Source organism: Brachyistius frenatus, unplaced genomic scaffold (assembly GCF_029030835.1).
Source record: "Brachyistius frenatus isolate BFR_SWC_R1_liver_20210118 unplaced genomic scaffold, ASM2903083v1 Contig_1, whole genome shotgun sequence".
In the NCBI taxonomy this organism is placed as follows: domain Eukaryota; kingdom Metazoa; phylum Chordata; class Actinopteri; family Embiotocidae; genus Brachyistius; species Brachyistius frenatus.
The window spans coordinates 8,747,325-8,808,272 of record NW_027210600.1 but is presented as its reverse complement, the minus strand read 5'-3'; the positions used below and the strand labels follow the sequence as shown (position 1 = coordinate 8,808,272).

At 41.1% G+C, this 60,948-nt stretch overlaps 5 protein-coding genes across 7 annotated transcripts in view; 2 read left to right on the top strand and 3 right to left on the bottom strand.

The window, feature by feature from the left end:
- Positions 1-416: 416 nt before the first annotated feature.
- LOC138616469 (nuclear mitotic apparatus protein 1-like) lies at positions 417-13,527 on the bottom strand. The gene is made up of 24 exons (XM_069690792.1): positions 13,451-13,527; positions 13,270-13,355; positions 13,036-13,109; positions 12,402-12,490; positions 12,241-12,315; positions 12,023-12,116; positions 11,742-11,907; positions 11,125-11,264; positions 10,764-10,875; positions 10,226-10,343; positions 9,749-9,889; positions 9,455-9,568; positions 5,863-9,309; positions 5,410-5,619; positions 5,091-5,263; positions 4,605-4,742; positions 4,001-4,106; positions 3,347-3,545; positions 3,043-3,179; positions 2,450-2,743; positions 1,966-2,067; positions 1,506-1,823; positions 863-909; positions 417-589 (listed from the first exon to the last, which is right to left on the bottom strand). The coding sequence occupies exons 1-24, from the start codon at positions 13,487-13,489 to the stop codon at positions 586-588; spliced, it is 6,423 nt and encodes a 2,140-aa protein (XP_069546893.1). The 5' UTR covers positions 13,490-13,527; the 3' UTR covers positions 417-585.
- Positions 13,528-14,795: 1,268 nt separating this feature from the next.
- LOC138615002 (lysosomal amino acid transporter 1 homolog) lies at positions 14,796-21,366 on the top strand. 3 transcript variants are annotated; one of them, XM_069688672.1, is made up of 8 exons: positions 14,796-14,963; positions 15,233-15,632; positions 15,751-15,880; positions 16,121-16,208; positions 16,406-16,515; positions 16,616-16,717; positions 19,379-19,564; positions 19,859-21,366. In XM_069688672.1, the coding sequence occupies exons 2-8, from the start codon at positions 15,430-15,432 to the stop codon at positions 19,973-19,975; spliced, it is 936 nt and encodes a 311-aa protein (XP_069544773.1). In that variant the 5' UTR covers positions 14,796-14,963; positions 15,233-15,429; the 3' UTR covers positions 19,976-21,366. The 3 variants fall into 3 exon arrangements, with proteins under 3 accessions (XP_069544773.1, XP_069544896.1, XP_069544833.1); XM_069688795.1 differs by lacking the exon at positions 14,796-14,963 and adding an exon at positions 14,980-15,110; XM_069688732.1 differs by lacking the exon at positions 14,796-14,963 and adding an exon at positions 14,980-15,122.
- Positions 21,367-23,442: 2,076 nt separating this feature from the next.
- golim4a (golgi integral membrane protein 4a) lies at positions 23,443-44,212 on the top strand. The gene is made up of 16 exons (XM_069688565.1): positions 23,443-24,112; positions 33,637-33,711; positions 33,921-33,970; positions 34,288-34,341; positions 34,935-35,085; positions 35,682-35,764; positions 36,017-36,100; positions 38,306-38,512; positions 38,631-38,900; positions 39,426-39,700; positions 40,364-40,440; positions 40,614-40,687; positions 41,204-41,413; positions 41,853-41,921; positions 42,142-42,240; positions 42,984-44,212. The coding sequence occupies exons 1-16, from the start codon at positions 23,926-23,928 to the stop codon at positions 43,134-43,136; spliced, it is 2,118 nt and encodes a 705-aa protein (XP_069544666.1). The 5' UTR covers positions 23,443-23,925; the 3' UTR covers positions 43,137-44,212.
- A 4,606-nt stretch (positions 44,213-48,818) lies between these two features.
- On the bottom strand, positions 48,819-55,386 carry LOC138616773 (leucine-rich repeat-containing protein 46). The gene is made up of 7 exons (XM_069691299.1): positions 55,268-55,386; positions 54,646-54,775; positions 52,977-53,070; positions 52,320-52,456; positions 51,885-52,027; positions 50,469-50,666; positions 48,819-50,332 (listed from the first exon to the last, which is right to left on the bottom strand). Exons 1-7 carry the CDS (start codon positions 55,276-55,278, stop codon positions 50,215-50,217), a joined length of 831 nt encoding a protein of 276 aa, XP_069547400.1. The 5' UTR covers positions 55,279-55,386; the 3' UTR covers positions 48,819-50,214.
- A 2,299-nt stretch (positions 55,387-57,685) lies between these two features.
- serpini1 (serpin peptidase inhibitor, clade I (neuroserpin), member 1) overlaps positions 57,686-60,948 on the bottom strand; it is an 18,729-nt gene continuing 15,466 nt past the window's right edge. Inside the window, exons 6-9 of the mRNA XM_069688127.1 lie at positions 60,669-60,766; positions 59,628-59,714; positions 59,358-59,447; positions 57,686-58,666 (exon numbers count right to left, since the gene is read on the bottom strand). Coding sequence (XP_069544228.1) covers positions 58,590-58,666; positions 59,358-59,447; positions 59,628-59,714; positions 60,669-60,766 — 352 coding nt within the window. The 3' untranslated portion in view covers positions 57,686-58,589. The remainder of the gene's footprint in view (positions 58,667-59,357; positions 59,448-59,627; positions 59,715-60,668; positions 60,767-60,948) is intronic.

Below are 60,948 nucleotides of genomic sequence, written 5' to 3'. Positions count from 1 at the left end.
GATCTTAGATGTTTTGTTTAAGTGTTCCCTTTATTTTTTTTTAGCAGTGTATTATTTAGTATTAAAAACATTTTCATAAACATAGAATTTGGACTGACCACACCAAACTTCAGCGCCTTCACTTGTCCATTTATAACATAAACCAAGATAATTTTGTGATCAACTATTCAGACTGGCTTACTTTTTTTTTTATAAAATCGTGGCCCTTTGAAAATGCCAAGAGATACTGCCATAAATTGAGTCTGCACACAATGTATCCTTAACCCTGGGCACAATAATTATTTGATTGGAAGAGATATTTGTTCCATTTTTCAATTCGGATGCCCTGACAAATGTGTCATGAAATTAGAACCTGGTTTAATTAAGAGGCTTTCCCACAATGTCATTTATAACTTTTTATTCACAAGTATGTAAATATAATACAAAACAATTAAGGTAGAAGACAACATTGTAAAAAACAGGTCATCTGGGACCATAATAAAAACTAAGTTGTTTGTGAAAAAAACTAAAACATTTGATTGTGTTTAACAGTAGATGATCATAACTCCAATCTGGGAACCAGTCCTCAAATCTTCATCTTGCGAATTACCTGAGTAAAAAAAAAAAAAAAAGAAAAGAAAAGTGATTAACCCCCCCAAACAATCCACAGATAAAACATTTCAATAACAATATGAACATAACATTTAATGAAAGCTCCAAGTGCTGTTAGTGTTTCACACAGGAGAAACGTGGACACCCATCAGGTAAGAAAAACACTGAGATGTTACACCGTTAGCTGAGAAGCACCAACCAGCCTTATAGGTGAAGAGAAACAAAACTCATACAATTAATTAAAATGACTTGATTATTAATTAATAGGGACCTTTTCAGACTTCCAGCAAGGTTTTCCTGGTTTAGAGTCACATGCTTCTGTAAAGAGTGTATAAATTCAGCAAACTGTCATGACTGAACACATATTAAAAAAAAGAAAAAAGTTTAATCTTTATGGAGGTTTGCTCCAGTAGTTAGAACACTAATGAAGGACACAAAAACAATACATCTCTAGCAGTTTGTGCAACTTGTACAATGTTATGCTGTGTATTAGTCCTGCAAAAAAAAAAAAAAAAAAAAAAGTGTTAGATCAGTTAGGGCTATAAGTTAGTGTTGCTGTATTCAACAGCTTTTAAATAGCTTATAAAATTTTTTTTTAAAAAGGGCTTTTATCAGCATCAGTCCAGTTCCAATAAATATAATGTGGTTTCTCCTCTTTTACTGTAATTTATTCAAATTTTAATGCCAGACCTTCATTTGGTGGTGTGAATTTGTTTGATATTCTCATCATTAAGCTGCTTTTACTGTACTGTGTCTGCCAACATTGTATACATGTGACATTAAAGTTTACTACAACATCTCCATCCTCTGCTGTTGGTTAATCAGCTAATACAGATTCCAAGAGAATATAATTAGGTTTTCCCCGTAAAAACCCAAACAGATTTGTGTGTGTGTGTGTGTATATATATGTTTACCTTGCGAGCACTGGCTGTCAGTCCAGGAGACTTTGCAGACCTGCTGGTGACTTGAGGAGATTTCCTCAGTCCTTTAGTTGACACCTGGGGTGACTTAAAGCTGCCAACTCTGCCAGCTCGTCCCGCTCCAGCACGGGAAGTTCCTGAAAGCATGTTTTCCTGGCCCTTGCGTGCGCTTGACTGAGCGGGCGACTTCTTTAAACTTTTGCCCGGGGATTTGCGGGTGGAGCTGCGTAGTTTGTTCATCCCTTTCTTTAGGTAGTTGTTGTTTTTAGGTGTGTTGTCAACAGTGAACATCATGGACTGCCTCCGTTCAGCCTGAGAATAATAAAAGTCAAACTGTTAGCAAAGCATTACTAACATATTTACAACTGACTCCATAACAAACTACTTTGTCACCATTTTCAACCAACCAGTACATTTTGTGTGTATTTAATATGTATATATATATTAGACTCACTGGACTGAGGGCAGGATGCAGATGAGAGCTGGAAGATCCACTGCTCACGTTTCTGTTTTTGGGAGTGAGTGGACGAGGGAAGCAGCTGGCCCTTGTCTTTTTCTACAGATTGAGAAAAAGACAAACATGAAAAATACATTTGAAAATCTATAACTCATGAACATTTTTATTTTATTTTTATCACTTTTATAACAGCATAATAGTCTGAGTGTCCAAAACTATGACCAAAAAGTAAGGTCTCAGATTATCAGTGAAATACAGGACCCACTGACCTGTATTGGAATTTAGAGAATAATACTCAAAAATATGTCAACCTCTCGACCTTAACATGCTTTTGTAAACAAACACACACGACCAGGATCTTTCCAAATGAGGCTCACAAAAGGTTTCTACTGTGACAGAACGCTTTACAGTAAAGTTTGAAACATTAAAAGTTGAACCAAAATTCGTATCATATTCTCTAAAACATTTAAAGCAAACCAACCTCGGGTGAAGTTTGATGTACAGACAATGTAGACGAAGGTCGCTTTGGGCCTTTCGGGCTTCTCAGCTGAGAGGAGCTGGTAGTTTTTGTTGGCAGCTGGCCCGGCATCAAGGACAGGCGGTGAGAAAGAGTACTGGCTGTAGCACCTGCCTGTCCCGACATGTAGGAATGGCGATGGGTGACAAGGGAGTCCTGCAGCTGACCTGGCATCATGGATGCTCGACGGATCGTGTCGGATGGGTCACCTGTACGGAGTTCTTCGTCTGTGAAAGTGAATACACCACCGCGGCCAGTCTAGAGTAACAGACAGAAAGGGATTTCATAAAGCTACTGAGAAAAAGACCAATATTGCAACAAAACGTAATACACAAATCATCTTTTAAAGCTGCTGTCAATATTTGAGTAAGAGATCAAATTTCTTGGGAAAGAGACTGGAATCCAAAAATGCTGGCGTGATGCCACAACAGTGTAGCCTGCTTTATGTTTCTGTACTCATCACTGTATCGACTTCTAATCAGATAGAAGTTTAAGTTGTGTGTGAAACTGTGTGTCGGTTGGGTTCAGTGTGCGTCCGAGTGTTCCTCTCTGCTCACATCAGACTCCACAGGGTAGCTGCTCTTCAGATGAGGAAGGCAGGCCTTGTTCCTGGCCTGGAGCTCAGCGATCCTCAGCCAGTCTTCAGGTGCACCTTCAGGCTCGTTCTCTGCTCCCACACAGAACGTACCACTGGCTGAAGACAAACGGATGCAGGCAAATTGTTTTATTAATCAGTTAGTTAGGCATTCAAGTTATTTTTTACAGAAAGATTAAGCACTTTGGACATTAGATAGTTTATGGTTCTTAAAAATGAGGAATTGCTAGACGTGGGTAAAGTGGGTAATACAGGTATTTACTCACTCTGTGAAAGGATGGTGCTCCTTCTGTACCCTGGAAGACCAGTGAGCTGGTCGCTAGCAGCACTGGTCATTCTGGCAGGTTTGTCAAACAGCTCCATAGAAACGGGCTGGGCAGAGTGGGTCTTGGAGAGGTCTGATTGGGAGCGAGCTGAAGCCAGGCTGTAGAAGGTTTCATCACCTTCATTGCAACCTGGGGTTTTCTATGGATCAGAGTTCAACAGGTACTTATAATACTGTAGGGGGAGTGAGGGGATGTTTTAAAAGGGCAGATTAAACATTGATCTCAGCCATTTGCATGTATTGTGACATTTATGGAGTGTAAGAAGATGCACTCTGGTGCAATGCTACCAGCGACCAGAAAGATAAACAAAAGTCAATTTTAGAATGATAGTTAAAAAACTGAGACAACAATACCCTGGTTAGAGATAAAAAGCATTATCAGAAAAATGAAGACAGTTGTTAAAAGATACACAAAGATTTCTGCGGCATAGCGGGACATTTCATAGCGGCAATGTTTGAGCAAGAGTGAGAAAGAGACCCCTGTGATTTTAAAAATGTACAATGATTATTAAACTATACCAAGTTCAACAGTATGTGCAATAGTGTACATGCAAAAAAAAAAAATGCAGTAAGTGTGCTGATGAGTTTCCTCCACCTTGGTCAATGTGATGTTTATAACCTGCGTGGTCCTGCGTCGTTTCACAGATGAAGTTGGATTTTTCCATGCTGAATCCAGTTCCAGAGTGTGCTCTGCATTGGTCCTGGGGGATGAAAAAGAAGATGAAGAATCTCAATAACAGTGTGAATACAAAAACGCTTCTGGTTAGCAAGACTAGATTTTTGAAAAGAGTTCTATATCTGGTTCTTTCATAATCACCAGTTCTAAATAACTGTTATAAGATACAATTAAGAACAAATACTTTAATCTAGTTACTAGTGATTGGTAATATATATTTCTGCAAACTGGTGTATGCTAGATGACAAGGGTCTTCAACATAAAGTAAAAAAAAAAAAAAAAATGACTGGAGTGACTTTGAAAGAAGAATACAATTAAAACCTTCTGAATTTTCTAAACTTGAGTAAATAATGTAGGACAAATGGATGAGTAAATGTTAGCGATTTAAAGACACAAGTACAGCTGGTATGCTGTATACTGAATATACATTTAGGGGAACATCCACTATTTGATCACACTTGGCAAACAGATTAAAGACCTCAAAATTGTCTCTAACACCATGACTGTCACAATCATAACATACCTGTTGATCTGCCTGGTGTTTATCGGTGTGAAGTACAAGGTTTCCAGTGACTCGGCCTGTAGACCCCGACGTTTGGCTGCCAAACGTTCTGAACTGCGAACAAGCGGTGTGCTTGATTCTTCAGGTGCTAACAGTTTCCTGCAAAGGTTAAAAAAAAAAAAAAAAAAAAAGAATATTGGGCAAGATTACAAACACCATTTCCACTACACCTCATAATTTTACAAATAGGACAACCTGAAATTCACACAGCGAGTGACCAGCTGTGGTGAGAGAGCAGGGAGGTACTGCTCTTTACTTTTGACATCTGTTATTCAACTATCTGTACCACTTTACATGTGTATGGCCCAATGCATCACACGGGAGAGATTTTCTGAAAATGAGCGTGGTTATCCCAACTTTTAGGATATTGAATCCCCCGCACAAAACCAAATTTGATTTCCCACATGGTCACACGGCACTCTGAGAAGACTCTAACCCAGATGTTACCTTGTGGTGTTCAGAGAGTCTTCCAGAGAGCTCTGGTCCAGGCTGTCAGAGCTCATAGTCCTCTTCATGTGTACTTTAGTGTTGGGAACCTCAACGAAACGCGATTGTGGCACACTGCCTCCGTTGCCGTGAATCTTATTTTGTGTTCGCAGGGTTTGGTCAGCAAAGGCCAGCTACAGATAAACATATAGTGATGGAAATTTGAAAAAAAAAAAAAGAAAAAAAAAAAGAAAGAAATTTAAGTGTTTTCATATTGTTTAGTTCTTTTAGTTTCCGTCTCACTGTATGTGGTATTAATGCTTCTAAATACAATACCAACCTGTGCCTCCAAACTCGCCACACTGTTCAAGAGTTTCTTCTCGTTGGTTTGGGCCTGGTTCAGATCCACTTGAAGAAGCTTCTTTTCCAGAATAATAGCTTTTACTTCACTCTCTTTAAGCTCAAAGGAACATTTGAGCTCTTCCAACTCCTCTTCAGTTTTCTGGAGAAGCTGCTTCTTCCCGTTGTAGTGACTCACAGCATTCTCCATCTGTGGCATTGTGATAACAAAACAGGTATCTTAGTATTAATAGCTCCATCCAAACAACTCATCTCACTTCAAACCAAAAGAGAAAGCATATGGAACTGCAAGAAAACCAATGAATGTTACTGGATACAAGTAATAAAAGGAAAAGATCTAAATCATCTTTTTTTTTCTTTTACACTGAAAACTAATTTGTTATGTGCAAAGACACAAGTAGTCAAACCTGATTATGTTTGTGGTCACACCTACCTGAGTCTTGTAGTGTTCTGCAGCTTCTGATTTAGCAGCAAGGTGTTCCTGCAGGTCTTTCTTAAGCAGCTCTGTTTTTTCTGCTTTTTCTACCTCTTTCAACAGTGTCTCTTTCTCCATTTTCAACATCTCCAGCTCCTGCTGCAGCACAGATTCCAGTTTACGGGAGGCTAAGCTCTCTCTCTCTATGGCCTGATTGGCTTGAGAGAGTCTCTCCTTCTCAATGACTACAGCTTCAACCTGTTTCTTTAGAGCTTCACAATCCTTGTCTGCTTGGAGTATCCTGGCCATGAGTAGTTCTTTTTCCTGAACAAAAGCCTCTTTCTCTTTGAGGGTTTCTTGACGTAATAGTTCTGCTTGCTCTGAACTTTGATTTTCTAACAAGTTCATCTGTTCCTCTTTTGCCTGGATCTGTTCCTTAAGAATTATAATCTCCTCCTCAGAGATTTTCAACATGTTTTCAAAGGTATCTTTTTCCTTAGAGAACTCAACTTCTTTCTGAGCCAGCAGGTTCTCTTTAGCTTGAACCTGCTCTGTTGCAGTCTTAAAGGATTCACTCAAACTCTGCAATCCATCCCTGAGAGTTTGAATCTCATTCTTGAGGAGCTCTGACTCCATGCAGCTCTCTGATTTCAATGCATCAACCTCATCCTCTTTAGCTTGGATCTTCTCTGTAAGACATTCCACCTCCTCCTCAAGAACTACACTTCGCTTTCTGAGTTCCTCAATATGCAAAGTGCTTTCGTGCTCCTGCTTGGCCATCAGATCTTCTTTGGCTTTAACCTGGTCCTTGGAAATCTCAAGAGACTCACTCATGGTTTTAATTTGTTTGTTCAGACCGTCAAGCTCCTTCTGCAGCAATTCAGAGTGTGCAGAGGTCTCATTCCTTAACTGAACCAACTGCTCCTCCTTTACATGAATGTCTGCATTTAGCCTCTTGACTTCATCCTTAGATGTTTCCATCTGCATCTGTAGCACCTCCACATGTTGAGTACTCTGTAGTTGCTGTTCAGCAAACACATTTTCCTTGGATTGCAAATTCTCCTCAGCAGTCTTCAGGGTGGAACTAAGATGCTCAACCTGATTCTTTAAATCGTGGTTCTCTTGACATAATAGTTCTGCTTGCTCTGAACTTTGATTTTCTAACAAGTTCATCTGTTCCTGTTTTGCCTGGATCTGTTCCTTAAGACTTATAATCTCCTCCTCAGAGATTTTCATCATGTTTTCAAAGGTATCTTTTTCCTTAGAGAACTCAACTTCTTTCTGAGCCAGCAGGTTCTCTTTAGCTTGAACCTGCTCTGTTGCAGTCTTAAAGGATTCATTCAAACTCTGCAATCCATCCCTGAGAGTTTGAATCTCATTCTTGAGGACCTCTGACTCCATGCAGCTCTCTGATTTCAATGCATCAAACTCATCCTCTTTAGCTTGGATCTTCTCTGTAAGACGTTCCACCTCCTCCTCAAGAACTACACTTCGCTTTCTGAGTTCCTCAATATGCAAAGTGCTTTCGTGCTCCTGCTTGGCCATCAGATCTTCTTTGGCTTTAACCTGGTCCTTGGAAATCTCAAGAGACTCACTCATGGTTTTAATTTGTTTGTTCAGACCGTCAAGCTCCTTCTGCAGCAATTCAGAGTGTGCAGAGGTCTCATTCCTTAACTGAACCAACTGCTCCTCCTTTACATGAATGTCTGCATTTAGCTTCTTGACTTGATCCTTAGATGTTTCCATCTGCATCTGTAGCACCTCCACATGTTGAGTACTCTGTAGTTGCTGTCCAGCAAACACATTTTCCTTGAATTGCAAATTCTCCTCAGCAGTCTTCAGGGTGGAACTAAGATGCTCAACCTGGTTCTTTAAATCGTGGTTCTCTTGACATAATAGTTCTGCTTGCTCTGAATTTTGATTTTCTAACAAGTTCATCTGCTCCTCGTTTGCCTTGATCTGTTCCTTAAGACTTATAATCTTGTCTTCAGAGGTTTTCATCATGTTTTCAAAGGTATCTTTTTCCTTAGAGAACTCCACTTCTTTCTGAGCCAGCAGCTTTTCTTTAGCCCGAACCTGCTCTGTTGCAGTCTTAAAGGATTCATTCAAACTCTGCAATCCATCCTTGAGAGTTTGGATCTCATTCTTGAGGACCTCTGACACCATGCAGCTCTCTGATTTTAATTTATCAACCTCATCCTCTTTAGTATGAATTTCTTGCCTCAGCTGTTCAACCTCCTCCTCAACAACTGCAGTGTGCTTTCGGAGTTCTTCAATCTGCAAAGTGCTTTCGTGCTCCTGCTTGGCCATCAGATCTTCTTTGGCTTTAACCTGGTCCTTGGAAATCTCAAGAGACTCACTCATGGTTTTAATTTGTTTGTTCAGACCGTCAAGCTCCTTCTGAAGCAATTCAGAGTGTGCAGAGGTCTCATTCCTTAACTGCACCAACTGCTCCTCCTTTGCATGAATGTCTGCATCTAGCCTCTTGACTTCATCCTTAGATGTTTCCATCTGCATCTGTAGCACCTCCACATGTTGAGTACTCTGTAGTTGCTGTTCAGCAAACACATTTTCCTTGAATTGCAAATTCTCCTCAGCAGTCTTCAGGGAGGAACTAAGATGCTCAACTTGGTTCTTTAAATCGTCGCTCTCTCGACGTAATAGTTCTGCTTGCTCTGAACTTTGATTTTGTAGAACGTTCATCTGTTCCTCTTTTGCCTGGATCTGTTCCTTAAGACTTACAATCTCCTCCTCAGAGGTAGTCATCATGTTTTCAAAGGTATCTTTTTCCTTAGAGAACTCAACTTTCTTCTGAGCCAGCAGCTTTTCTTTAGCCTGAACCTGCTCTGTTGCAGTCTTGAGTGAGTCACTCAAACTCTGCAATCCATCCCTGAGAGTTTGGATCTCATTCTTGAGGACCTCTGACTCCATGCAGCTCTCTGATTTCAATGCATCAACCTCATCCTCTTTAGCTTGGATCTTCTCTGTAAGACATTCCACCTCCTCCTCAAGAACTACACTTTGCTTTCTGAGTTCCTCAATCTGCAAAGTGCTTTCTTGCTCCTGCTTGGCCATCAGATCTTGTTTGGCTTTAACCTGTTCCATGGCAATCTCAAGAGACTCACTCATGGTTTTAATTTGTTTGTTCAGATGGTTATGCTCCATCTGCAGCAAATCAGAGTGTGCAGAGGTCTCAGTCTTTAACTGAACCAACTGCTCTTCCTTTGCATGAATCTCTGCATTTAGCCTCTTGACTTCATCTTGAGATGCTACCATCTGCATCTGGAGTGCCTCCATATTCCGAGTACTCTGTAGTTGCTGATCCGCAAACACATTTTCTTTAGATTGTAAATTTTCCTCAGCAGTCTTCAGGGAGGAACTAAGATGCTCAAACTGGTACTTTAAATCTTGCATCTCTTGACGTAGTAGTTCTGCTTGCTCTCTTTCAGTCTCCAAAAGGTCTCTCTGGCAATTTAAGAAAAGAAGACAAAAAGTAGTCAGCTCATTCAAAATAGATTTTATAATAAGCTAATTGAACACATTTTATTATCAGGCCAACATTTACCGAATTAACTTCGACAATTCAGTTGCAAAGAATTATGCACCTTACCTCTATTACAGGTCCCATATTTTCTCCTGCTTCTTCCTCAGTAGCCTTCCTAATTTCTTCCTCTAACAAAGAAATCTTCCCTTGGAGAATTGGAATTTGTTCGGTCAGGTTGTCCTGAGAAACAAGAAGAGGAATTGTACATGAAACCTCTTTTTGCAGAACCCGTAATGTAACCAGATTAACAGAAGGTCAAGAGTTATTATAATATAACATAATATTGCTTTAAAGCATCGGATTGCTTTGGAAAAAAAATAATCTGAAACAGTTAGAATAGTTGTTAATTCTATCTTCTACCTTTTCAGCTGCTGCTTGGATGAGCTCAGACTGTAGGTGGCTTATTTTGCTTTCCCACTCCTCCTCAACAGATCCTCGAGTTTCTTTCAGTCTGTAAACTTCTGCCTCAAAGTTGGCCCTCTGTGAACTTATTGCTCTCATCTGAGAAAATATGAAAAGAAAGCTTTAACGATCTGTATAGAGTGAAAGTTAAAACCTCAACAATGATGTATTAGACTGCTTGTAATGTGAAACGGTTGCTAGGAATGCAAAACTCTCTGGATGTAAGAAATGCAGATAACTGTAATTTATTGCAAATTCCTTTTATTTATAGCCCAGTATAACAAATTTGCCTCAAGGGGCTTTACAGTCTATACAGCATTCAACACTCTCCATATAACTTGGTCAAGCATTTTCCTAGCGTGACCAAGCAGAAAACAAAGATGAATTCATAACAAGATTGAATTTAACAGAGAAAAGTTTTCACATGTGTTTTACCTGCGAGGAGAGTAGACCATTTTCATCTGTAAGCTCATCCACTTTACGCTCCATAAGTGAAGAGGTACTCTTTAGATCTTTATTTTGCTTCAACAGCTCATCAAGACGCATTCTTAACCTAAAACAAAAAATGGTTAGCAAAGCAGTTTCTTTGTAACACTTTCACACCAAAATCTTCCTGGTATAAAATAAATATTTCCTTTATTCGTCTTGAATACAAAATAATAGCAAGATTATGATATTATTGTGTAAAAAAAATGCATAAAGAATGTTATTATTATTATATTATTACATAACTTTGCAGAATTTTACTAAAGTTTGAAAATAAAATAACATTATAAGCTACTAGCTCAGTCTGTTCTGTCTAATATTAAATGGAAAAGTATTGTCTGAGATGGCTGCTGTCAAGAAACTAAAAAAGTACTCGCATTAGAGATGTACAAGGTGTTTTAGCTCAGGCATGCATTAATGAAGGGGGCTTAATTATTATTGAAAAACATTTTAAAAGAATTGGTTGGCTCTGTTCTTGGGTACTTACGAGTTGTTCTTGGTCTCAAGCTCCTTGATCTGTTCTCGGATAACCTGCTCCTGATCACCGTGGTCTACTTTCATCTTATCCAGTCGGTACTGCAACTGGTTTATATTGGACTCTGGGAAAAAAAAACATTTAATTTGAGTATAATTTGAAGAAAAGATGAAACAAGCAGATATAAAAATATTAATACACAGAACACATTCGGTTTCTCACAGTTTATGCCTTCAGCAAAACTTTAACAGAACACTACAAGTTTGTTAAATAAGAATTGTTGTAAAAGAAACGGCAAAAAACACAAAACTTTTTACCCGTTTTTTTCCATCAGGCTAACTAAATGCTTTTATCCCAACACAAAATGTGGTACCTTTCTGTGAAATGAGTGCAAACTTGTTGGCCAACTCCCTCTCCAAACTGTCTCTATAGTCTCGCTCCTTTATCATCTGTCGCTGCACTTTCCTCAGCTGAAATTTAGGTGTGTTCATGATATCCTGCAGAGGAGAGTTGCTGCGGGAATAAAAATAGATCAGGTAAGGTAAAGAATTAAAAACATAGCATCCGGTTGACTTCCACATATGGATACGGAGAGACTTAAGTTTGGCGTGAAATGTAAAATTCCATTTACATGTACATGTATGCAGAGTATGTATTGTATTGAATTCGTGTTCATATAAAACCTAACTATAAGTTTTGATAACAAACACCACTAATAAAGCTGCTTTCCCTAATTGCTTTGGGCAGAAGATGTTTGATTAAAAGACATCAAGCAATTGAAGCAGAAACATGTCTCACACATAATAATCATTATTTCATTATGTCAAAAGAAAATAAAACTCCCACTGACACTTAAAGTTAGTTAATGCATGTTCATGAAACATTATCTCAAGGATCTTACATTTTTTTGATTGACATTACAAATTTGTCTTTGACATAAAACAAATATATTAAGCACATGTTAGATTGCTTTTAATTCCACATTGATACCTGGTCGAGGAAGAAGCCACAGTTTGCATGTCGACAAATGTGACTTTCTGTGTGCGGTGGAAGATGGGGGACTCATCATCTGACAGTGAGGACAAGGTTGACACATTTGAGGTGGAAGTGGAGGTTGTTGCTGATCGCTCAAATACTTCACAAGGGACAGGCAAATCTGAAACACAGTGTGCAACTTGCATGTTAAATCAAAACTAGAAAACTAATGTTACGTAGCCTCTTAACATGGCATATACTGAAGACACCAAAAATTTAATAAATTTGTGACTTACATCTCCTTGCCAAGTAAGCGTCAAGTCCACTGCTCAGAAAAACACAGCCCTCACTCTCCATCACAAAGGAGCAAGTTAGGTTTGCCAGTTCTCGCTAACAGTGTGGGGAAAATATACACTGGCTTAGAATTAAAGGGTAACACAACACATAACCCACGATGAATTACATGAGATCTCAAGTGATGCACACAGTACTAGAAAAACAGCTTTTTGCTCACCTCCACATCGGACTCCAACATGTTTAGTGTGCAGCGGTCATTCATCATGTCATGGTAAACAAGCAACAACAGCACCTGGTGAGATAAAAAAAAAAAAAAAAGTGGTCAGAAGGGGTCTTTATTTATGTTTGTCCATTATTCTTTTCCCCTCCGTCTTTTACCTTTGCAATTTCTACTGCAAGGTCGATGCCATCTCTTATGTTGTCCCAAGATACAGATGTGTCTTTGGTTGCACTGAATCTGCAATCCCCTAACAAACAAAAGAAACACAAGTTAATTCTCTAAAGACTGCTATATCTTTCTGCCTAACTTCACAAGTAACTTAAAGAAAAGGAAAAAGTGGGACTGACATTAGTATGTTACATTTTACAGGTGTAATAGGACACACTTTAGACCACACCCATTAGTAATGCAGGGTGTGGCAAGGGTGCAAAAGATCTGTGATTTATATCACATAAAACAACAACTTTAATCTAGGAAACCACCTACTCTGAGGTATCATGCAGACATTTTCAGAAATATAGCCTTCATATTGCTGTCTCACCACAGTCAGATAAGAAAATCAATCAGTCACTTTAATCTATATGCTAGTATGCACTAAGAGTATGATATGTCTGGGAACAAGTATCAGGGAGACAGAAAGATCCAGCACTGTGCTAAGAGCTGTGATTCACCATCCTGAGATGATGCTGGACACTTCATACATTTTGCATTAAAAAAAAAAAAAAATCACACTTTAAAAGAGCAGTATCACAAGATATTTTTTTTTTTTTTAAAAGGACTGCAAAAACTCACTTTCCACAAAGTCTGCAATGAGTCTGAACCGACCATCAATGGAGTTACTCAAACATGTGTTGGAGTCTCTTTTCCTGAGATGACAAAAGGATGAAAGAAGACCAAAATTGAGGTTTACAACGAGATTCGGGATCTCTTTATTTCTATGAACGCGTGTCTAAAAACTAGTTCACAAGTCAGTGACCTTCCCTTGTTTACAAAGGCCGAGCAGTTAAACACCTCGCTCCTACTTACAGCATATAAACAAGCTTCAGCAAGACTGCTCCATCTTGTAACTCTTCAATACTCAATTTTCTGTCGGACAGTTTCAAACTGTTGACCTGCAACAAGATAGTTTGAAACACATAGGTCAATTCAACTGCAAATATAATAAGCTTCAGTGGAATATTTGGACTATACTATACTATTAACTTACCCAGCACAGAAGAGCCTTGACACCCAAGTTGATCGCCATCTTGGCTGACCCTTTATCTAAAAAAGGGATTTAAACCTGGAAGCGAAAAACAAAGTGCAGCTAAATAAGTGCATCCATCTTAGGAATTAGCAGAGAAAAACTTGGGTAAGGAACGAATTTTTATCCACAATTAGCCATTTGAGTATTTAAACGTGACTATAGTTTGTCTACAGCTCACTAACTTTGTTTTTAGCAAAGGTAGGTTGTCATTCATATGAACCCATATTGATTAATCGATAGTTAACTTACTGCTACATTAAATAAAGCTGCCTGTTTTTTTTTTTTTAAGCGATCGTTAAGTAACACCGATTCTGAATTGCCAACGGTGATAAAATGCTGACTCACCTTAAAAGACGACGACTCTTGCCACTTTTACCGTGTCGTATTAATTTGTTCTCTGAAAAAGAGTCCTCATACCTGACAACACGCAGCCACCGCTGCGAAATAAACTGTCCCACCGCCCAGCCAAAATTCAAATAGGAATAGAAGATTGAACCAGCCAATCAGTTTTCACTTACCGACGCTTCTGAAAATAGGCGCAGTTGATTGGCTTAAAGGCCGGAAGTTGACCGGATATTGCGTTCGTTATTTACGTCTGGGTTGGGCAGTTCCGAGCCAGACAGAGCTGGGGAGTTTAATATGACGTTTACAGACAGCTTAAACACACTTAAAAACAACAAACAAACAAAACTACATTTGTGTATAATATTCCTCGTGTTAGACTTATATCTCTTGGAAAGTTGATTTGCGTAGTTGAATGTTGAAAAGTGCAGGGACAGATGTGCTGTGTGCTCCGACACCACCATCCAGTGGGTGCTAAGGCAAAATGTCAAAATAAAAAAGTTCTCAACAAGTAACCAGTAGCCTACATAAAATGCATGTTAATGCTTTCATTGCGAATTAAACAACATGTCTTAAACCCAATGCAATCAACAGTATTTATAAATCTCTGGTCAAAAAGTGGAGAGTTGAAATGAATGCAACATTTACTTCAATTTGGTTTTTGACTTTTGGTCAGACAAAACAAGACATTTAAAAGAGATCTCTTTCAGCATGTATTATCTTACGATGGGCTCAAATGAAACGTGTTAACACGTTTAAAATGAGTCTTTGTGTCAAACGTGTTCAAAATTACGATGTTCAACATGGACACGTTCAAAATGAATGTCGCGTTTACACGATGGGTTTCTCTTTTTAATTCACTAATAAAATAGTATTTTCCACGTGGGCCATCCAACGATCGTCTGTGAGTTTTTGTTTATTTTTTATTTTTATTTTGAATTTACACCGGATGTGGTGTTTTACTCCGCCCGTGTGGGCGCTGAAGGGACCACCGGTGATGGACGATAACACAGGGGGCTTTCTGTAATCGCCTCTAAAGGCTCACGTCGCTTGCAGAAACGCGTACGAGGATGCTGGAAGTTCACACAGACCCACAAACAGTCTGCAATCGGCTGCGAGTCCATTTGGTCAGGTCAGAGGCTGTTGAAGCTTATTTTAGCCGCTTTTTTGTTTGTTAGCATCTCCAAGTCTATTCAAATTAGCCTAAACAAAGCTAATCTGAAGCTGCTGTCCACGCTCGAAGTGGCTCGCAGGACAACATGTTGACGTTGAAGAAAGTGTAAATTAAAACGTATTTGCCGAAATGACTTGACATTTCTTACTTGATCCTTTTTCATTACATCACGCAATACATGAATTGATTTGTTTTTGTTGATAGTCTTGTTTATTTGCCTTCCTCAGACTCGTGAAATGACAGAGCAGGTCTCCGCACGTGTGTTACACGGGGTAGGTGGGGCTGTCGGGTCTGCTTCTGTCAGCTTTTGGTGCCAAAAGTAAACGCACATCTACTCCAGCCCGAGAATCGGGAGGAGGAGGAGGAGGAGGAGGAGGAGGAGGGATAACAGCAGCTGAGGGGCGGACACAGCCAGTCTCTCCCCATGGCCACCGCGCGTTTCCCCGGGAAGAGTGCAGACGTGGCCGCCGTCAACTGGACCGCTCCGGCGCCGGGCAGGCCGCTGTGTGTTAACGGGACCCCGTGGATCCTCTACCTGCTGGAGGAGTGTGTGGATAATATCTGGGAGTACTGCAGCGTGGTGATAGGACTCATATCCATGTTCTGTTTTCTGCTCTCCACTCTCCCGTAAGTTGTGGTTCTGATGTTTGCCAGTCCAAGAACGAGTTTGGAGGTGACACAAAGTTCAAATCTGGCAAATGTGATTTATGTTAATTGTTGATATTTTTCTATCTTATCTATGAAGACAAGTCTATGAGGCCTACCGGAACGGTAAGGTGGAGGAGGCCATGTCTTTTGGGTTTCTCTTCTTCCTCTTCAGTGGAGACCTGACCAGCTTTGCAGGCTGCTACCTCACTAACCAGCTGCCAATTCAGGTGAACACACACAACCCAGCCTGCCTCCCTTTCAGCTGCTGAGGTCCGGTGGCTTTGCACTGAACTCTGTTGTTAGTGTCCTTTGGTGATGTTAGCTATTTTCAGCTCATAAAGGTGAATCCACAGCCTATATCCATATTGTACATTCAAAAATAGAACCTGCTGCCACACATTTGTGAACTGGTATGAATGGAATAATCTTTTGTTTGCTTTCTCTCTCCCTTCCTGTCCAACTCTCAGGTAGTCACAGTGGTGTTTTACATCTTCACAGACCTGATCCTCATCTCCCAGTTCCTCTACTATAAGATCAAAAACAGCTCCAAAAGAAGTAAGACTTTGACAGAGATGCCCTTTAAGCACAGCAACTAGGTTTGAAATCATTTAGAAACAGTCCACCAAAGAGCACTGACAAGTTGTTTCATTTCAACTGCACACAGTTCTGAATATACAGTTATGCTCTGTTTTTGCAGTCTTTGTCACTGGATACCCGTAATATCTTAAAGTTGATGTGTGTTTGTCCTCTAGAGAGTCCTGCGTTGAAGTGGATGTGTCTCATGTGGTGTGGCGCTGCTACGTTAGTTCTCCTGGCCTTACCCAAACTCATCATAGACAATAGTTCAACTTTAGACAGCCAGGTAGGATAAACGTGAATTTACTTTTGACTCAAGATTGTGACTACACTGTTTCATGTGAAGGTGCAACATTGACACTCTCTCTGTCCTCCTCCGTCACCAGAGTCCTGCTACCTCCAAATCAGTGGAAATCACTGGCTATATAAGTGGATACATGGCGTCCATCTTCTATCTCTGCTCCCGGTTTCCCCAGCTCTATAAAAATGTAAGCAACACGTTATTTGCTTGATTCAGTTAAGGTGTGGAGTTTGTTTCATTTTTTTCTCCTCAACATGTCTGTGTCTGAGCAGTGCTGCTCTCTCTGGCTCTTATTCCAGGAGGTTCATGTGAATATGTAGATATATTTGTGTGTTAAAATGAAAACCAGGCTTTGAATACAATGGTGCTGTTGTACTGAGAAAACATCCTGGCTCAAATGCAGCTATTAATCACCAGAGGGGATCGTCTCAGTAGGCTGCTGGTGCCAGAGAAACTTCAGGGCATTAAACGTACACTCACTGATTATTGTAAATCATTGAAGTCAGAATAGCCTTGGGAAAATTCCCACATGTTCAAACAACAAAGTCCCAAACATTTCCAGCCACTTCGTGAAATCACAATCTTGCAATTGCAGTAACGCATTAAAATTCAGCCAATGTCCCTAATATTTGCTGGGGATAACCATTTTACAATTGTCCTGCAATTTTTTCATCATTACAAGTACTCAGTAGAAGCTCTGCTGAAGGCATTGTGGCACAAAATCAGTTTTTCCAAACAAAACTTCAAATTAACTCTGCCTCTCTTAAACCTGTCAGAGATACCTCACACTGCTGTCCGCACTGTCTCCAGGAAGTATTATAGACTATCCCGATCATGACTAGCAGATGAACATGACATCTGCCAGTCATCTCTTCAGCGTAAGTTAGCGCAACTCACCCTCGCTCTCGTCTTGCTACCCCATTGCTGTTACAGACTATGGCAAAAGCCCCTATGATCCAAGTGGAACAATTGCTGTTTCCTAAGAGGTTTCCCCAAATGTGGAGGAGCCCATGACACATACAGCAGCTCTGATTTCCGGAACCTAGCTGTCTTGTCAACACGGGTACATAATGCCTGCACCTGGTATCAAGCACCACTGATTGATCCCACAGGGCATTCGAGCTCCATAATACTGGTGAAAAACATCACGCTCCCTCCATGAACCCTCCATTAACAACAAGACCTGCCATTTGGTTCCCAAAGCCGATGTGGACACGCTGATTTAGCAGCCGAGTACACTTTGACAGTGACAAGTGTGAAACCTTTAACCTGTCTGGAAAGCTGCCACCTGTGCTTTTACTCACCAGTTCTCACACGCACAACATTTGTCATCATATTCACAACATTTAGGGGAGGCCCTGGTGCTCTGAATAGTTGCAATGACAATTCGTGGAAGACTGGTGGTAGTCGGGTTTAACCTTTTACGGACCAGGCCCATAGAGCCGTGCGCTCTGGATGAGGCTGGAAGATCTCCCCATGTGTCCGAGACAAGAGATCTCTGCAGACAGGCTGAGGCCGTTGATGGCTGCGTAACAGCTGAAATATCTCGGCTTGCCAGTGTTTTCCCACCAGTGGGGAGCTATCAGAGTTAGGGTGATCAGCTCTAACAAGAAAGATGCACAGGAGGGCACGTGGCCACTCGTACACCAGAGCGTTCAAACCCCATTGGAACGGTCCGGTCAGACACGGGGCACTGAGTTGTCTCAACTGGTGCAACGAGGTCTATCTCAGCCTGACCATGTGTCTTTGAAATTTTAGCCACCGCCTCACCGTGGAGTCTCCGATCCTTGTAGCCAGGACAGCAAATCCATCCCTCGGGTCAGGATACCGACCACGTGCGTGGCTTCCAGCGATAATAAGCGAGAGCTGCTCCACATCATCAGTTTGTGCGCCAGCGTGTGCAGGTGACGTGAGCGCAGCCCCCTTTAGTTGTTGATATATGCCACTACATTGGTACTGTCCTCTCGGAAAGGGCAGAACGTGTTTGAGCATGTGTGAGCTCCATGTGATATTTTATGTCCTGCCTCTGTGCAGGACTCCCCAGCTTGCTAGAGAGCTATCTGTTGTAATCGCCTGAAGTCCGGGAAAGCCATGTGTCAAACACAAAAACAATCTGAAATCCTGGAGGGACTGATTTTCACCATGTCATTTTTAGTGGCAGGTTTACAATAAAAACAACAGCTCTTCCAAGATTTCCTTTCCTATGACAAACACTTGTTGTTTGCCTCGTATTGCGTAGGTTCAGCCGAGGGAATAAGCCTCAATTCACGCTTTGTTGCCAAGTACACCTTTGGGGACAGATTGCCACAGCCCAGTATAAAACTCCATTATCCAGTCAAGGTTAAAATGTGTCTTAGGTTTCATGCTATTGAATGGATGCTTTCTTAATGGAGAGAAGTGATGAACACAGCCAGCCTCTGTGTTTCAAGTACACTCACACAGCACACCCACTTCCTGCTGTTTGTGCTGAATGATTCACTGTTTTTTTAGTAGAATTAAGTGATTGTTGGTTATCTTCTCTTTGGGGAATTTGTTAATTGCAATGAAATTATAAAATAAAACCAGCCGTATCTGTTAATTCTGTTGCGGGTGTCTGTGTCTGCTTCGAGTCGAGTACACTGAAAGGAGATTAATGTAAGTGAAACAGAGCAATAGTACCCAGCCTTTTCCCTTCTAACTGACTGGGTTTTCATGTGTGTATATCTGAAGGTGGAGCTCCAGTAATGCCACAATGATAAAGTAAACAAGTAGTGCTAATAATTAATACCTACAAGCCCCGTGCAGGTCCTGTGGTGTTTTTTTGTTGTTTTGCCTCTACATTCAATGTTGTAAACTCCATCCCCTCTAGTTCCAGCGACAGTCTACAGAGGGCACCTCCTACCTGCTGTTCGCCCTGGCCATGATGGGGAACGGAACGTATGGGTTAAGCGTCATAGTGGTCCTCCCTGCACTGAGGGGCTCCAAACAGACCTTCATCATCAAACATCTGGCCTGGCTCATCGGCAGCCTGGGGGTCCTCATACTTGACTTTTTTGTATCCTTTAAACCACACGGCTTGGCGTTGTGCCGAGTCAACTGTAGAATGCTAAAGGCAGCACCTGCATACGAAACATGACTCCTTTAGGAAACCAAATGTTGCAGTAATTTGTTCGACATTGTAGCCGTGTTGAATAATTGATCACATCCTAAACTTGTACTTCTGTTTCACAGTATTCAGGTATTGCTCGTAAGGGCAGCACATTTTGAACAGTCAACGTGCTATTTAAATCTGTTACTGGTGTTAAATGTCATCTGAACTCTGGATTTATATGCCCCTTGACCTTGTCAGGTGACTGCCCAGTTCGTCATCTACAGAAAGAACATCTCTGCTGAAAGCAGTGCACTACTCGGCGTCCCAGAGGTGGAACCTCTTCTGTGTGAGGAAGAGGAGCTGTCGGTGCTATAGGACGGAGATGGGACCCCAGCATGGACCACCCACTCAGTCACGGACAGCCTGGTCAGGCCATGTTTGTTTTCTCAGTGATCGCTTAACAGCATCCGAGAACAGAGACATTGCAGAAGCAGTGGTGAAGGTACGAGCTGCCATCTTGTTGTTGTACCGGCAGGTGATTACAGTGCACTTTTAGAGTCTGACTTTGTTGCTGTGAGAGAAGACAAACACAATGAACTCTTTTGTGGATTTAGGCAATATTATGGCAGGAGAAGCTACACAAAAGATATAGTTAATATATCCCTTAACACTGGAGATTAAATAAGTGCTAGTTTTGAGGCATTTCCACTCTGTCTCGTCAGGTCTGTCAGCATGACTTGAGTCATTTTCTGATTGTGAGCCCTGTCATTTTTGATGGAGTATTCCACAGGGATTTTTGTTTTGGATGGAATAACTGTATTTTTATATGCCATCGGGGAGCCTACACACCCAGAGGAGGACGCTTGGTGCCAGATGTTACTTCACAAACGCAAGCTTTATGGAAGAGTGAAGTGCCTGTTATATCTACACATTTTGACAGGGTAAATACCCACAAGTATTATTCTAAGAGACATGGCAGTGGGGGATTTTTTTTTCTTTTTCTTTTTCTTACTTGAGTAAATAATTTACTGCCATGCGATGTAAAGCCAGTAAGAGCGCAGAAATAGCAGAACCAACGCTCATGCTCTTATGTGAAGCTGGCTGACAATGCATTCAGGTTTCTTTTTCCCTGGCTGTCATTTCTGGATGGCTAACAGGAAACTATCACAAGCAAAATGTTAGTTTGTGTAGTTTCAAATAGACAGGTGGTAAACATCTGTAAGGGCCATCTCGCCTCCTCAAAGATGTTTATTAAATGGTCTCTTCTACTTACAAGGCTTGTTGCACTTCCCTGCTTTCTTTCTTCTCTCTGCTTTCTGCTGTCCCAGAGAAATATGTTGTGCCTTTTTTCATCGAAAAACAGTCTTAATATAAATGCACTGTATATATATATGTTTCTGACCTAAATTATTTTTAAATTAAATCAAATTTCTAAACCAGTGATTTACTTAAGACTTTGTTATTTCTTCGAAAATGCAGTGGAACTTCTTTTCCCTGAATATGATCTGCCTCTGTAAGTGTTGTGAGTAGAGTTAACTTTTCAAGTTTTCTTGGAGTCGCATCTTCTTTTGTAAATTTTCAATGATGTTCATTAAAGTCATGACTGTTTGAAAATGTGTCTTAAGAATAGACAGAAGATATAATAGAAACAGTAATAGGGTGGTAAAGAGAGCCTTGGTCAAGTAATGACGTTCAAAACACATTTCTGAGCTGTCATCAGGTCTAAAGTCTAATATATATAAATTACAACTGTAATGAAGCTCATAAGGACAAAGTATTTAAAAAAAATTAAATAATAATTTGTTTTTTATTTATTTATATATATATACATATATAAATAAAACTTTTTTATTTATTTATATATATCATTATTTATATAACTATTTATTATATATATATTTATATATATAAATATATATTTAAAGTATTTATTTATATATATATTTTTAAAATAATTTGTCCTTATGAGATTCATTACAGTTGTTTCCAGAGTTAACGCTAAGCGAATAGATAACAACAAAGAAGAGCAAAAAAACAAACACGCTAAATAGTTGTCTTATTGATGAGCAGTTAAACTTTGTAATTGTTTTTTTTGTAAATAAATCCTCATTTAGATCGGTAGCTAAACAAAACTAACAGCCTGTCAGTACTGTGCCATATTGTCATAGAGTATGTATGTGTGTAACCTGATTATCTGCGTAACTAAAGTTCTGTGCTTGCCGAGATCTGCAGATTTCTCTACCTCATTAAAATGTGGACATGATTTATTTTTCTGTTTCTAATCGGAGCTCTGAGCTTAATGTGTGGAAACAGTGTCTCTCGACATGAAAGGGAAATTAATTGGGCACACAGCATTTAAAAATGGGAGAAGCGATATCAAAACATAACATTTAATTGTCCAAACTACTATATTTATCACAATAACATGGAACAACATCTATTCTATTCTAGTCAGGCAATGCAATAGTCTATATTTATGTAGATATGGGTGGACTAACTGACTTTAATTTCTGAAAAACTTGTTTTGTTTTGCATATATGAACTTATAGTAGTAACGTTCGAGTTTTTTCAAGTTTTTGCAAATTATTTTTGTATTGCACAATTCATACTTCTCAATTTCTCCTAAATGAGCCTGTCATACTTTTTCTGTCTAGTACAAAAAGTACATATTTATTGTTTATATTGCTACTTTAGAACATGTAGTATTTATAAGACTAGTTGGTGACACTGCATTACTGAGACAGTTATTTCATTGAAGTATAATGTTCTTTTTCAGATGAATTTACCTGTATAGAGCCAATAATATTGTCATTGTGAACTCTGGGTCACAGTATGTTTCCTGAAAATGTGGTCTTATAATAACGGTATATTGTACAAAACTTGAATAAACGACATGATATCCTAAATTATGATATTTGTCAGTGTTGTTTTGCTGAGAAGGAAATGAGAACAAAGACTCATATTTCTTTAAGCCAAACATTTTAAAAGGTAGAATCAATACTTCTGTACGAACATTGATCATGTCTCACATTATGAATGTAGACTCTTTTCTGCCATAGCACAGGACTTGACTTTCTTAGAGTTTATTAGGAACTAATCCCCCAAATATTCAAATTAAATATATACTTTACACAAAAATAAATCTGGACTAAGTATGTTCACATTATCATATCGTAAAATAAAACTATTTACAAAGCCAACTGAATTGCTGGAAAAAGCCACATTTTTGTGGGTTGTTCACTTTTTGATACGTGGTTCTCACAGGACACCGATGCTACAAATATACAATGATTATATATAGAATATGATGCATTACTGTAGATTACACTATACAACAGTATGCAAAACAGTTCAAATTAGCACAAACACAATTACAGCTTTAAAATGCACATTATGGCAGCAGTTATATTCATCCAAAAAAAAACCTCGCATGTAATAGTTAAAACACTGACAGGGAGTATTTCTTGCATAGTCTATACTTTCACCGTTGACATTTCAGTGTATTTAATACATTTATTGGGGTTTTGATTGTGGAACTTTTGCTTGTAGTGGAATATTTTCCCAGAGTTGGTGTTTGTACTTTTTCTTTAAAAAGGGGACCTGAGTACCTCTTCCACCCCTGTCTATGTTATTCGTGCAGATATTCCGTAGCTGGGATTACAACAGGTCTTTGTAAAGGGCTAACTACAAGTCTCCAGTCTCTCCACCCTCACATTCCTGGCCGCCTTTTGATCGAGCTCTGGAGCGACCAATTGATAAAATCCCTTCCTCGGAGGGCGGGAGGAGGGAACTGTATGATTTATCGGAGGTGGGACTTCCTCCTGAGTTGCAGTTGGATGGCAGGCAGCTGCTCGCTCGGCTGACACGTAACTAAAAGTTAAAAGGTGCTATGGAGGCCTCGTCGTGGACTTAACTTTTCAACAGGCTTGTCTGAACTGCGTCGGAAGCGCAGAAGGGTTGCTGGGGGGAAGAGGAAGAGGAAGAGGCGAGCGGAACTGTGTTCGTCCTGCGTTTCAAGCAGGGCAGAGCAAGAGTTTGACTTGGAAGTCAAGCGGAAATCTGAGCGGCTACTTTGAAGTCGCAGGGGAGAGTAGTGAGTGGAAGTGGCTCGGCAGAAATAATGCATACGAAAGCAAATATTTAGCGCCTAACTCGTTATTTGTCTGCGTGGAAATGCTCGGGGAGTGAGGGGAGAGGTGGTGGTGGTGGTGGTGGTGGGGGGGCTTCTTCAGTCTTCACCGGGAGGTAAAAAGTTGTGGGGAAAGTTTCCAGCAGCAGAGACGGGGCTTCCTCGCGCAGACAGCGGGGAGGGGTGCGGGTCCAACATGGGAAGCGGGGTGTGCTCCCGGAGGCAGCGGAGGATCTTCCAGTGCTTGCTGCTGGTCACCGTAGTCTGCGGGATGATGTACGGGGGCATGATATCGTACGAGATGCACAAACAGCTCAGGAGGACGGAAGCCATGGCGCTGAAGTATCAGCAGCATCAAGAGTCCCTCTCGGCGCAGCTCCAAGGTAAACACGGTGAAGTGATTGAGTGTTGTGTCAACAGCTGACGGAGGTGAGCCCTGGGTTCTCTTGTCGATCGAAATGTCACACCAGACTCCGCCGACAAAACCGCAATTTCTGTGTTGTGGGTTTTCCACCGAGCGCGTACACATTTTCAAACAAACTTGAGGACTTCATACGATTTAATACTGACCGTACATCTGTTCGGCATTCCGCTTTGCCCCAAAAAAGCTTGAAAAAGTTTGTAATTTTGACCAAAATGCGCAATCTGTTTTTAAGCAAAAAAAAGAGCCCATTTACACTTTCACACTGCTTAAATGGCTATATTATATTCTTTTCTTTCTGATTTATGGAAGTCAATTTATTATTTTGGGGTTTCGGGCTGATGATGGGACAACACCGGACATTTGAATACATCACAATTAATCTGGGAAATTTTAAAGGCTGTTAGTATGCTATCCCAGAGGCAAAATAATTCATTGACAGACCACAGAACAGAATTTTTTTTTCCCTGATTAATCAGTAATAAAAACAATCACTAGTTGCTGCCCAAGTTGCTGACCATGAAACGCAGACACCTGGTTCACTGCCTCCCAAGGCTCACCTCTGCAGTATATGAGAAAGCCACAATTCAAAGTTCAAATAAGCACTTGTATTGTGCGTGTATCAGATGCAAGAACGGCTCCATAAATAGAGTCCCCTGAAACAGGCCGTCTGCCGTCTGTCTTATCCGGACTGTAAGGATCCTGTAGCCAAGCTGTGATTTACTAGGAACCCGTCTTTGACCTTTTGACCTAATTGTGGCCAAGACCTCTAATCTTGTGTTAAACCAGGTTAAGGTGTGAGCAGATTGGGCTTTAAAGTTCACCAGAGGATTCCTTTGGTTGAACATGTCTGCTTTCTGCATGGGCTTACAGTAAAAGTTCAATTAGACTCCACACTGCCGAGAACAGCACCACAACAGTTTGCTGGTGACTGGAGACCATGAAACACAGACACCTTGTTCACTGCGTCCCAAGGCTCACCTCTGCAGTATATGAGAAGTCATGAGGTCAGCTGGAACATCTGCTGCTGCCAGACACAGCTGGAGGAACAGAGGAGGGAAGGGGAGCGCAGTCATTCTTGTTTCATGCGAAGCAAGCTAATAAAAACCCAATGTTAAATGTAGTTTTCACTTTTTATGTCTATCCAGCTTGGTACACGTGGAACATTATGTTGTCTTGTTAGCTAGTGAACACAGTATTCTCAAAAACGAGTCATACTTACACCAGATAATCTGATTTGCTTTTGGAGCACCTTTCTGCATACATTTGTGGGCTAATGAGGGCACACTAATATCCCAGAAATTGCTTTAACTTCTTTACTCTTTTAGGTAACGCATTCAAGTTTATACCAGATATGTAGAACTCAATGGCAGATGTTTCAGTATAAAAATCTTTGCTAATTTATTAAATGAATTGGTTTAATTAGGAGGAAATATATTTTTCTTGTGAACGCAATCCCTCAAAGAACAACACAGTAGAAATTTCACACTTGCAGGAACCTGTTATAGATGATCTCATTCGATTCGGTGTGCCTTGCTGCACACATTTGCATTGTAATGCGATACAGCTGATGGTTTTCAACTTCTTTCAGCCTTGATGATAAACTGCTCGTACTGTTAGCATACATGTTGTTTTAATCATGGAGATCACGGTATAAAACAACCCAAATGCCTTGACCCTCGAGACTAAGACTCAGAATATAACCTCCATGTTGAACTGGAGGATTTAATGTCTCCCAGTTGCTGCCATAGTAACCTTTTCTCCCAGATTTTACATTTGTTACATTACATTTAGCTGACGCTTTTATCCAAAGCGACTTACAACAAAGGAGCAATTTTTTTAGGGTTCAGTGTCTTGCTCAAGGACGCTTAGGCATGTGGACAGGAGGAGCTGGGATTGAACCACCAACCTTCCGATTAGTGTGCAACCCACGCTACCAACTGAGCTGCAGCCTCCCTAGCCATTGAATCAGGCTTAGTATCAGGCTTAGTATTTGAAGTGACGTGCGCATGCATCTGCATTTTTAGAACAACCTATAGGAACGTACTCTTTCTGAAACGACCTGTGATTGGACTTAAGCCTCCGTCACGGGGTACATTTTCTAAACCGTGAATACAGAGCCAAGAGAAGGTGCAGAAGTCTACTCCTCTATCAGACCACTTGAATCACAATATGCTGAATATTACTATAACATTTTTACCCAATGACACCAGAAACACTGCTTTCCCCAGCTTTAAGTTAGATACACAGGGTCATATAGTCGGGCTCCAGTCCTGTATTTAAAAGTCTGATGGTGGCTCAAACACATTAGTTTCCATTCAGATCAGGGATTACCCATGTAAAGTGCCTCTGGTTACAGCATTGTAAAGGTTTATTGGCATCACGTCACCGGCTATTTAGTAACAACCAAGAAACATATTTACTGAAACCTCAACATTTACTGCTGAAAATCAGGAGATATGGACCTCAGACACACAGGCTCACATTAATAGACCTACATTATATCTCAATGTACTTCCAGCAGAGTGTTTCTATGGAAACATCCAGTTTGAGGAACTTTTTACTTCCCCGGCAGCTCTACAAAGATTAAACAGCGTTGTCCAGCAGTAACCTCACTGATTTACTCCCTCCATATAAACACACCTAACCACCCTCAGTTGTGCTGACAGGATGTGAGGTTTTGTGTCCTGCCATTATGGCTCAGGATTAAAATTAACATCCGGGCGGAGAGCCCACTCCTACATAGCCTTTCAGAACAAGGTTTGCGTGCCCACATCAGAGAGGCAAAGGTATTAATGTGAGCCAATTTAATGCAGCCTTTAATCGACATAAGTAGCAGTCATATTCCCATCTCATGCACTGCGTTGTCCAGCAGACCTACCATGGAGCTGCCCTGAAGCTCGTAGCCGTCGTGCCTGTTACAGTATGTGCATACGGAGGCAAAGTGTGTGTTTTGTTGTCAGAATAAGAGAACAACCTGCATTATGTCAGAGAGTGTTTAAATCTTCTTTCTTAGACCTTGAAGATTGTTTCACTTCAACGTTAAACAAATGGCTCCCATTTCAAATTTTAAAAGCTGCAGTAAAGCTGATGTGCCTGGAAACGGAGAGAAGGCCTGCATATTGTGACACTTTGAATGAAATGGGTATAGCTTAACTCCATCTTGCTCAACTTGCGCGCCACACCCTTAACTTTTATTGTGAAGCGATGGATCATTCAGCCTATCGCAGGGCCTGGGCCACTTGATATCCACAACCGACTGCTGTTTCCTTGTGCTATATTTAGAGGTGGGCCATAGCTCGGGGGTTGTTAGCCAGCCATATTGATTGACTGCTGCCCGCTGTAACCGTGGGCGAGCAGTTGTCAGTCATTTAAAAGGATCAACAGGCACTTTAGCAAATGTGTCCCTGTGAGTTAACACCCATGCACTCCCTCACAGACCACATTGTTTGCACATGATTTGCAAAACTTTAATCAAATGGAATTGAAATTAGATCAGCGACTTCTGTGGGACGAGATGTAACGTGCAGGACCTGTCGCAACAGATCACTTGATGTCTCAAATGTCCACATCTCTCTGGCCTTCATCCTTCATCGTGAAGTTCATTATTTTGGTCAATGAAAAAGTGAGTTTATTGCTGGTTTCCCACCTGTATGAGGTTTCTCAGATACATTTTTTTTTTTTTTTTGTGACAATTTCATTAAAAAAAACCAAGACAAAACGGGACATCCGGGCTGCCTGTCTGAGCAACCTTTTGTGGAAAACCAATTTTTTTTTGGCCTAGTTTACAAAGGTTTAAATGAGGACTCCTGGGTGTAAAGGTACCTGCACAGGTTATTTTTTTTTACCACTGGATAGTAGAGCGAAAGTTCCAGGAATTTCCTGACTAACAGGAAGTTTTGAAACCCACAAAATATTTCAATGGATGTTTTGCATAAGTTTGCACTGCCTGCTCCTATAAGAGAAAGATGAACATAAAAGTAGTAATTCAATTACAGTAAGACACTCAATAACGTTGATTTATACAGTTTGGTTTGGTCATGACATTTGAATTGAAATAGTTTATATGATTGTTGTCTTCTTTCCTTATGTTTTTACCAGCGCCGGGTAGTAATGTGTTACTACCGCCAGAAGGTGGCAGTAATGCATCTAAAAGCTGTTTGCAGACCGCCATTTAACAATTTGGCCAAACGTGTGTGGGGATGTGAGATTAGATGCTACATACAGGAGAAACATGCAAAGACGACTACAGCTGTCAAAAGGTTTGAAGTGTAACACCGAAAAGAAGCTCGCATGAGTTGAGGCGAGGGTTTTCAAAGTTCGGTGGCATTTGTTGAGTCCGAGTTTACGATGAGAGTGACTCGCCCTCTCTTTTTCTGTGTGAGTGAGTCTTGAGTTGTATTGCAATGTAAGCCGTGAAGCAGACTCGCTACAAAATGACCAGCTTGTGAATTGAAAATTCTTGCTGGAAGTGCACGGAATCAAATCTAAACGTGTGATGTCTCTTTGACCTGATAGTTGACTCTGGACCAGTTCTAGTCCACTGGAGGACGACCTGAATGCGGTAAGGACTAGCTTGTGAGTCAGATTAGCTGTTGAAGACAATGGTCACGATTATGTGTGCACGGCTCCGGCGTTCTGTAAGCTCTCTGACCACCCAGGGAAAATAGGTTCAGGATACGTGAAACACTCATTCACCTTCTTCTGCGTTATCAGAAAGAGTGAAAGTCTGTTTAATCTCACGCCTTAAGTTGAACTGGCCTCTTGTGTTTGTAAGTCTGTGTGTACACAAGGGTCTGAGTTTGAACACGCACACGCACCCAAATCGGCCACAGACAAAATCCTGGACCCCCTTCACCGGTCCACGCCGTTAGCCAAATCCAACCAAATCCAATCTTCCCCTGAGTCTGAACCAGGAAGCCAGTAAAGGTTACCACTGTAGAGAGCTCCCTTATTCTCGCTCTGCAGATACACTTTAGCCACACTGTCAGGGAAATGTTTCATTGGTCTGAGGGGAAATCCTCAAACAATAAATCTTCACTCCCATCCTCAATGAGGTTTGAACTATATAAGGGCAGATGTGAGATTGAGCGGTGTGTCGTGTCGGCGAGAGTTTGGAAGTTGTTGCTGGTTTGTGGGAACGTTTTATTGGATTGCATTTCTGATTTGACAGAGGAGGAGGAGCTAATAGTAGCTCTCGGCATCTGAAAATTTCAGTGGTTCTATTTGGAGTAAGAGTTTTTTTTTCACTTGGGAATAATTTGAAATCCAAACTATGTGGGAGCAAAAGGAGAAAAGACCGACTTTTCTCTTTCGGTCTTACTCTATTGTGTCAATGTGAAGCTCATTGTGTGTCTATATGTAAATTCAAACTTTTTCTGGTGGTGCCTTATGTTTGTTTTGATAATTCACATGCACATTCGCCAGACATTGCTCTTTAGGCTGTAGCTTCTTTGTAGCCGTGTTAACCCCAAGGGAGAGGGTGTGCACTGCGTGGCCTGAGCTGAGCTCATCTAACAGCAACATGGCCTCATCTTTGGCACAGCCAAGGTGGTACAACGCCTCCGAGGAGCAAAATAAAACCTCCTTAATGTGACTAAGATAGACATCCACCTGACGAGGACTCGGAGAAGAGGACAAATTTGAGAGAGTTTGTCGGAGTCCAGCCATTTTTATGAGCATTTAGACCTGAAGGTCAAACTCCACTTCTGAGGCAGTCAGACAAACATCGATGTCCAACCGTTAGCGGTAGTCACGCGTCGTTAAACATTTCAGCTTCTTAGGTTTGACTAGAAAACAACAGGAAGGCCCGATTTAGAATGAAACGCAGCACGGAGTGCAAAAAAAACAAAACCATCCCTTTATTGGAACAGAATCGAATGATTAGAACCATGTACGCTTTTATCTGTCCACGAAGGGGCAAACATTGGCATAAAATGTCCATGCAATATATATATCAAGATTATGGTAAATTGGAAGTAACTCTTTATGTCAACACCACAATTGTCACCACTTTTGTTTTGTATATTGTCAGAGGGTAACTTTTATTATTGTCCTTTATTAGTTTACATAATCGCTTTCCACCCTGTTGCTCCTTTATTAACAATTCTGCCTCTCACCATGTCGCCACACGTGTGTTTGCCTGGCTGTCTCCTCCGTCCAGTTTCTCTTGCTAAATCTGGTGCTCTTTGCCCTGCCTGCGCCCGTTTCACCTCCTGAACGGAAGCGTTGCTTCACTCTCTTTGTTCGTTCTTCTGATTCTCTGTCCCTACGCTTACCCACTCTTCTGCCCCTCTCCTTCTCACATTTGCCGTCCCCCCGAAACGATCACAAGATAGATGCAGCGAACAGCTTATCCTGGAATCTGTTGAGGTGGCACTTAGAGGGAAAAATAGCCGCATCATCAGTTTGAGCGCCCGGCCCCCAACGGCAGGAAGAAGTGAAGACTTTATATTCACTGTCCAGTTGTTTTTGTTTTTAATGGGTTAAGTTATCGGAGCCAGAATATGTGTATAAAGTGTAACGTGAGAGGTGATCCTTACCTTCTTATCTTTTAAGCACTGCGTAAAGATTAAGCGCAATGAAGTGTTTTTTTTTTTTTCCCAGAGTGTTATTGAACGTAACCATTATTGTCTTTTTGTACGTGCCAAAACAAAGTTACAAAATGGTCTCATGAGAAGCAAACACTACTGTTTTTATTATTTTGACTCTCAGTTCTGTCTGGAGGCCTCGGGAGTTCTCTAGAAACATCACTCACTAGTCTGTTTATCAGGCTTCATCTCAAAGAACAAAAGTGAGGACGGTCGAGCAGCTAAACGGACACGAACAGGACTTGCGGCATGCAAACCTGACATTTCTTATTCGCATGTTGCATTGTTTGTGTGCAACTGCCTGTCGGATCAGCTTCAAAACACTTATCATACCTCTTCTGTGGGCTGATGCCTAATTTCAATCAGGATTATTTCTGTTTTATTTGAATATCAAACCTGATGAGAGAGGAAAAACAGAGGTTCTGAACTCGAAATCCGTCTGAAAAAAGTGAGTGCGAGGACTTCAGAGGACATCTGAAGAGATTAGAAGTCAATCTAAACGCTAAAGCAGCGGCATTTCCGTTAAATGAAGGGGTATTTAAGAGCTTCTTGGGTATGAGGGGACTTTCAGGACCATTCTGTTTACTTACAATTATGTTCAGATGATTTACCATACTCTCACCTTGACGACATTAACACAAACATTAGTATCCAAGGCAAGGCACACGTAGTGGTGCTTCAACACGTGCTTTATTTTAGTTGTTGTTCAAATCGGATTCGCTCTATCTTGGTGGGATTCATTCGGACAGGTGTGCACACAGTAATGGCTTAAATCCACACAATCACACTTGCGAAGACGTGGCGACCGTCTGGTCCCAAACACACTCTGGTTCATTTGTGACGGAGACATAATCTTGAATTTGAGCCCGGCTGCCAGGTGTACTCTGCCTGTTTGAGCTAAGCATCAAGATTAGCTCCATTGTTCTGCTCAGCTGTCTGAAGGCAGCCAGTCTTCACTGCAGTATGATATTTACGAGATGTTTTCTTTAACCCTCCTGTTATGTTCGTTTCTTAGATACAGCAATGATGTTCCCGGGTCAATGTGACCCAGTGCATGTTTAATCATCCAAAAGTTGTCAGAAACCCAAAAATCCTAATAAATATAGTTTGTACCTCATCACCAACACGGTTACTAACAATTCAATCAGTTTTTAGTGGAATGGAGTTATTCACCCCTCCATAGATCATAGTTCAATTAGGATAACTCGCTCGTTTTCAGGAAAAATACATGTTCAGACTATTTTTTAGGTACACTGGAAAAACCTAGATGTAAATTGCATTAGTCTGCCATAACATGTATTGTTTTTCCTAAATTTTATTTGCATTTTGAAGCTTTCTTTTTTTTCATGGGGTGATGTAGATAAATCGAGATGAGACACCTCTGCTGTTCAGGGTCATATTGACCCGCTCACTCAAAATCAAGCCAAATCGACTTATAAGGATTGCGTTTCAACCAGCTCCTTCCACTTCTCCCCCCAAAACACGTGTCCCTTCTAGATCAGTCATTTCTAGAATGACTTTCTGTATTGAGTTTTGAATGACCATCTCAAAAGCTGACTTGATGTCTGTGACACGAGTCACCGCCGTCCTGGTGGGGCCTGGCACTGTCTTTACAATATTTTCGGCAGACGGTCTCGGCTGATGTGTATTGGGTGAGGATGACCACTGTATTTCACGATTTTTTGACACAAATGTCTCACTTGGAGGAACAGGTCTATCACTTTCCTCATCTGATGGTTCATAATCAGTACCGTTACAATCTGAATTGACCTCAAGATGGTCTTCATCTTCAGACACATCCTCCTCTATTTCGCTGTCGTGATCAAGGATGTGCTCCAGAGCCTCCAGGGCTGTCATCCTTTTGTTTCTGTTGCTCATGTTGTCCTACAGTAAGCTGCTGAGTTGTGTGTATCTGCAGAGTGTATAGTTGGTAGGACTCCCAAGGAACCATTTTGTATGTTTCGCCACTCCCTGCTAAGTGTGGGCGCAGTTTTCCTGCGGGGGGGAAAAAAAAAAGGTTCCCGTCAAAATAGTATCTGTATTTCTCACACAAGTGGGGTAGTTAGAAAGAGAGTGCATGTGAGATTGGGATGAAATTGTGTGTGGGTGTGTGTGTGTGTGTGTGAGAGAGAGAGAGAGAGAGAGAGAGAGAGAGAAATGGGGTGAAACATGGTGGGAGGGAGTAAGAAAGACTGTCTCACATTTTCAAAGTCAAATTGACCCGAACATAATCTCTGTAATATAAACTTGCAGGGAGGGGTTGCAAATACATGATATTTAAAAAAAAAAAAAAAAAAAAATGTTTTACCTTGATTACACTAATTAAGGCAAGCAGAAGAAATTTGATACAGAAAAAGTACTTTAAAATATTTTTTCTAGATTTTCAAACTTTGACCCGCAACATAACAGGAGGGTTAAGTGTTTAAGGTAGCACTCCCAAGTTTACAAACTCATCAACTGATTAGGACGAGAGCAAACTGACTATAGGTATGGAAATGCCCTTCGTCTACTTTCAAGAACTCTCCTACCTTCCATGTTTTTATTCTTGTTTTGAGTTAGAAACCAGCGGAACCAAACCTTTTAAAGGCCTTTGGACTAGTAGATCTTGTCTTGGAGAGACTACTGCAGCTTTCTGCTTATGGACGAGCTGTCATGTACTAAGATCACAGACTCTCATGTCACTCATAAATTACATATGCTCTCTGTGTCAGTCTTCCTAAAAACACATGTTTAAGCATCTGGAAGCTCATATGTTTTTTTTGTTGTTGCTGTTTACATATTTGTATCGCAGCTCATTTTTTTCTGTTCCACCTGGTCCGAGTGGACTTCAAAGCACTCTGTTCTTCTTCCCTTTATTTATCCCCTCTCTTTCCCTCCATGCTTTTCCTGTGTTCAGTGGTGTATGAGCATCGCTCCAGGTTGGAGAAGTCTCTTCAGAAGGAGAGGTTGGAGCACAAAAAGGCCAAAGAAGGTGAGAAAAATCACATCTACACTCAATCTGACTGGTACAGTTTATTTCCTTTTTAAAGAAGCCTTAGGAAATTCATATCTCATTCTGAGATGTTCAGTATGGCTTAAAACAGATATTAGAGTGCAATAAAGTAATACTTTGTTTATTGTGTGTCATGTGCATTTATAAATTCCTTCACATTAAAAACTAGCTTCATGTGTGTTTTATAGATTATCTGGTTTACAAACTCGAAACACAACAGTCACTGAACAAGGAGAAGGTATGTTTTTTTTTTTTGTTTTTTTTTCTTCTATTTCATGACCAAGTAGAAACTTACTTTCACAATTTATTTATTCTGTCTCTTATGTAGGTGGCCACCAGGTTTTTCCTTCTGTTTGCAACACCTCGTTGAATGTGTGAGGAGCTTTGGGGTGTGAGCTTTAAGTGCTCTGCAATTAGCGTTGCTGTCATGTCCCCGACCAGCTCTGTAAATCATTTTTCACCATTATCTGTTGGTACACAAACGGTTTGCCTGGACTACAAAGACAGTGGTTCTATAGGTTTTTTTTTCTAACCTTTGTTTTTATGCTCTAACAGCAAGACTCCAACAGCAGATTAAACTCTTTACAAGTGCAACATCAGGTGTTAAAGGTATGGCTCATCATAATCCCAACACGCACAAAAATACACTCATACTCGCCCTGTAGGTTTCTGTCTTATTTCTCTTTACACAGATATCTGCATACTTGACCTTCTTTTGTCCTTTCGTTTAAACATGCAGACTGTCCCTGACCTTGTTATACGTCATCAGCGTTGCCATAGGTTGAGGATGTACTTGTGGTGGGTGGCGTGGCGTGTGACCAATGTGCATGCAGAGTTTCATGCAGTTAGAGGGAGAAGAGTGTAAACTGTAGGTATCTATAGCTATGAATTACAGATATCCTCTAAACGCCTCATACTCAGGCTATCAGTAGACCCTACAAGTTACAGGTCGTCCCCTAAATGCCTCACGTGCAGACCATCAGTACATTTACTGAAAGCACTTAGTTTTTGGCCACACAGTTGAATAAGTTAAATAACGTGTTTTAATGTAAATTTACCAAAGTTGAAAGCCAACGATTTTGATGTACCTCGGCGGAATACGCTGCCTCCTTCTTCTCTTTGTTTTCTTTTTATATGTAAAGGTTGTGTGTGTGTGTAACAGGGGTAGAGCATATGATGACAAGAACCTTTTTTTCTGCCAGAGTCAGAATGACGACCTGAAGAGGCAATATTACGAGCTGCAGGAGCAGCACCAAGTCCAGGGCGTGGACCACAGCCGGCTGCTGGACGAGCACAAGGACCGCTACGAGAAACTGCAGGAAACCAAAGAGGTGGAAATCTCCCAACTCAAAGGTAGTGACGGTCACACGGAGAGGGGGTGGGGGGGGAACAGTCTACGAGAGTCATTATTTTGCATTGGATAAGTTATCTCTGCTTAAATTCTCTCTGAGTTGGCTGTGATTATACTGTATCACTACATCTAAACTATGTATATATTTGGGCATTGGCCATTAGGTGCACAAAATGAAGACATGCTGCACACACTTACAATAAACTGTAATAAGTGCAGTGTAGCCTTATGTAGTACTGTCATCATTAAATACTCTTATTCTGTCTCCATCTTCTGACTTAATAAAATACTGCATGTCTGAAGTAAAGCACTCTCTGCTGAGATTTGTAATCCTGGATTAGAAATGTTTTTGTCATACCCATTTGATATGTGCTCCAAGCTTGATTTCTTAAATCTGAATTCCTTTGGCCTCATCGCTATAAAATATCTACTCAGATAACTGCCATTCATAATAAGTAACGATAAAGCGCAATAACAAAGATTAAAAATTAACATGAAAATAGGAGGGATCTAATCATTTTTAAATGTCTTTTAGGAGAATATTGTTCTTGTCAAAGTGCAAGCGTTCTATTCATGTGTTTGCTGTTTGTTATGGCAGATAATGCTTACAACCTAAAAGAGGAGAATAAACAACTGAGGAAAGCCCACCATGACATTCACACACAGCTGCAGGATGCACGGGTGAGAACAGACTCAAACAGTTTTTTCATGTCTTTGTGGTCCACGTTTGTCTGCGTCTTGTCATTTTTCGAGAGTTGACGAAGCATCAAAGTTGTGCCATCTGCCTCTCTGGAAAATAAAGATATAAAGCTGTGACAGTGGTTCAAGAAAACGAAGAAAAACACGCTGTCTTTACCTAGATTTACTTTAAATAAAATATTTGGGCAGATGCATTTTAATGCTGCTTCACTTCTGTTGCACCGGCGTGTTCAGGTTCAGCATCAGGACCTGAAGGCATCCCACGACCTGCTCGCACTGACACTGGAAGACCACAAGAGTGCGCTGGCTGCAGCTCAGGTAGGACAGTGGCACAGAAACGCAGTCTCACTTTTTGCTGCAATTGCTGAATACAAAAGCTGATTAATGCTGAATATCTGCCTGCTTCACACATGTCGAAGGATTTTTGGTCACATTTCTAGTGTTACAGCAGTGGTTGCTTGGACTCATTTAAAGGCCTTGAAATGTTTAACCATTATTCTTTTCTTTTTTTTTAAGAGAAAAGAGACGTGTCTTTAAAGTTTAATGACATTTTAAGAACATGTCAGCAGTAAAGCTAAGAGAGTATAAAAGGAGTAAAACGGATAGGTTGATATGGAGGTTCTGTTACTGGGAATCAATGGCCTGATCAAACACAAACTTGTACAGAAAACTGAAGCGTAAGTCCTGGAACTAGTGTGTCCCCAGAGACGATATGAAACTCCAGCTGTGTTATCACTATGCTGTTTGTAGGATCAAGAGGAAGTAAAACATCCCCTCAGCCTAATTTAATCTTCACAATAAAGCAGAAAAAAAAGTCAATTTTAGTGGACCGTTCAATCTTCACTAGAGGAGGGGGAGAGGAAGCTTGGTTTTTAGCTAATTAGATGAGATCGTGCTGTTTCTCCTAGAGAGTGACCTTTGAAATGCCTGAATGGTTTATTGAATATACAGTAGTCTGATGATTTCCTTTTTGTCTGCATTGATGGATAGTCCCTCTCTCTCTCTCTCTCTCTCTGTCTGTCGGTCTGCATTTGCGAATTCGTTTCAAAGCCTGTCCTGCTTTCCATCAGTGCCTCTGATTGGACAACATGCATCCTTACACACTCTTTTCCTTCCCCCTAGGGGGGGTTGGTTAAGTCAGGGCTGTCAGAGTAGTACATCTAAAGCACACTGCAGCCAATCGGGCAGAAAGCTCTACTGGAGAGACTAGTGCGAGATCAGGGACAGGGGGAGGAATTTGGGAACAATGTTTTGACTTTAACCCTCTGGTCTGCTCAGGAAGTATGCCTGTATGTATAAAAGGAGTGCGCCACTGGATGGTCAATTTGAAAAGAAATGTCCGTATGGCCTCAGGGAACGACAAAGTGTGCAAATTTTCTGATCAAGAAATGTTATTTTTTCAAGATGCAAGTGAATTATGAATCATGACTGTGTTGCTGTTTATTTACAACGAAAGTAATAACACTTGGAATCACATTTAACAACGTACAGTATTTTCATCTGTGGTCAGGGCCAGTATTAAAACGTCCTCTATTTTCTGGTACCGATTCAAATGTTTAGCACCTGTTGGGTTTTTTTAGGCGGGCATACTACTGTCTTTAAACTGACTGGAATCTGTCTGTATCCCAGAGGAAACTATCTAATGCTAAAACACGGCATTCTTGGTCTGGTCTGGGTTCCTAGTCTCGCTTGCTGTTTCTGGAATAAAATATTTGCTTATTTTGAAACCGTAGTTTGGTTTCAAAAACATTCAACCTTTGAGAACGTAGCCCTGTTTTTAAGAGAAGAATAGTTTTCTTTATTCATACTAAAAAAGTATTTGAAATATTTATGGAAAGTCTGTGATTTTAATCCCAGAGATGCACACAAATGCATTTTTGTTACTATTTTTTTGCCAGCCTTTTTTAGTGACCCCAAGTCACCTTTTTTAAAAACGTTGTTACCACCTGTCGGTTGCATTGTGTTGAAAAACCTCCAGCTGCTGTTTCACTGAGTCATGACATTAACACAGCTTCTATTGTCATTTTCTAATTAGCCAACATGCTGATGATGACAAGTTGACATGTCATCTGCAGTTATAATTGTCTATATTTCACTAATAGAGGGCTTAAGCAGTCATCCGTCAAGACTACAAGTTGTAAATGTTAACGGATAGTTAAGATGTGTGGATGCGCTGCAGTTGTTTTTCACAGGGTCAGAGGTCAAATGGTCCATAGAAGGGTCTCTGTGATCAACTAAAGAACTTAAAAACACACAGCAAGAGAACATGGAAGAGGACACACGGCAGCGAGACTGATTTTGCTCAAGCCAAGATTTTTTTTTTTTTTTTTTTCCCCATTGGTTATAAATGTTGTCTAAAAATTTGAAAAGTGATTTACTTACAATTAATAAAGGCATAAAGCCTTTGTAAGTGGTGACCTGTTGTAAAGCGGAATCACAGTGAGACTCATGCAGCATCACACAGGTCCACAGAGGTTTTCTTAGTCTTAACCTTCCTGTTGTCGTGTTTGCTGTTCCCTTTAGGTGCAGGTGGACGAATACAAGCAGCTCAAGGAATCCCTGAATAGGGTACCCAACCTGGCACAGCCGGAGCATCACCTCGTCCCCCAAGCAGCCGCTTCCATTGCTCCCAAGTTCCATGTCCATGAAGCCCAGGAGGCTAAGCAACAAAACCAAAATGACGAGCCCGTCCATGAAAATCACCAGGCTCACCAAGAGACCAAGTCAAAGGTAATGCAGGACTCTTTGTGATCACGTGATTATCAGATACGTTTATCCGGAAGAAGGTTTACTGTAAATATGAAAATGCAAAGATTTAATTATTTCTCTTGCGACTTTTTCCTCTCAGTTGGACCACCAAGTGGAGGACGGGCACGCCCACACTGAGATCAGGTCTCACCCCAGTGAATCCCAGCACACCTCGCCGGAGAGGGAGGAGGATGGAGAGGGAGAGGCCGAGAGGAGGAGGGAGCTGGCCGAGGAGGAGATGGCCCAAGCAGGACAGCCTCAGAAGCTGGAGGAGGACCCGGACCAACCGCAGGACGAGGAGGAGGAGGAGCCAGCAGAGGAGCAGCCAGACGAGAACGCCTTGGACCGACAGAGACGCCAGCCACAGCAGGTCAGAACTGGTCACTCCGTCTTATTTCCAACAGGGTTCAAACAGGCCTCGAACTGCTTTAAATGTCCTGTATCTCACTCGGCTATTTTTAGTTTAGACATTTAAAACGTGTTTTACATAGATATGGCGTCACTTAAAGCGTTTCAGATTGTCTTAATAGAGCAACATAAAACAATTGTATTCATAAATAGAATGTTAATCCTTGTCATATTGAGGGAACAGATACTGCTGAAATCGGAAATTTCATAATTTAGCTTTAATCCCAGTGGAACTTGAATAAATAACAACCTTTTAGTGTTTACTTCCCTGATTTATGAAAACGTGCACATTATGTGTTCTGCTCATTGTTTAAGATGTCATTTTCATCTCCCAAAGAATAACTGATACCATACCAATACATTTATGTCTTAGATTAGCACCAGCTAAATGTGTTTGATTTGCTGTTTTTTTTTTTTTTCTTTTTCTTTTTTTCTTTCTCTCTCTCTTGCTCTACATTTTTGTTCCTTGCCTCGTCTCGTCTCTAAGGATGCCCGTGCGGAGCAGCTTCAGGAGGCCCGCCTGCAGCACCAGGCGGCGCCGGCCAAGTCGGCCTACGAGCAGCAGCAGGAGCAGCAGCGCCTGGAGGCTCAGAGGGCCGAGGAGCGCAGGCAGATCCAGCTGCGACAGGAGACCGTGCAGGCCCGGAGAGCGCGGGTGCTGAGGGAGAGGGAGCAGAGGCTGAAGGAGGAGCAGGCCAGAGAGGAGCAGCAACACAAGGAGGCTGACCGACGAGAGCAGCAAATGAGAGAGGAGCACCAAAGGTCAGATTTCAAATTGGAGTTCCTTAAAATGACTTGCGCAAGGAGTTAGCTCCAATTAGAAATATATATCTATATACTTGGCTTGCATCAACTCTGAGCTATCTATCAGTGCAAGTAGTTTTAGGTGTCCAGATTTTGGGGATTAGCGCCTTCACGTCAACACAAAAGAGGAAAATGCTATTTATTTTGTCCTGTTCAAATTATTGAAACATATGAATTAAAATAAGCAATTTCTTGAAAAAACTTTTAGGTCAAATATTAACTTATGAAGAAGAAAAAAACAGAGTGACCCAGACATGGGGTGTTTCATCTTTAGTCATGTTGCTGCATTTGTTTATAAACCACATCCAGATACTGCAGGGAATCAGCTGTCCGGTAAACACAGCTTTTGGCCATTTTCTTCTTTCATTTAATTTATTAATGTTAGCAAATAACATTGACTTCCTGCAAACTGGAATATAAATAATTTAACGTGAAACTAGAATAAGTCTGGCACACAAACAATCCAGTTAGATGTGTATTGATCACTCAGAGGAACACTAAAACTGCACTGTGGCGAGCAGTAAAGGTTTTGGTTTTATTGATTTTGTGCTTTTTTTTTTTCCTGAACATGAATACATCTGTTTTGATGTGGCTGCCCTACACTGTCATTGTTGTCATCAGGAAGAGGACAGAGTATGAGAACATGGACAATGACATTGTTCAAGGAGAGGAGGACCGTCACATTGACGATGAAGACGGTAAGACAAAACCTGGGGTGCTGATCAACAGTCAAATGCTTCACCTATGACATTAAAATGTAAATATTACATTAAAATATACTCCGAATGAATGTTTCTTGGTATCTGATGGTGTTCGACGAGTTCACACAAGCAGCTGGTCGATTTAGTGGCTTTTGTTTGTGCGTTAACAGAGAGAGATGTTCACATGTTACACGAGGAGGAGGAGAAACAAGAAGCGGATCACAGAGTGCCGCTACATCGGCAGGTGAATGTCTTTCGGTCTCTCCACCCTGCTCACTATCCACCTGTTAAAACATGTCCTCAGCAGCTGTCTGTCCTCGCAGCTCCTTCGCTCACTCACACCGGTCTGTCGCGTGTCACACAACCATTCAGCCATCCGTCTAAACTTTGATTCTTTAATCGTCCCTGCCCATCATGCTACACTGGAGTGAGTGTTCATCTTCCCTCTCTCAATCTTCCACTTGTCCATCAACCCAGTGAGCCATTAAATCTTCTGAATACCAGCAAAGAAATAAAATCAACATTGCAGTACGTTGAAAGCACTGTATTGTTATAACAACATATTAAGCTTGAAATCCTCTGCACCACCGTTTTATTACATCCAGGTTATCATGTTGTTGTTTTTTTAACCACTTATTCTGACTTTTTTTTTTTTTTTTGCACCAAGTAGTTTTTCTCTCTCTCTGTGCAAAGTTTCAGCCACTTGTACTGCGATTACTCCGGCTCTTCTTATTTTTGCCGTGATCTCTTCCTGCACCAGGGTGCTGTAGATGGTGAGCTGGATCCCGAGGACGACCCCAACAACCAGGGAGAGGATGAGTTCGAGGAGGCCGAGGATGACCGGCCGCAGCACAGAGTTGTTGAGGAGGAAGGGGGGGTCGATGAAGAGGAAGAGGAGCCGGCAGCTCCAGCGCAGCACACGGAGACCCACCCGGGCCCCGAACAACCTGCTGTGGAGGAGGACCTGGTGGTGAGTGCGGAGGACGGAGACGACTAAAAGAAAGAGGAAATACGGAGGCGAGGTGGTCAGCGAGGCACAGATGCTGCCGCATGTTCGGCACCAACAGACCCAACTGTAGAGATAACAGCAGCAGGAAAACATCGAGTACTGACATAAGAAAAAACATCGGCAGTCAGGGTGGAAAAAAAAAAGCTGAAAATAGGAAAAAAGAGCAGCACAGCTACAAGCTGAATGCACGCGCGCGCACACACACACACACACACACACACACACACACACACACACACACACACACACACACACACACACACACAAGCTCATTGTGCCATAACAAAACTGACAACGAGGGTTTGAGGACTGAAGACATCCAGTAGAAACTCCAGGATGTAAGAAAATAAATGGGTAATTACTGTTTTAACTTGTGTGTGTGTGGTTTGTGTGTTTTCAGATGGCTGGAAACCCGGATCAACAGGAAGACGCACTGGATGACCAGTACCAGGACGAAGTAGAAGATGAGGTAACACGTGCTCAGACACGGTGCTTTACATAATGAGCAGTAATATAAATATGTATAGCGAGGCTCCCACTGACCCAAACCACCAGGAGAATACAACTCTTTTTGTAATTGTTTAACTGTGATGTAAGTTTCCGTGTACCTTTCTTCTGACTTCTCTTACCATGACAACAGACCCGCTTTGTTCATGTAATCCTTTTGTCTGGTTGTTTTTTCACCGAAGGCCCAAGAGGAGGTAGTTGGCGGGCAGAAGAGAGAGGAGGAGGAAGAGGAAGTGGAAGAGGAAGGAGAGGATCCGTATAAAGAGGAGAATATTGAACAGGTGGGTTCTGTGGAGAACCGGTGAGCAGGTTTTGATACATGGTGACACGCATCGTCCAACAGCCAGTGCAGGGAGTTGAAGCGGTATACTACGGAAAAATGGCCATCACAATTCAATTTGTCTATTTAACGGGACATTCATTTTCAGAAATGCCACGCCAACTCAGACAGTACAATTCAGGTCAATACAATAAATAATTTTATTGTTTTGTAATATTTCTTGTGTAATTTAAGTACAATCTGAAAAATGTTCGAAGCTTTAGATAACCAGCAGACCACAATGCTGAGATGTCCTTGAGAAAGACATTCGACCAGTTATTGCTTCTTCTTCTTCTGTAACTAACCATCACTTCTGACCTTGGAGAACACCAGTCATCTTATCTCTAGTCCCTACTTTTATGGCACTGCGTGTGTTTACGACTGTTACAAAAAGATTTTCAGACTAAGATGAGTTATATAAATCATTTTAACGCACATGAAGCCAAGTTCCTTTTCCCCTTTTCTTTGCCAGACTTGCATCACTCACCCTTTTGTGTAAATTCAGCTCAGTGGCGCTTTCACGCTCAGGTTCATTCATGCTCTGCTGTACAGAGAAGAACAATATAATTTCATGTCTCCAGTTAAATCCCCATAAATGTCCAAAAGTGTTATTAAGCTTAGTGGGAAAATATCTGAAATCTAATTATTGGTTTTAGCCTGTGCATTGGGCATAACATGTAGTTGTGTGCTTGTGAATTGACCCAGGATGAAGTAAAAAACCAGGAAGGACCAAGAAAGGACGGGGATCACAAAAATGGTGTGAAGAACGAGGAAGAGAATTACGAGGAGGAAGAGGAGGAAGCGGACGAGGATACGGCTGGTCAAGACAAGGGAACCCACCGGAGGGCCGAGATGTAGGACGGACGCAAACACTGAGCGGTTGCAGTGCCTTTTCGGCTGCCTGTAGAGCCTATCAGGTCTTTTCTTTCCCTCGATTCCCAAAGGAATAAAACCAGCCATCCATTTAGAATTCCAAATAGGAAAATTGGGATGTTATGTCTGGAAGATCAGGAAACTATCCCAAACACTGAGGGGATGGAGCAGATCAGCTGACACTGTGGAAATGGACACAATTTGTAGGGTGTAAATGGGATGTATACTGTATATTATTATTTTTTTTAAATCCTTTTACTTTTCTGTTTACTCGCACGTCTGTTTTTATTTTGTCGTCTTTTGAAAAGTCAAACGGAATGTATTTTTATCAATATGCTGTCTTTGAGTATGTGTAAAGGAAGCAAAGATAAATTATGTTATTCTAATGTCCTCATTTTCAGGCCTTTTATATGTATGTTTTATGCAGACAGTTGTATTCTTTGTAGAAGTCAAATGTAAATTTTACACCTTGCATTCCAATCAATCAAGTCGTTTTCTGTTATTTATTGTTGATGGTAACAATTCTGACAATCATGAAAGGTGCAACTTTTCTATGTTTGACTGAAGTAGCTTTTGTCATATTGGCTTTGACCAACTTCTTGCTGACACACAGGAGCATCTTTCTTTAAATATCAATCAAAAGGACATTTCTGGTGAGGCTGCTCTGTGCGGAACCTGTCATGCAGAGATGTGCCTTTCCATTCTTGGAAACCTCTTCTAGGTCTTAGTCATTTTCTATTTGAAAAGCATTTTAATAGGACACTAGATATAAGAGCAGGCCAGTTAGTGCTCCACCTCTGATCTAATGCTTCAACATGGCCTTACATGGAGATCTATTTCATGTCAACTGCTGGTGTGAATTAAATTCACAAACCTAATGCAATTTACTGCAGCATCTTTGGTTCTACTGTACAATGTACAGTAAAATCCGTGCTGCCTATTTGTAAATTTGTACACCAGTTATATTTGATTAAAAAAAAAGTGGGATTTTGATTCTACTGAACCATGTTTGTCATCTATATGGTGGATTGGGAATAAAGAGCTCTGTTGGTTTCAGATAACTGGGATTAAATTGTCTTATTCTTATTTCTACCTTTTAAAAAAAGGTACATTTTAAAGTTGACAGGAATCGGTCATTAGTGGAGTCAAAGTGGTAACTCGCACCCTGCCCTTTATTTTAAGGTGTCTGGTATAGTTTTTTTTCCCCCCCTCTGGATGTTCTTGCACAGAGTAGAGCATTCCTCAGAGTTAAAACATGTAATTGTGGTCTATCTGTATCTGTCCACAATGTATGTGAAGAAAAAAACCAAAAAACGTATATTACTTACTTAAATCATGAAGCTTGTCGGGGATGAACACTGATGTGACAGCATGACAGATGCCAAATTATGCAGTGAATATCCTGGATGAATAAGGGGTTCATAAATCAAAAACAGTAAGTACATTCAAAGGCATTAGTGCTGTATTCTGCTTTACGCTTCGTCAATTTTGTCCATGAATGCTCTTGTCATTAAAATGCATTATTATCACTCGGTGTCAGCCATGATAAAAGCTTTATAATACGGTAAACTGTAAAGAATTATATTAAATCTAAATTCTTCCTTTCCGACCTTGGATAGTTTTTTTTGGAAAGTATATGAGATACTGCCGTGTATGAAATGTTCACTCCAACCATTTTAAAATGTGGAGGTGACTTATCACAGTTTGTCACCATTGTCCAGGTCCAGTGGCGGTTTGTTCATACCAACCTCGGGAGAAAAACAAACATACTACTCTAACATGTAAAACATAAATTAATTATTTTGCTTGTAAGGTGCATCCGGTAGTGTGTCAGCACCTGTAAGCAACCAATAAAAAAAAATGGTTTACAAATTATATTTAGTTCAATTTCTGTGTAAATACATCTACTTCCTGGTACAGGGCGCTGGCCAAACGAGGGTGAATGCAACTCGTTCAACTTTTTTGCCAACCACGTGACCCGAGACTGCTCTTCGATTGGTTGTTTCAGATTTTCCACACTTCTCTGCGCCCCGGACCCGCCCTCTTTTATTGGCAGCGAATCAGTATTGTTTTACATGACGTTACCTTTCTTTCATGTGATTGGACAACTCTCGACGCCGTCCCCGAGGTTCATCTCACATCCGCCGTGACGTAATTACACGGTTACTCCGGCGTCTTTGCTGTCTTTCTGGCAGTGTGAATAATTTAATATAATTTTTTACAGCTTACCGTATTATAAAGCTTTTATCGTGGCTGACACCTGGTGATAATAATGAGGAGCTGTTGAAAATTATCATCCGAGTAAATGTGTCAATATCTGTGTCATTCATTCAGTATTTTTCCATTCACTAACTCTCTCCTGTCATTTCAGGCCTGGCCACGCCCCTCCAGTCAATCACGTGATCCTCCTTGTCTACACACCTGCTCCGCTTTCTTCATTAACCCGGGGAAGCACCGGAAGGTAACACTACTGCAATGGCGTCAATGCAAGTTGTCCTCAAAAGTATACAACTTTCTCTGCCTCTACCTTTAGTTTCTATGCACAACGTTACTTTTGACAAAGACAGCTGTCCAGCCTGACAGTGAAATATTAGCTAAAGTTAATGGGTTAAGACGCTATCTAGTGTAGATGCTGCTGTGGTCGCACAGAATAAATTAACTCGATCAAAACTGTGGCATTATTGTGGTCTAAAAGGTTAGTTGCTCCTAATATACCGTGGTGGGTTTTGATGTGATCCATGTCTAATGTGATTTTTTTTTTTTTTTTTTTTTGGATGTTGGAAAAAGCAGTGAAATGTCCCTTTTTTTTGTTGCATTTTTACAAATAGAAACAAGATTTCAGAAATCAGAAGCTGTGTTTCACAGGATGTTATAGCTCTCTGGGATAACGTAGTCCATTTTTGACCTGTCGAAGCAGTTTAAAGTGATCTAGTGTTTTTTTTTTTTTTTTAAACCAGGTCCAATGTGGTCAAGATATGAAAAAGCAAAAAGGGGGAAATTTCACTTCTTTTTTTTTCACAAGTGGAATAAAGGTTTCACAGATTGGGTTACGTCACAAACAGAAGACATACAATAGTCTGTTTAGTAGGAGTCATTTTTTTTGTTTGATTATTGTTATTTTTTTTATATGGAAAACTCAACGGTACCTGTCTCCACTGAGGTTAAAGACAAGATCAATTCCTTAAGCTTTTTGGTTGTACACTTTGTAGCTTTTCAATTACAATTTGGGCTCCCATTATTCTTGCAGGTATTACTTGTGAAGGCAACCCAGTGAGTTTTTTTTTTTAGGAGATTCTTGTTAAAGCCATAATGCTGCAACAATGTTCTGATGAATGTTCTTCGCTTCATCAATGGAGAATCTGCAGTCAATTGTTGGGATGCTCCTTTACTGTAGATGAATAGATCAATGTATTAATGACTTTCAGCAAGCTCATAACTTGACTTAAGCTGGCAAGTCTACTTTCATAAAGAGGATTATAAATATGTAACGAGCAGAAGGGGAAAAAAAAAAAAAAAATCCTAAACATGAATTGTTGAGTTTACAATCACGGGCGCTCTGCTGTTCTCATCAACACTGCAAGCCAGAAATGTTCCCAAGCTCCCTGCCTACCTTCTTCTTTATCAACTTATATCTGTTCTCGAACAGAGAGGTAAGAACATTGCGTGTGAACTCAGCTCGCGCGGGAAGTGAACCGACAAATCAGGATGAAATGAAAATCCGACGATAGAGGGAGGGGGGAGGGGGGGTTGACTGAGAACGGCAATTAGCTCTAATGAACAATATTTGTCCCCAACACACAGTCTCAATCAGATCGTCCCTCCTCCTACCCGACCTCTCAGTTCCTGTCATCACGCTGGCACCTTCTCTCCATTTCTTCGCTCAGTGCCTCGTGCCATGCCCTCCTCCCTCCTCCGTCCTCCGTCCTCCCTCCTCCCTCCTCCCATCGCCGCTTCCTGTCATCATCCCTCTGCTGCTGTGAGATTGTTGATCTCCCCAGGGGGACTGTTGGATGCTGGAGGAGTGCGACAGTAACAGGTGTCTCATTACTGTGCTAATAGCAGGCCACAGGGAGAAGACGTGCACACACATATATATTTTTACAGTGACAAGCAATGGCAGATATGATAACTCCTCCACATTCTTGTGCTCTCAGTCATTTCATGGGTGAATTACCCGGCATGAATAATTTTAACGTGTCGATTGCCTCGAGCCGAAATCTATCTTGAGACGAATGCCCACACGATTGCCACCGATTATCAAAACCTTCCATTTAACAGCATTGCGAGATTTACTTGAAAGCTGAAGCTCTAAGCTATGAAATGGTGTTTTTTTTTCCACCCAAGACTTTTTTCTTATTTGGCGGGGGAGGAGGGAGAGGTGGAGGCATCAAACTCAAATTCCTCTCCCATTTTAATGACATACAGAAATGCTCCTTGTGACCTGGATCCTGTTGGCAAGCACAGTACATGAGGATCCAGTGGGCTCATTACGCCGCCTCTCCGCAGCAGTAACGATCTCTCATTCATCAGCTGGAGTCTTCGCTCGGTGCACATAACACACAATTGCACAAACAATCTTCCACACTTAAACAAATCCCAATGAGGCATGTAACTGGTAGTTTGCGCCTGCCTCTGTGCTTGTTAGAGAGATATCAGCTGCTTAAATTGCCTTTCTCCTTATTACCGAGAGCGAAAAGAAATGCAAGTGGCTGTTGCGGCGTGTTTGTTTGTGCGGTTCACGCTGGAGCCATGTTTATATGCAGAGGTGGCTGCTCGGCTGCACGCGTGGCAGTATTCATACTTGTGCGGCATCAGATAGCAAAGTGTGTTTATGTTGCAGGCACGGGCTGAAAATGAAACCAGTTTTAAAGAAGAATACACTGCTGCAGTATATGAATAAATCAACGACGGGAGCGTGCGTAACCCATGGATGCGTTAAGAGAGCTCCCTCTAAATACATCCAAGGTGTAACTCCCGCAACACTACATTACGTGCGACACTATGTGTGCCCTTTATTTTATGCTTTTACAGGACAAAGAACATATACTTTTAGTTAAAAACCCATCAGTCTGAGCGTTTTGCAAGCTACGAAGGATTGCTTTTCTGTGTGCGGGATGTATTTTTGTGTGTGTGACTTGCTGCATGAAGCTCGCGGGTCATTACCCAGTCAGCCTGAGGACACAAGAGGCCATTATCCAAGGGAGTCTGGACACTAAATGTTTGATAAGCCTGGAAAGCGGATGTCCTGTTTCTCCTCTCATATATTACACGTGTCAAGTAAACATGCGTAATATAAGGATCCAGCTGCCAAATTAAAATAATTGAAAGAAAAGAAACTACATTTTCATCAACGGGGATTTACAGTTGCATATAAAGAAAACCTTCTGGTGTGTATGTTCGGTGCAGTCTGTAGCAGAGAGAGCAGTGTGAATTTGTTGGCTCAGCAAAGTCCTGAGAGATGTCGAGGTGGTAGAGATGAGTCATGGAGCAATCTGATTAGACATCTCTCCCTTTCCTTTCCATCAAAGCCAAAGTTTGTCATAGTCATTCAACATGTATCCGTGCACTGCACCACATTTACTTACATGTGTGTGAAAAAAAATAGCTAAAAGACTTCATTTTCTTTTCTATTTATTATCAAAATACCTGTAAAGGGTATACAAAAAACAAAAAAACTCACTTTAAAAATATCAGTAGTGTATTGGTACTTGATATGAAAAGCAGTTTTCACATTACCACTACAATACTATTGCTGTATTACTGTAGTGCTATTTGTTTCCGTAGCGCACCAATGTTGAGTCACGTAACCACTGTTCCTACGGCAGCAAGTTTACATACAATAATCAAAAGTGTGTATTTCCATCACCTTAATTTGTTAAATTCAACAATATAGTCCTGTTGATTTCAATGGTTGTTCTGGATTACTAATCTAAAGTCGAACTTCCGTCACAGTGGGTGCACAAACTGTTAATGTCTCAGCCAAACTGTATGTTGTGTTAATGTCAAAGCACGACAGTAGCAATATTTCAAGTGCCGTTTGGAAATCTCTCAAGTCGGGGAGTTTTCCACCAAAAGTTTCAGCACATATTTGACAATAAAAGCCCTGTGAAGTAAAAAAAAAAAAAAAAAAGTGTTTCTGTCCACTGAAATGCTTGAGGGCTTTTAAGTTGATACAGGAAGTGGTGAGTTTGTATTAACATTAACTTTAACATGGCAAAAGGAAGCGGATCAAAATGAGGCTTCGTGCTAATAAAATGTAACCAGTTATCAAATGGAGGAGCAGCTGGTATAAATAAAGGTCAGTCACTGTTAGAGGAAATACGGTTCAAGTGAATTAAGGAGAAAAGAGCAACATTAATGCTGTATTATATGAATCAGTGCTACTTGTAGCTGGCATTAGCAGAAGCCATCATGTTAACTTGGTTATTGGCCTAATGCCAAGTAAGTTTTTATCATCGTTTACCTACATCATGGTGAACTTTTAGTTACCTTTTAAGCTGTTCCAAACAAGGAAAGGATGTTTAGCTGCCTTTTTCATCTTTACTAGTTTTGGTATTGATGAGAGAAAAAGGGATTGAATTCACTGCAGTTGCTCAAAGGGAATGTTTACTTCAATGTTATTCAATACATGAGTTGATCGTGAATCAGTCACATCACCATCTCTGTCAAAATGACAACTTTGAATATTCCATTTGTTCTTCCTGGTTCTCTTCGTGTGTTACTCTTTAGAGATGATTGTATCCAATCATATTATCAACCATATTATGCGAATTGCCAACTTTATGTTTCCTCACTTAGTTAAAAAAGAAAAAGAAGTGGCATAGCGTCGATCCGGTGCGCTCCGGCAGCGTGACACCTCTGCTGTATTATCAGTGTGGCCTTTTCAAGTGTTTTTCGGCAAAAGTTGTGACAGTTCATGTAAATGCTGTTACTGAATACCAGAAGAAAACGTTATCCATCTGGCTTTCCTCTGAGGAGATCTCTGAAACCTTCAGCGTACTTTCAAAGTGTGGAGCACTTTTCTAAAGTACTGAGTCTGTACGCATCCATCCATGGAAGAACATCATAAAATGTTGCACATCCTGGTGGTTTCTGGGAAATGTAATCTGATGGGCAGCGAGTCTTCTGGCAGCTTGGGGATTCCATCCAGGACCTCAAGCTTTGGCAAACAAGAGAAAACACTGCACACGGGGAGAGAGAGAAAACGAGAAGATGATGATGATGATGATGATGATGATGATGATGATGAAGATGAAGAAAAAGGATTCCTCTACACATTTATGCATCCCCCAGACATCATCGTCTATGTCTTCTTACCGTGCACGGTAGCCCTGAGTGAAGGTCACCGGGTTGCGGGTGAGGTTAAGGGAGCGCAGCGGGCTGTTCCCGAGAGCTCCCAGTCCCCCCAGGGAGCCGATGGCGTTCTCAGACAGACAAAGTTGTTCCACCGAGGGGAGCTTTGGCAGCTGACGCAGACACACCAGGTGGTTGTGATGCAGGTTTAGCATTCGGCACCTGCCCCCAGGAAACACAAATAAGGCTTTGCTTTTTTTTCCTGGTTGTTGCTACCTGTTGTATTTGGTAAAAGGACCATAAAAGCACCAAAAAAAAAAAAAAAAAAATCAAAACAATATTGTCAAAAGATTCCAGATTGTGTACGAGGGGAGGGGGCGAATGCAATAATGCTTTCCAAACGGGCAAGAAGTGGTGGACAAAATAAGATAAACAAGTTGGCACCAAGCGGCAACCAACAGCGATGTCACCCATTGGTTTGTGAACTGCCAGTATGAGGCCTCGAGTTTGACTTTACAGCCGTCGCCATCTTGCTGGTTCGGCACGGTTTGGAGCCAGAAGTGACCATATTTGGACGAGTTGAGGTGGGAACAACCGGTGGAACTGACGCAATCTGATTGGAAACCCAACGGCACTACGTCACGCCAACAAAATAACGGTAATCCGACCGCACTACAGGCCTGTCAATCAAACAGACACGCTCCTAAAAACACAATTTCTGAGGCCTATTTTCTAATTAATGATGGTATTGTTTTACAGATGGACTGCAAGAAAACTAATAAGAAGGAGGGCCTTTAGCTAATAATACCAAAATAAGCTGTGGGTGGAAGTTGAATGGTAGGCTATTTAGTGTCAGTCCCTAGTGTCACTCGGTGGTACTGCAGCTGAAGGCATGTCCCCGTTGGCCTAATTTTTCAAACACGGAAGCTACGTTCACTTTTCAATGCGGTCTATTGTTGGCACAAAAATGTGCCATCCGAAGGTGAACGGTAGCCGTAGTGTTTCAGCTTCAAGAAAAAGTCTGACCATCCCCACGTTTGTAACAAAAATAGCAGGAACATTAAAACACCAACAGATAAACTGCATGGTCAAAAAAAGAAACAACTCTAACTTTAGCAAGATACTGGCTCAAAACCACAGAACTGTTTCCTTTAATTCGACCTTCAAGTGAAAAGATTTAAAACAGTGTGATGTCAGTTTCAGTCTTGAATGAGACGAGACATTTTTCTCCATTTTAACGGCTGAATGCATTCAATAAAGCTATTATGGACACCAGAATAATGTTGACCAGATTTATAGATTTCTATCTCCGGCTTCTTGAAAGATTTATCAGCATTCTGAATGAAATATTTTCACATCCATCAGTGGTCTCCGTGGAGCTGAGTAAACAGTGTACCGGGTGAGCGAGTTGAGGTGCAGCCTGAGCTGTGTAGTTTGTACCTTGGCAGACGTACAGAACTCAGGTTAGTGAGAGAGTTGTCGATCAGTTGTAGTTTCTCCACGCGGATCAACCGGCGGAGGATCCGGAGGAAATTCTCTCGCTGGAAGGGGTCACCTAAGTCCTGATAGGACAAATTTAACTCCTGAAAAGAGAAGGGTGTTACAATCGTCAGGGTCTTCATCTCTCTTTCTTGCTCTTTTTCTCATACTTGTGCCTTCTTTACTCGTCTCTGCTCTTCTTCTCTGCTGCATATTTTGTAACAACACACGCACACACACACACATGCACGCACACACACACGCACACACACACACACACACACACACACACACACACACACACACACACACACACACACACACACACACACACACACACACACACACACACACACACACACACACACACACACACACACATCCATGTTAACTTACCAGACAGTTTTCCCAATTCTCTTGCAGTCTCTCCTCCCATCTCTGTCCTTCATCTCTCCTCCTCCTCCTCTTCCTCGCCGCTGTCTCCAAACTGATATCAGCCGCCTCTCTTTGACACAGATCCTCTTCTGATGGCCCTTTTTCATTAATATTGTCAAAAACACAAGAAAAGCCTGTAACAATGTTCACCTATTTAATCCAATTTAATCCTGCTGTCAGTGTTAACAATGACAGGTTCAGATGCTTTGTCACAGTATGTTTGTCATCTACTAAATTAAATGAAAATGACATAAAATATAAGCAACACAAGGAAAAAAGGAAACGAGGCAACTTCTTGACTGTCTTCTTTTTTCGGTTCAAATCATTTAAATTTATGCGGGGCTTGTCTCGAAGCTCTCTTTGAAGTTCAGCTTTGACAAAGAAGCATAACAACAACAAAAAAACCTAACTTTCCAGTGTCTACTTTTTTACTGCTTTAAGATCTAATCAGAATTGTTTTGAACCAACTCTCCAACAAAGAAACCACATTGTGGCAGTGACTTCGTTAGTTCAAAACCTGTTCAGAAAACTGTCTTCTCTTTTTATTCTGTTGCAGGAAATGCCAAGTTGAATCTCTGCAAGAGTCACACGGTTTGTTTTCTCATTTTAATCGCACACCTTCTCTAACCCTGGGGCAGGTCAGCTGGTCGCCTGTGACATCACACTGCTCCAGGCGATGCCACGACACAAACCGGAAGCGATTGGATGGAAGCTGAGAAGAAGAGAGTGAACGAAGTGACAACCGGTAAGAAATGTTCCACAAAATAAGAGTGAAATGCATCATTCTGCCAAGTCTCGTCAAATCTAATCATTGCATCTCATGCACGACACATATACACGTGCAGAGGCTTGTTCAGTGTAATTTCTTGTGAAGGCAGAAGAAACCACTAATGAGTTACATCCCCCCCCCCGCCCCCCCCCCGCCCCAAAGTTTAATCAAAGTCCTCTCACTGATTGCAGCTGAAATTCACCACGGTCAAATAAATGTCTCGTTGCCGGGCAAAATAAGACTTGTACATGGTAATGGCTTGTGAGAACAGGAGACACACTAAAGTTTAATCTACCATAGCTCCCCATCAGTCCAACATAAACTCTATTCTCTCAGCGTGCAGATAGCATGTAGCCAAAATCAATGGGTCATTATCAAGACCATTAAACACTATGACAACGCGTGTTCACAATGTTCAGATTCTCCTGATGAAGCACAAGTGTTTTATAATCTGATAATGACACCTAATTTCCTCCCTATTTGATCGCTTATGTCTTTCTTTAATATATTAGTGCATTTTCTTTCCAATACCAACGTCTCCACCAACTACGGTATTACAGGTATCACGCCACACGATAAAATAGCAGCGGGACCTGACACTTTCATGAGATAAAGCAGGCAAGTAAATCTACTTGATTCTTCTAATGACAAAATGTTTTTTATGAGTGTCTCTTTAGTTTTAGCAATTCTAACCTCCAATTGGAGAACATTTTAGAGACACCTTAGCTTATTGATGAAATAGTACAACATGGCGTAAAATGAAATGTAATAATATTCCGTTCACTGCTTTTGTTTAGTCCAATTGGATTCAGTAGTGGAGTCAGTTGTCCTCCTTGCGTGACCTTTTCAACCCTCTAACACTCATCCTGTTCACTCTGAGTGTGTCCGTGTCACTCGACACCCACTTCTGTTCATTGAGACACAGGAATGACCTCACTTTAAGTTGACCACTGCTCCTCACTGACTGGACAGTCAGAGAACGGCCCCGAAACCAAAATGTCACTGTGTGCTTTCACTTTGAAGAATACACAGACCAAATGTTATAGAAATAATGATATTATAAATGGAAAAATAAATGTAACGCCAATGCTGGTTTTAGTTTAACCATGGTTCTGCTCAAACGGAACATCGACCACCAGCAATAAACAATAACCCCACATCACTTGGCATTTTCTACTTCTTTAAACTCACTATTTTGCTGCAGGTAATTAAGCAATGCACTTTGCAGTCACGAGCATATCGGACATTTGTTTTCACTACAAGTGGAAAACTTTGTATGTGACATATAGGGAGGATAAGGGGAGAAGCCATGTTTCATCTGTTTTAATTCAAATTGCTGTGAGGGTAAAAAATGTCATCGGCATAGCTGAGGAGGTTAGAGGCCAGTGTGTGTGTGTGTGTGTGTGTGTGTGTGTGTGTGTGTGTGTGTGTGTGTGTGTGTGTGTGTGTGTGTGTGTGTGTGTGTGTGTGTGTGTGTGTGTGTGTGTGTGTGTGTGTGTGTGTGTGTGTGCAACTCACAGGTGTAGATACTAGTCCAGAATCAGGACTATGTTCCACAGAGAGAGGTGTGCGTGATACCCTGAGGTCAGAGTACTGAGATGAGTGGGATTTGGGAAAACTGCCACTGAGCGTGTTCACACCTGAAGAACTGAGAGCGAGGGGAAAAAGACAGCTGGGGTCATCAGGTGCGTTGTCACGTCGCCGGTCCCTGTTTGAAGGGGAGCTGTGTTTTCGTAACGTAAGCCCTGGTGTGTGCTGAAACCCTGACCACCAGCCGAGTGGTTAGAGTTACAGTGAACTGGGCCTGTCAGTGCAGATTAGGACCCGTTGCTATAGCACCAGTGGACACCTGAGCAGGTGCTATTATCTTATAATAGTGGCTGAATGCAGAGAATAGCTGAACCCCGGTGCCTCTACAATTGATTGTGCATGTACTGCTAAATAGTTACCATTCGAGTAGAATTGAATAAAATGATTAAATATTTAAAACCTTCTTTTTAGCAATTGCATTTTTTTAAATACAAAGTTAGCCTCTTTGGCTCACATTTCTGCTGAGGTACAAAAAGCAACAGAGAAAAAAAATTTGCCACCAGTATAATAGAAATTGGCAGATATCAGAGAATGAGCTACTCTGGCTTACCTTTCTGACATGTCCCAATCTCCTTGTGATGAATTCTCCTGGCCTTCTTTAACACCTTGTGAATGGCTCGGTATAGCCCTGCAACCCTGTAGCTGTTACCCATGGAGCCCGGTGGGTTTGTTATTATTCACAGAGAGAAAGTTGACCGTCCTTCGGGAGTCTGACACCACAGTGCTTTCTCACCATTGTGTGAGTGCTGCGTCTGCCGCCGGAGCTGTAGGACACCAATTGATCACCAAGCTGCATGGTTGCCTGGCAACACTGTTCAGGTGTATTACACAAGAGAGGTAGAAATAAAACTGTTGCGGGTCGCTGCTGCACAGCGCGCTCTCAAAATTAACATTCAACTTTCTAATGAGCTGTGACAGATTCATTACTTCAAACTGAGACTTTCAAAAACGACTTGTCTTGGTGTAAAGAGAGTGCTGCAACGATGTGAACAGGTTTTTGTCTTTATTTATGCAGGCCTATTTTTAAGAGAAAATCTGACCTTTTGACACATTGAAATACAATATGCTTTTTTTTTTTTTTTTAGTCTTGTCACAAAAACACCTCTAGCCTCTCGTGTTTTTAGGTGCCACTTTTCTCTTGTTTCTTCTCTTTATCCTGTTTGAATTTATTGTTTTGTTAGTTGGGTCTGAAAGGAGACTGCAAACAAATTTAACTGAATTTCAGCGAGTAAATGTTTCTTTTATTGGGCACTTAATGTAAGCTACACCAAAACTATACTTAAACCAATGAAAGAATCAATAATATGAAAATACTGAAATCCTTGTTAACATGATACCTCAATATCAAACTACTTCACCAGTTCTGAACTCAAATTATACTTTAGTAAAAATATGGACAAGGTTGCAAAATGTATCAAGGGTGAGAGCGTAAATTATTGTTAATGCATAAGAAATAATGTACAGCTGCTACAAGAAATTCCATGAACTATTCATTAAACTCTTTGGGAGGTTGATAACAGATTACATTTTGTGAGTTTAGCCAACAAGTACCAGTCACAGTGTATTTGTAGTGAACAAAACAATAAGATGAGATATAGTTGAAGAGTTTGAGTTTGTGTATGGCAATTATTTCCCACTTCTAGAAATGTTTTACCAGTAACCATCATTAGGAAAGCTTGCAGCTTCAGGAGCGCTTTCATGTCTTCTCTTGTAGTTTCCTTCTTTCCGTGCAGTATGTTGTCATGGGTAGCAGGAGAGATAAGGACGGTGCCCACAATGGAGACATACGGCACAGCTATCTTTGCAGCTGGTGAAAGTAATTTAGATTATAAATAACTCCCTTCACCCATGGGCTGTCGTTCCTCAACTGTGCCGCTCTCTGTGTTGAAGATACTGAAACACACTGAGCACACGGAGGAGGTGAAAAAGCTATTAGATATAGGTAAAGGAAAACCTTTGGAACTGCTTGAGATTAAATGATTCCACTCTGACTTTGTACTTAGTGTGAATGTGTTTTTAATAGATTTATTGTTATTTCAAGACTCATCGTCTGCAGGAGTAAACTGTCGCGTACGTCAGCTATTCCTGTTCATTATTCAAATGATTTGACTTGCTTTGTTCTTTTACAGCCGGTTTCATTTTGTGTTGCAGTCATGACAAAGATAATTGGTGTCTCTTAAACATCGACTGACGAGTCACTATATCAAAGCTCATTTTATGTTTGTTGTCACAGACATATCTGTCGGGGATGTAATTATCCGGGTTGTGCAGGCAGAAATAGATGTGTAAGCAATTTTTTTTTTTTTTACCAAATATAAACCATATATTTATATATATATATGTATTGCTTAAGTCAATTTTAAATTTAAAAAGTGGAAAATGTCAATTGAAAAACCAACAATTACAGCTACTATTTGTGCTTGAAACATCCTTGTAAATAGTGTCATTTTCTATTTCCTGTTAAGCACAGTACTATTTCATATTCGTTCTGTTCTCGGTGATGCCTGTTGATGCTTTTAAAGAGTTAAAACAACTGTTCATAAATCATGAACATACTGACTTTTTGAAATGTTCTCAGTTTCTTTAATAAGTGTCTTTCTTCAGTATCGGTGTGCAGCTCCCATTCGTCCTTGGTCACAGTATATCCCTGCGTTGACCAACGATATGGTCCGTTTCCTTGTGTTCGTGCGGAAACGGTGATGCAGGCTTGAAACTACTCCAAGATGCCTTGGCAGGACATTGTCTGCCCCGGGAAACTGAGTTACGATTGAATAGCCGCACCCATCTTTTATTATTCAGGGCACTAAGCTAAATAATAACTAAAGCATTTTTATCATTCCCACTAAATCCTTTATTTAAAGAACCCACAGGAAATCCAGCAGTATTAGAGATAGTCCTGTTTTTTGTAGTGCGCATAAGCTGTAGTGTCCTTGAATAAATCTTATGAAAACAATATCTACACACAGAGAAGGATATATAATTTTTTTTTTAATGGGAACACATTCATGTTTTTATTGAATAAAAGACTGAATACAGCTGGTGTTACTGTTTCTCCCTGTATGTACATCCAAAACAGTGCAGCAGATCTTTTTCAGTGCGCCTGCCTGCTCCAGTCCGTCTCTATAGCAACCTGCCTTCGTTACGCAGTCCCCTCTGCTCACCTGTAAGAGGCCCGGCTCGGACTTAATCAGCCACTCAGATGTGATAAGGCATATTAGTTTATCAGCAGTTTAGCCATGTGCCTACAGTGTAAAAATGTCTCAATACCGTCTGGAACAGATATATTACTAAGATTTATTGTATAAGACGAAATGTTTGCACATGTTTATTCTGCAATAAATACTGAGCATATATATGTAGAGAACACAATGTCAAATGTACAGGGATGTAATTGAAGTGTTGAACTCAGCGTGCGCACATACTGTATCTGGAGGAGAAACACATTTGAAGAGAAAGGGGTTTTGTGTGTGTGTGTGTGTGTGTGTGTGTGTGTTTGTGTGCGTGCGCGCGTGTTTGCGCGTGTCCTCGCGTGCGCGATGAGTACAAAGCTGCTGAACTTAAAGGGGTTGTGCATGGATTACATACAATGTGTTCGTCCTGCTCATATACAAACCATATTTTACTAGAGAATATTTACAACTATCTCATTCTGCACGTCTGTATCCAAGAATTTAAAGCTTCCGGTATCAAAACACAGTCACATTATATGTCGTATGTCATGTTTCAATATATAATATATCATATAATATTCAGTTTATATATTTTTTTTTCATAAAGAGTATAAAACACAGCTGAAGATGGGGATAGAGGAATAGGTAGCATTTATGACGTCCCGATTTGATTGGCTGAGATTGAGTGACCTCAGACCCTGGTTACATGGAGTCGAAGTCATGGTCGTTGGGCTCGATGACTTCAGGGGTCATGACCCTGCCCATGAAGAGGATAGACCCTGAAAGGAGGGGATTAAAAGTCGGGTTAAAACGCACACGTGTACAAATGTATATATAACATTACATATTTATTACGGATTAGTACACACAAAGACAAATAAACAGACGTGGACTGTTACGAGGCGCGATCAGAAGGTTCTGCGAGTGTTCCCGTTACACATGGACAGATGCAGCACTCTGATGTGCACGGAGTGACTCCGTTACGTCCTTTTGATCAATCAGCAAATCAGCTCCTGCAATCTTCGTGACCAGTGGTCTTTGTGCATTTGCAATGAGAGCGCACATCAAATTTTGCGAAGAAGTTTTGGGGAACGGAAAAATGGAACCAAACCTAGCGTACGGGTGATGGAGGGCAACCATTGTGTTGTTGCACGGAAGAAATTTGCGGTGAGTGGACGTGTTGTCTTATTGGAGAATCGCGCCGTAGTTCGGGTTGATTCGCCGAATCTTCACCGAATCTGTTGATCAAGCAACGTGACTTGCAATACTGACTCGCAAAAGTTATTGCTTCACCCTACTCAACAGGAACAGTCTGAGAGCTTCTTGATCGCACCTCTTATACTGTGTGTACCTGCTTACTTGATTTGTTTTATTTGAAGGCGATGCATACCCCTTGAAATACTTTAATATTTGTGCGCGCACGCACGCACGCACGCACACACACACACACACACACACACACACACACACCTGTCCTTCTGTTTCTGATGACGAAGAAGAACGGGTGATCCGCCATGACCTGTGGGTACAGCACCAGAGTCCTGGTCAGGGCAATCATTCCTGAGAGAGAGAACGATTGAGAGAGGGGAACAATCATCAGGGTTACTTGTTGATCGTGCGTTGTGAACTTGAAGTTGACTTTGCTGTTTTGATACCCTCTCACACAGCAAAAATGTTTTGTGTTTACGAAGATTAAGATTAAAAAAAATAAATAAATAAATTAAAAAAAAGTAAGCCTACCTGACCCAACGGCTCCCTCTGCCCCCTCCTCCGTCACCTCCAGGTAGGCCTTCTGCACTGCTTTCCCAATGTACAGATCCTTACCGTCTGGACAACACACACAAAAGCGCACGGCTCGTCACCTCGTCTGTATCGTTTACGTCAAATCGGAGAGCGATGGGACAACGTTGAGTCTAAACTGTACGTCTCGCTAAAGGTACAAAGCATGCTGGTCTGGAGTACACCCGCTCATTAATCAAATCAACATCCCAGACCAGACAGAAGGTCACATCAAGCAGTAACTTCCTAAAAAGTGATGTACGCTCAGACAGATAATATTAAACATTTATTTCCACACTAATTGAAAGCATTTTTAACTGCATCCTCTTCTCTATCTGCCGGACAGAACAGGCTGCGTCCTCTGAGTACATGTTGAGTTGAGGATGTTTTAGCAAGTGCAAAATGTACCGAAGTCCAAAGACTGTGTTTCGCAATATAATACAAGCTCCACCTGGTAAGAACAAGCTGTTTACCAAATGGTGTTGACTTTATAAGACTATTTAAACCATTTTATTTTAGTTTGTTTTAACGTGTTAGTTATGTGTGAGTTGGCTTTCAGTACGGCCATGTCTTTTTCTTTAGATATAGATTATCCCGACATGTATATGTCTTTCACTGCCTCCACGCATATATATGTCTTTCACTGCCTCCACGCATATATATGTCTTTCCGTCTGGATCTATTTTTAACAGATGATGTGACCTGCCCACTCAGTGCCAGTTACCTTGGTTACCCTTGAAAGTACTGAAGGCTACTTCGCTGCTGCCAAGACGGAAACATTTTAAATCTCCCGAACTCTTTTAGGAGTTTATTTCTTTTGGCTATTAGTGTCTGTACCAATGTGTGTTTAATATGAATTAATTATTATGTATATATATGGGAGTATTTTGTAATGTGCAGCGTGGTTTATGCGATGTGTAGTGTGTGTGTGTGTGTGTGTGTGTGTGTGTGTGTGTGTGTGTGTGTGTGTCTGCCACTGCCCTCCATGCAGCTGTGCGTCACCTGTCATGGCAGAAAGATCAGCATCGTTGGTGAAGATGTTCTTTATTCCCAGCTCCTGCAGAGTGTTCCTCAGATCAATCTTCTGCTCCACCTTAAACCTGGAGGTTTGAGTTCAAAGGTCAGTCGATCATAGTCATTGTCAGAGAGTTTGGGATGCTGTGGGAAGCAGGAAGTGAATTATTGTGTTTGATTATTTACGGACCAAAGGGAAAAAAAAAGATTCGATAAGGTACGATATGATACAGTGTACTTTATTGTCCCCGTCGGAAAAGTTTTGTGT

What these genes read in the sequence shown, in the direction of transcription:
- LOC138615002 (XM_069688672.1), top strand. Translation starts at nt 15,430, where the DNA reads ATGGCCACCGCGCGTTTCCCCGGGAAGAGTGCAGACGTGGCCGCCGTC. An exon ending in GTTCAACTTTAGACAGCCAG is followed by an intron (nt 16,516 to 16,615) that starts GTAGGATAAACG and finishes CTCCGTCACCAG; the next exon opens with AGTCCTGCTACCTCCAAATC. An exon ending in TTCCCCAGCTCTATAAAAAT is followed by an intron (nt 16,718 to 19,378) that starts GTAAGCAACACG and finishes CATCCCCTCTAG; the next exon opens with TTCCAGCGACAGTCTACAGA.
- LOC138616469 (XM_069690792.1), bottom strand. Translation starts at nt 13,489, where the DNA reads ATGGCGATCAACTTGGGTGTCAAGGCTCTTCTGTGCTGG. An exon ending in CATTGCAGACTTTGTGGAAA is followed by an intron (nt 12,491 to 13,035) that starts GTGAGTTTTTGC and finishes TTTGTTTGTTAG; the next exon opens with GGGATTGCAGATTCAGTGCA. An exon ending in CTTGAGACCAAGAACAACTC is followed by an intron (nt 10,344 to 10,763) that starts GTAAGTACCCAA and finishes TTTTTGTTTTAG; the next exon opens with GTTAAGAATGCGTCTTGATG.
- golim4a (XM_069688565.1), top strand. Translation starts at nt 23,926, where the DNA reads ATGGGAAGCGGGGTGTGCTCCCGGAGGCAGCGGAGGATCTTCCAGTGC. An exon ending in ACCAAGAGACCAAGTCAAAG is followed by an intron (nt 38,513 to 38,630) that starts GTAATGCAGGAC and finishes TTTTCCTCTCAG; the next exon opens with TTGGACCACCAAGTGGAGGA. An exon ending in TCACATTGACGATGAAGACG is followed by an intron (nt 40,441 to 40,613) that starts GTAAGACAAAAC and finishes GTGCGTTAACAG; the next exon opens with AGAGAGATGTTCACATGTTA.
- LOC138616773 (XM_069691299.1), bottom strand. An exon ending in CTGGACTAGTATCTACACCT is followed by an intron (nt 53,071 to 54,645) that starts GTGAGTTGCACA and finishes TCTTCTTCTCAG; the next exon opens with CTTCCATCCAATCGCTTCCG. An exon ending in ACTCAGGGCTACCGTGCACG is followed by an intron (nt 50,333 to 50,468) that starts GTAAGAAGACAT and finishes CCCCGTGTGCAG; the next exon opens with TGTTTTCTCTTGTTTGCCAA.